This window comes from Cupressus sempervirens, chromosome 4 (assembly GCF_028749045.1).
Source record: "Cupressus sempervirens isolate cs-2001-9-10 chromosome 4, ASM2874904v1, whole genome shotgun sequence".
NCBI classification, from domain to species: Eukaryota; Viridiplantae; Streptophyta; class Pinopsida; order Cupressales; family Cupressaceae; genus Cupressus; species Cupressus sempervirens.
Window position 1 is genome coordinate 808,406,414 of NC_143121.1, and position 72,089 is coordinate 808,478,502.

Genomic DNA, 72,089 nt, shown 5'->3' on the forward strand with positions numbered 1-72,089 from the left:
GCTAGTCAACAACAATAACAAAACATTTTTTGGTATTTTTGGAACTTTGATGATTTTTCATCTATGTTTCCATAAATGCCAAAGGGAGAGATTTTTAGCATCAATGTTGATGATACTACTTTGGGAGACTATTCTAAGCATTGGGGAGTATTGACATGTTGCATTCATTACTATGTTTTTCATTGATGTCAACATAGCATGGTTTCTATAAAGATTTTATGAGTAGTAGACATAGATCTTAATGGTATAGATAATGGTTTGTTTGTTTGGTGATGCATAGTTATGGACATGTTTAGCATAGTGTCCTGATGATGCAGTCAAGTGCACAGAGTCTAAGTCAAAGATGTACATAAGTTGTACCTAATTTATAGAGAGTAGTTTAGATACAAATTATTGGGAAAGTAGTTCCTGATATTTTTTCACTACATTACGTCTAAGATGCAATGAGAAGATGCATAGCTAGATGCCTTCATATCACACATGTGAAGTTTTGTATAGACTATAAGCTGACAATGCTATTGTAATTGTAATTAATTAATTATCTTAGTATAATTAATTGGAAAAGCCTTAAGGCTAACTAAAGGAATTATTATGAAGATATGGTATAAAGGAAATATGTTTTCCTTGTTTGTAAGTGTGAATAATCTATTGAAGTTTGAAGTAAAAAATGGAGTAGATGCTTAATGAATGTGTGTAAGAAATCCAAGGGATTATTAGATGCAAGAGTTGTGATCTGGTTACAAGATTAGAAGGAGCAAAGGTTTGGTTGATAAGATAGAGGAAGAGGAGGGAAGTACATTTCATTTCTATTATTCTACAAGGAATAATATAGAGATCCTTTATATAGTGGGTTCATTGGTCTTGCCCTTGAAGTTGTTTAGGCATTGGGTCCAACTATCTTCCACAAGTCCTTATAGGGTTGGCACAACTCCTAATTGAGTTGGAATCTCCTAATAGGGGTTCAAAGTCTCCTAACATGGACTCATATGTATTGAATGTATTCATAAACTCCTAACAGGCTCTAAGAATGAATATTTATATCAGTACCATTCCTACTGAGTTTTTCCCTCTAATCAAGGGTTTCCATAGTTAACATATCTAGTGTTATTGTGTATGAGTATCTTGTTATGGTTTTAGTTTATGTTAATCATATGGTTAAATTTGTTTAAGGTTGATAATTGTAGTACTAGGAGAGAAAAGGAGGAAGTTGAAGAAGAAGAAGATCACCCCATCTCCCCAAATCCTAGAAACTATACCCAAAGGGGAAGAGGAAGAATAATGGGAATGGATTGAGTATCTCCCACTTAATAAGAAAGCCCAGTCAACAAGTGCCACAAAAGAGGAGAGACAAAGGAGTACAACCTAGATTCCTCCCTCCATTTTAGACTAGGAACATTGGAGATGGAATAAGTCTATAGAGGGATATGGATCTAATGTATTCAATCTCTTAGAGTGTGATCTTATGCCAAATGTGATCTTAGTATCAATTACCCCCACTTCCACAAGGGCCATTGGGCATACCTCCTCCACAAATTGGGAACCCACCATTGCCTCTTTTTGCTTTGCCATTAGGAAACCACTCCACTACCACCACCAATTATAGAGTCTAACAGATAGATAGTAGGAGGAGATAACTTCTAGTCGATCAACATGGGTGAGGTTTTGGAAGAAGGAAAAATTTTCAAAGAGAAGGAATGGACACCACCTATATAGGAATCAAAAACCTCTCCTCCAAGGATGATAACAACCAGTTTGGTAGTCGAGCCATGAAAAATGAAGATGACCTCAAAGAGGGGTGATAAAGGATAGAGGACAACTTGAGAGACAACCTCTTCATCATGCCAATTCATGTCTCCAATGGGCACTAATCTAACATGGTTGAAACAATAATTATTAACTCATTAGAGGAGATATATGGAATATAAAAAGGTAGAAAGGTTGGAGGAATTAACAAAGGTAGTGAAAATACTGGCACCCATTTAGGGTGATCCTAAGAAACTAGATCTCATCATGAAGAACTAGAGTAATGACTTGATAGATTATTAGATATTGAGGAAATTTTCCCAAAATAATATCAAAAAAATGAGGTTCTATTGGGAAAGACCACTCAAGATACTGCCAATGTTTTGACCACTACATGCCTTAAATAATTGCTCTATTGCTTGGATGAAAATGATGCTAGGATTTTGGAGTTGAAAAAGTAGAATTATTTGTTACAAGAGTATGTTAATGAGGTACCTAGTCTATTAGGCCATGATCATCATGAGGTTACCCTACCAACTTCCCTCAATAAATGAGCTCCTCCTAGAGAACAATGCAACTCATTTTTGGATGCATGAAAGAGGTGACATCATAGTTTTGAAGATAGAGGTGTAAAAATTATTGAGTCAAATATGAACTCATTTCTAGGTATACAGAAGAATGTGGATGGGTTTGTTACTATAGTACACTGGGATTTTAGGCTAATGGATGAAGTGTCCACCTAGACCAATGACTTGGAAGTATTGAAAATAATTAAGGGTCAAAGATATAAGATGTTGTTAGATATATATTTAGTGGAAGAGTTAGATAAAGTAGATGAATGGATAGAGAATATAGCAACTAGTAATATGGTAATGATCAAGTTGTATGAAGACATCCAATATTTGAAGAAAAAAGCCCTTAATCAAAATTTGGAAGCTAATAGATATTATAGTGTAGTCAGTTTAGAGATTTTTGAAGATGAATCAATAAATCAATTGTGCTCCAATGAAGTAATAGTGCAACATGTTTTAGCATTTTTTTAAATTTCATCCTTGAAGATGATTTAGAGCACATTTTTAGAGTTGAGGAAGTAGTCATAGAGTTAGACTTCAAGTTCAAGGATTTATAGGGATTAGTTAAGAAGTTAGAAAGCATCATCAGGAGGTGGGAATAAAGTACATATTCTTAGAATTTCCCAATACCTTAGAGATCACTTCCATAATTCAAAAGTTCAAGACAATACATTTAGACATCATTTTTGTAGAACAATCACAAAATTGAGATGTTGGAAACTAAAATTTTGATACACAATTTTTTCCACTTTTGGTCATGTCACTATTGAAGGTGCATAGGTGTGCTAGTGCAAAGGTGTACCATTTTTCAAGGTGTGTATGTATCCTGAAATTTTTTGATTAGTTGTGGTGGCATCAATGGTTTACTACCAGTTCTACTTTTAGAGTGTTTCATGCACAAAAAAAGCATTTTGGGGCAATTTAATTGATAGAGACATACAATGGAACCTGAGTTTGGATCCAAAGAAGTATTAGAGACTCCTAGATCATATACATACTTCTCTATTTGTTATCTTATTATTTTTTAGGATTTTTTTAGTCATTTATGTATCACCTAATCTAGTAGTGTAATATTGAATACTAATACTAACAAAATTATTCACAATACTAAATAAGCTAACACTTATGATAGGACCAAGGTTATCACCAAAAGAAAGGAAAACCAAGAATGGTAAGCTCCTTGGTCATAACCTATAATGACGAAGCTATGTCCCTGATGGGATAAGGGATGTATGCTCATGGTGTGCTCAAGCTTCCAATAGGTGAGTGTTTTTACCAAGTGTGTAGATGGATGGAGATTTCAACAATGGAGGCATGGATGGATTTCAGAATTATGATGGTATTTTGATAGTTTTTAGGCTCTCAAAATAGAATTATAAGTTTGCATAAAAGTGGATTGATGGATTGTGAGAGTGAAGGGCTTTATTTATAGACCAAGGGGTAGAGAGATGGATGGTCAGTATGCAAGGATAGGAAAATGGTGAGGAAGGGTTAAGATGCTTTGAAAGGGAAGCACATGGATTGTTCTTGTTTGGAGCCAATAAGGTAGTGACACTGGTCACAAGGAGGATGAGTGTGAGGGGATGCAATAATGGTTGGTCAAAGGGAGTAAGGAGGGAGGATGAGTGTGTAAGAGGGATGTAAGAGCCATAAATGCTCTTGGATAGGGATGGAAGAGTATAAGGAACACTTTTTGACTTTGGCTTGGGTTAGCAATTCTTAACCCTTGCTTAAAGTTGTGCACATGTTTAGGAGAGGGATTAGACATAGTTTAGAAAGGGGGTTAGGGGGCAAGTGGCTTAGCTTTGATGGGATGGGTTAGTTAAGTGGCTAAGTGAGGTTAGTATGAGTGAATGGGTTGGATTAGGGGTTAGGATAATGTTTAGGGATGTTTTAGGGGTTTGGATAATTTATTAAATAATTTATTTAATAAAATTGGGGACGTGGGATTAAATTAAATAGGTTTGAGGTTTTATTTAATTTAATAGAGTAATAGGGATTTAATTGATAAATTAATTTTGGGTTATCATTTGATTTTATCAATTGGACTGTAGTTAATTAAATTAATTAATTAAACTAGGGGATGCCAATTAATTAATTAAATAATAAATATTTAATCAATAATAACATAGGAGATGACTAAATATGATTACTTAGTGATGTAATTAGATTTAGGTGTCTACATTTTGCCCCTCTTTGAGATAGTTGTCGGGACAACACTATTTCAAAGAAGTTCAAATATAAATGGCATGACGAAGAGGTTGCCCCAATGTTTAGTAGAAGAGGAGAGAATGGAATGCATGATGCCCTCTCAAGAAGGTCGTGGGGAGAGAAGGCAAGGCCTGATAACTTCTTGAAAAGTATGAGAAACTGAGGCAAGTAGGAGGACTAAGAGCGGCTAAGAGAAGGGGTTTAAGGAAGCTCATAGTCTCACTAGGGGAGAATAATATAAAGGAAAACCTTGTATGCAAGGATAACCAAGGGTTAAGAACACTAGTTACATGGGGAGGGGGGTTGATTAGGTATTTTTAAATTGAACCTAGGGAAGTGATTGGTAAGATGATAGAGTTGGGGGGATTAAGATTTTAGGATTATTATTGGTGATGACTAAGATTATGATTGATGCAGGAGCTATGATTATGATTGGTGCAGGAGCTATGATTAGGATTTATGCAAGAGCTATGATTATGATTGATGCAAGACTGGATACCATGGGATTGATAGATTGGTTGGATCATGATGGTAGGATTGATTGGATGGGATGCTTTGATAGGATGTGATCTTTTGATAAGATGGGATACTTGGAAAGGACATGATGTTTGGGGGAATTCATTAAAGCTTGAGCATGGGGGTGTTCCAAAGGGGAGCACCACCATATAGTTGAGCACATATTTTGATATAGGAATATTGGGTATATGCCAAGGTTATAGAGAACATCAAGGCCTTGCACCAATATTACATGGGACTAATGTGAAAAAAACACACAAGGATTACCCCAACATCACATATGAATCCTGGAAGAATTAAAGTGGAAACAATACTAGGTAACCCATAAGCAAACAATATTTCCCAAGTGCACCATGTAACAACAAGTGATCACATGTTTGGACTATGAAAGGGTCATATCCAACTGACTCACAAGTAGAAAAGAAGATAAAAAAAGACCTGATCAAAACCTTGCTCTAGAATTTCCCCATTCATAGCACATATAAAAGATCATGGTGACTTTGAGGAGGGAGAAACCCAAACCACTTAGAAGAGATACTTTAAGAAACAAACTTGAAATCCTAAAAAGAAAATAAATTGAAAGAAAATGTAAATCCATAATAAAGCTAACCTTTTGCCAAAGAGATTGACAGGACTAGATACTAACAAACTAAGATCAGATGAGAAGAAGGATGCATCCTACAAGGATCTATTGGTTATATCAAGGACTAGGATGAGTCAGGCAATCAAAACTTATTAGGAAAACATTTTGATGCCAAGGGATCTCATATGAGGATTTACTAGAGCATATAACCAAGATAATTGCAATTTGTGATCAAACATGAACAAAAACAAAGAGATGAGAGATCTATACAACGGTACCAAGTGAAGGACTTACATGAAAGGAATATACAACTAATAAACCAAAGTATTTACAAGGGATTACTATACAAAAAGATCAAGGGAATGATATACTTGAAGAAAAAGAGTGAGAAGGATGGATCCCAATGATGATGATTAGGGTGTGACCAAGACTTGCAACAAGGATGGGAAAGTGATTAAGAAGGTGATTGGATGAGTTGAAAGATGTGCAATGGGATGGTCTAGTTGATGGTAGATTTCTAGGAGCATTAGGATATGAATGGATGACATTAGGGTATATGGGGATAGCCTAGAGCTAGATACCAATGACAAGGGATGTACCAGGTGATGGAAAGATGGAGAGATGGTGAGGAGTGTAAGGATAGAAGAAAAGGGGATGATTGGTTTTGGGGATGACAAGATGAAAATAGGGCTAGAATGGGGGGATGGAAGGATGGACATGACACAGTCTCCAAGGAATATAGTGCCCCCAATTATCAAATGTTATTTAAGAGGAGGTTTAATAAGGGGTTGGATAGGAAGGAGGATTGTTCAATAAGAAGATGAAGGAGATAGATGGAAGCTAGGATGTGAAAGGGGAATGAGGCAGAGGGTAACTCATGATGGGTGGATGAGGCTCATGGAGGGATTATATGGATGAAAGAATGGGCAGATAATGGGTAGGTGGATACAAATTGTGATGGGAAATGGAAGTAAAAAAGGATGACCAAAAGCATGTATCTTATGATGGACTTTATTTTTATCAAGATCTAAAGGAGGGTGATGGGTGAAATGGATAAGATGTGGTTGGTATGGTGGGTGATGGAATGTGCCCCCAAGTGTGCAAAGCATTTGGATGGAGGGATTACACATGATGCTTGTTTGCCAAGTTTTCATCATGGTTCTTGTCCAAGGCACTTGAATTGCCAAGTTTTTACCAGTGGATCATTTTTTTCAATTTTTTTGATGCATTTTTACTCATAGATGTTGGTAGGATGGGAGGGAGTTGAAAAGGATTGGATTATATAAGAGGAATGATGGGTGGGAGTTGGCAGGTAAGGGATGGAAAAACATAAGACTTGTGGAAAATGGATGAGAAAAATGGAAAGATCATCTTTGGTACACACCCTGAAAGGTGATGAAGTACCTATTGGAAATCTGTCCAATCAATCAAATAAGGTAAGTAACATAGTTGTCATTTATGGCAACATATTTTTTTTGTAGATTAGTCATGTTTGTTGGTGAAGGAAAATTTTCTAAGTATCAGACAACATCACAATAGTGCGATAGATTTGATGATAGTGGAATATTCCCTTAGAATATTCTCTTGTGTAGTTAACCAAAAATGCATGACATCATACTAATGATGTATACTAGTGCACATGTCCATATGATCAATGAAGTCCAAGTTATGAAGGAATTTGTAATGCAGTATTGATACAACACAAAACAAAGCATATCAACAGAATGTGCTAAATGAATTGATTTATTATTTTGAATTACCATCTCTTAATGAGTCAACTTTAATGATTCTATGTGAGCTAAATAATGATGAATTTACCAATATGTTTGGTATAAGTAAAGAACTTCATTTGCAAAGTTAGTGAAAAAATGAAGAAGTGAGAAAGATATAATCAGTAATTGTGAACTTGATATGATCTTGTGAAATGAGAGTAACAAGTGAATACAATATTATGACATATGATGTGAAGCATTGTTATGCAAGATATGATGTAGACTAATAGGTGTGCAGTCACTCTTGTATGAAGAATTGTCAGTTAACAGATTTGTGAAGCACAACAATTATCTCAGTATTGCATGTATACTTATTTTCTTGAACATCTCATTGTATAGTTGCATGTTAGGGTAGTAGGATCTTCTTGCACACATTTTTATATGATTCACCAAATCATAATAAGGTTGAGGCTTCTAACAAGGCCTAGTCTCCTAATAGGGACTCAAGACACTATACATTCTTCATAGACTCCTAACAGGGTCAATATCCTTAACCAGATTCTTTATATAGTGAATCATCTAGTGGGTTTCATCCCCACCAGGTTTTTCCCTTAGCCAGGGTTTCCCTAGTTAAGAAAATATGGTGTTATGATCTCTCTTTTTGTATGGTTATTTATACTATTCAAAATTATTGGTTTACTTTCTTATGCATGTGGTAAAGTAACTAATAATATCAACTTGTGGGAAAAAAGATTAAAAATATTGATTCACCCTCCCTCTCAGTATTATCTATTTCTAAAAATTGGTATCAAAGCTTGGTTATTTAGAAGAGGCTTAATATCTTGAATAAGATCCCTATGGATATGGAACAATTGAAGATAAATCTTGAAGAAGCACTTGAACAAATTGATCTCCTTACTAACGAAAGAGATGACATTAAGGACAGATACAAGGATGCAAAAGCCTACATTGGTGAATTAAAGGAAAAAATTGATGACCTAAAGAAAAAAGAATCTAGCAAGAAAACTAGTGATGATGATATTGAAGATTTGAAGAAAGAAAATTTGATTCTAAAACATGAGTTAAAGATAGTTGAACTTAAGTTGAGTCTTGAGAAAAATGGAGGAAAGAATGACTCTAAAATTAAAGCTGAAAATGCAGATATGAGATCCCAGTTAAGCAAGGTAGCATCTAAATTGGAATCTATTAAGATAGAATAATTAGAATTAGAAATATACAACACCATTGTGAAAGGTGAGTTGGTACAAAATAAATAGAAACTTGAGAAACTATATACTAGCAGTGATAGAATTGAAGAAAAAATATGTGTACAAAGACCCAGTTATTTTCAAAACTAGACTTGGACTTTCTTGGGAAATCCACTAAGAAATCTATTGAGAGAAAAGAATCTAATACTCCTAAAGTTAATAAATATCTAAGAAAGACAACTAATACATCTAAGGACAAAGAGAATATCACTCATCCTGAGAAAGATAAAGAATTGAGTAATGATATGGACAACCAGAGAAAGGAATCTTATGCCTAGTGTGATGAACCTGAAGACACTGAAGTTGATTGCAAAGATAAGTCCTTCAAACCTATTTCAAATTTTTATTGTTATTATTGTCATGGATATGGTCATTATGCAGTAGATTTTAAGAAACCTAAATTTGATAATAATAATAATGCAAATAGTAGGATATATAGGACACTAACCATGCAGGAAATAGAAGAAGATCTCATAGTAATGAAAGTGGAGAAAGAAGACAAATTGTTTGCTATAGATGCAAAAATCTTGGACACATTGCAAGGAATTATAGAGCACTTGATGACTAGCTAAATGAATAGAAAATAAATGTACCTGTATATTAGTTATACAATAGTTTTGGACACACAACGAAGTTTTGCATAGTGGATAGAAGAGACCTAAATAGGAATTAGAATTATAGAAAGAACAATAGAAGAAATGATATGAAGGAGAAAACAAATAAATAAAAGGAATTATAAAATCAAAGGAACTAGGAAGCTCTCATACAACTATAGAAGATGTACCTGACAAGACAATGAAGTCACTTATTGTTTGTGACTCCTCTTACCAAAATTAATCATTCTCAGTGAAACAAAGTATCAGTTATTAATATCTGATGTTAGATAAAGTATCAAAGGTTGCACAATTGATAGTATGTAGTAGACATTGAGAGAATTCTATAGTGAAGTGTGCATTGCCTGATAGGATCTGGATAATGATATATAAGAAGATTAACCTCTCTGTTGCACAGAGATAGTACATTGAACTAGTGGTAGACATACATTTAATGCAAAGTATAGATTGTAAAAAATTTAAAGGATGCAAATTAATTTGCATACATCATTTTCTGTGTGAAGTCTGAGTGTGAGATTGAAGCTATATTTGAAGAATTAAAGAGGCCTGTAATTATGCGTAGTCGTCGAAAAGCCTAATACACAAAATTGAGGTATCTTCTAAATTATTGAACATAATCTTTCAAGAATGGCAAGACAAGAAGTCTTTAATGTAAGCAATAGGCCTAGGTACAGTTTCAAGAAACACCCATTTGTTTCTTTGCTTGATGATACTATTGGAGCATTTTAACAAGTTTTGGAAAATGTTCTTTATGTCAAGGATATAAGAGGATATATTCATTGCAAGATTGAAAGCATAAGTGATTCAAAAATTCATAAGGAATTGGAGAAAATGTGTAGCAACGGCTTGTCATTAAAACCTAAACATAGATACCTAGAATGACTTAACCTAGTTAAGCACATTTTCGACATAGATATCAACAATAATGAATGGACAAGGATAATCCTGAGAAAAGTACATGATGATTTTCTATGGTTGGGAGATTCTATCATATGTATTGGCAATGACCTAATTCACAAGGTCATAGGTTTGAGCAATGAAGGATACAATCTAGTGAACATTAGGAATGTGTCAAAACTAGTTGAGACGAATCTCAATACATATTTTTATGGTAGAAACATGAAACTCAACACCATTCAAGATTATGGAGTGAGACTCATTTGTAAGATTTTGAGATATAAGTACAATCATGGATCTAGGATAGATTCAATCGCTACAAGATTTCTTCATGCAGCTTACTTGGTAGTAAGAGGTGAAGAGGTTAATATGTGTAACATTATCCAAACACAGTTGTTGGATAACATATCTAGAATCAAGAAATTAAGAAGTGTAGTCTTTAGGTTTAAATCCCTATTGATCCATATATTTTTCTATGCTACTAATAAGTTCCCTAGAATCCAAAATTGGAATGAAAGTGAGTGTGCAATGCAGTTAATCACTCGAGCATATAGGTCAAGAACTAGAACAGTCAAAGATAATGATATTAGCAAAATAATGAAGTCTTTTCAAACTAAAATGAAGCAAAGGTATAGGATACCTTTTGCACTAGTAGAAAAATACAAGGATGAATTGTGTTTTATGGTTGAAATAGATTTCACTCGTATGGAAGTAGTAGTCCCTTGAGTAAAGTTCATTGAAACTATGGGATACGAGATGAGTGAAGAATTGATTAAAGGGCAAGTGTAGATAATCCTTCATTCTGAAGTTGATCCTGAATATCCTAGATGGGGGACATATTCTAAGAAAATGAAAGAAGTTAAAACCAGTCAAATAATGATGGATTCCAAGAAAAAGGTGGAGAAAGTAATTGATTCTATTTTGAAAGAATCTAGATGACTAGGAAAGAATTTGATGACGTGAAAGGGATAGCTATGGAAATGAAGGCCAATGGTCAATCTAAGCTTTTGACCCCTACACCCATTGTTGTGGTAGGACCTATTGAAGAGGTCATAGTTTCCCAAACAAGTAAATAGACACCTAATGTGCCTTATGTAGTAGTTGTGCAAAAACAACCTCCAAGGAATCTAGTTAAGACTAAAGAAGCATTAGCTACAAGGAAGTCTACAAGGCCTAAAAGGACCATAACTCCTCCTAAGAAGAGAGTGAAGTAGAATACAAGTGGTCCAAGAAAGAAAAGAAGAACCTTGTAGATTAGTTCTTTTGAGTCTAAGGAAGAAATTGGTGACAAATTAGTTGAACCATCTGATAGAGAAGCAAAGACCTTAGCTAGGCAAAAAGCATGGAAGCCAAAGGTAGAGAATATTAACATGCAAATTATTAATGACAATAATTTTTGACAATTGAATAAGTAGTATGATTTGTACAATAATATGGATAGAAGATAATTAGAAAATGCAGTAGTTAGGAATATGATCCTAAAAAATAAAAGGTTTGATAGTATAAGAGGTCAGATACCTAAACATTTTTCCAATAGATTGCTAAATAAAATAGAAGAGTTGTAGAGGAAGATAAGAAAATAAGAATTAATATGGTGAAAATGTTATGTTCTATAAATAATGATGAAGAAATAATAGTTATTCTAAAAGGTATAGCACCTTTATTAAGGAATAAAAAGAGATTAATTCTCCTCATGGGAGGAAATTATGAAGAAGTTAATAAGGAAACACAAAAGGCTATAGTCACATTTATGCGTACTATGCCTAAAGAAACTGCATAACTAGAGGAGGCAAGCCAGACACTTGAGAAGTGTGCGCAAATAGAGGAAGCAAGTCCTACTATAGATAGTCCACCCCATAGTTTTGATCAACCAATTGAAACACCTATTTCTAGTAATTCACCACATATCACCATTGGAAGTGAATCTATGCAAGTAGATAACACCATGGTGATAGTTGACACAACTAAGGATCCATTCAAGGATTTTGGTGCCAGTATTGTTGGCAATATTGTGGATTATAGCAACTCATCTGATGAAGCAAAAGATCAAGAGCCAAAGGAAGAAGATGCACCTATTGCAAAGAAAATTGAGCCTAGCAGTAAAGCAACTACTTCAAATATACCCTTAACACCAGTAGAAATAATTTCATTCACACCACCTCCTCAAGTAGCAATGGTCACAGCAACAAAAACTCAATTAGATAAAGAAAATGAAACACAAAATCTCTTATCTTCTTTGAGAAAATTTCTTGAAAAGAAGAAATTAGTTAAGTCCATTGAAAATACTTTGATTTCAATAATGAACAAAATGGAAAAGATAGTGAGCCCTATTGAAAGCCCTGCAAACATTCAACAACATGCAACAATCTTGTGTAAAGCTTTTGGTGATGAGTTCACAACACTCACTAATATGGCTACAATTCAAGCACAAATAGAGCATGATGGTGAACACCTTAATACCATGTGCACAAATATAAGAAATGATATAAAAACTTTGAATGTATGCATTAAGGCATTAAGATAGAGTATTGAAGAAGGAAAACAAGTTTATGCTAAGTGCAATTTGGCATACATCAATATTCAAAGTTTTGATGAGAAAATCAAAGAGAAGGTAACTAAGCTTCAGACACTCACTGACAACTTTATGAGATAGAATCAAAAGTTAGTAAACATTGAGCATGTAATGCAAGCTATTCATGATAGCATCAAGGATTTAGAAGCAAAAAAGGAGAAAGCTCTAAAAAGATTTACTCTTTTGAGAGATCATTTATCTCCATTGATAACATTGCTAGAAAATCAGTAGGAAGAATGCTTGGTAGCAAAGTCCTCATTTGAAAAATTTGTGGAAATAGATTTAAACACAATAGAGTTAGCCATGTATGCCTTATGTGTGCTAATCAGTGTATCTAATGCACTAAAAGATAGTTGGAAGAAACACCTTGCACAGTTGAAGACCAACTTCAGTGATTGTTTCTCCAAGTTTTGATGTAGCTACTAGACTTTGACAGACTTTTTAAGACACCTTTGTCATTGATGTCAAAGGGGGCGATATATGGAAAAATGTAAAAGGATAAATAAAGATATATATATATATATATATATATGTATATGTATGTATGTATTTGTATATGTATATGTATATGTATATGTATATGTATATGTATATGTATATGTATACATATATGTATACGTATAGGTATACATACACGTACATGTACATGTAAACGTACATGTACACATGTATGTGTATGTATACATGTACATGTACGTGTACGTATATGTACGTATACGTGTACGTACATGTACACATGTACGTGTACGTACATGTACACATGTACGTGTACGTACATGTATACATACATGTATACGTACGTATACATATACGTGTATGTGTACGTGTACGTATATGTGTATGTGTACGTGTATGTATACGTATACGTATACGTATATGTATGTATGTATGCATGCATGCGCGCGCGCGTGTAGTTGTAGTAAGCTTTTATTGTAATTTGTAAGGGGGAGCAATAAGTGTTAATCAAAGTTATAAGGGATGTAATCTTCTTAAAACATGAATCCAATGGATTTTTTACTATGTTATGGTTATTTTTTTTGTTTGGTATGACAACATGTTTGGGACTTAGCCAATTTTCCCAAAATTTTGCCATCAATGCCAAAGAGGGAGATTGTTGGCAATATGTTCAATCAATGAAATAAGGTAAGTAACATAGTTGTCATTTATGGCAACATATTTTCTTTGCAAATTAGTCATGTATATTGTGGAAAGAAAATAGTCTAAGTATTAGACATCATCACATCAACATGACAAATTTGATGATAGTATAATATTCTCTTGTGCATTTAACCAGAGATGCATGACATCATACTAGTGATGTATACCAGTGTGCATGTCCATATGATCAACTGAGTCCAAGTTATGAAGGAATTTGTAATACAATAATGATATAGTGCAGAACAAAGCATATCAGCAGAATGTGTTAAACAACTTGATTTCTTATTTTGAATTACCATTTCTTAATGAGTTGACTCTAATGATGTTATGTGAGTTGACTAAGGAAGAATTTACCAATATTTTTGGTATAAGTAAAGAACTTCATTTGTGAAGTTAGTGAAAAATTGAAGAAGTGAGAAAGATATAATCAATGATTACAAACTTGATATGATCTTGTGAAATGAGAGTAACAAGTGAATGCGATATTATGACATATGATGTGAAGCACTATTATGTGAGATATGGTGTAGATTGATAGGTGTGAAATTGCTCTTGTAAGAAGAATTTCTAGTCAAAATATTTGTGAAGCACAACAAGTATCTCAGTATTGTATGTATACTTATTTTCTTGAAGATCATTTTGTATGGTTGCATGTTAGGGTAGTGGGCTCTTCCTGGACACATTTCTATATGATCCACCAACTCCTAACAAGGTTGAAGCAACTCCTAATAGGGTTGAGGCTTCTAACAAGTCCTAGTCTCCTAATAGAGACTCAAGACACTATAAATTCTTCATAGAATCCTAACAAGGTCAATATCCTTAACCAAATTCTTTATATAGTGAATCATCTAGTGAGTTTCATCCCCACTAGGGTTTTCTCTTGGCTAGGGTTTCCCTAGTTAAGAAAATATGGTGTTATGATCTCTCTTTCTGTATGGTTGTTTATACTATTTAGCATTATTGATTTACTTTCTTATGCATGTGGTAAAATAATTAATAATATCCAATTATGGGCAAAAAGATTGAAAATACTGATTCACCCCCACCCCCAGTATTATCTATTTCTAACAATATTGGGAAATATGTTTTTCAAAGAGGTTAGGGAGAAAATGGAGGAAGATAAATATAAGGACTAAAAGTAAAGTTGGAAGATGGAGGATTGGAATTTTAGGATAAGAAGGATATGGATGAAAAGTGGATTGGGGGGATGGAGATTTGGATAAAGTATGAATAGATGAGGCTTTTTGACTAGAAGGAATGGATGCCAACTGAGATTTTTCTTTGAGATGCATTTCTTTTATGAGAATCCTAGGTATCATCATGATTTTTGACTTTTTCAACTTGGCCCTTTGTGGCCTTTTGAATTTTTCTTTGATTTGGATTAAATGTCTCTTTTGGAACATGTATTTTAGAAGGGACATGTCGAGACTTGGATTTTTGTGGATTTTTAGATTTATGATTTTTGACATCCAATTTGCTTCTATTAGCCATGGTATGGGAACACGAGCATGGGGGATATGGAGGGATTATGGATGGAGTGATAGAGTTTGAAGGTTGGAAGGGATTCAAGGATGAGTGCCTTTGATGATCTAGCTTGTGGATTTGAGGGGATGGAATGATGGATTGGAATACAGGATATGGATGCATATAATTTCTCGGAATGGATGGAGGGAATGAAGGATATGGGCCTAAAATAGATGGAAACAAGGAAGGATTAGGTCCCAAAATATATGGAGGAGATAAAGGATTCATGTTAGGTATATAAGGACCCAAAATGGATGGAAAGGGTGGGGGATTTAGATAAGGGATATACAGACAAAAAATAGAGGGTTGGAAATAACTAGTACAATAAGGGCCCAAAATAGAAGTGGAATTAGATGGATGGGCACTTTAGGGTACAGATGGAAGGACTTATGATCATGTAGGGATAGAGGGGATACCAACATCTGAAAATACACTTGTATTTCTTTTGTCAATGTGATGTTCATTATTTGGAACACAAGATATGAGTCCATTACTAGCTGAAGGAGTTAAAGCTGTGGATATGATAGTTGGTTCCTTTTTTATGGATCTATCATCATATATTATGGGAGATGTGTGATCATGAAGAAGAGGGGATCAAAGGATAAGATCTTAATTTGGATGGGTTGATGGGAATGGATTTTGGGATAAAGTAGGTAAGCTGGTAGGAGTTAGAGGTGGAGGGGATGGTAAAAGTGGATCATGTAGGGGAATAAGTGACATGGTGGTATCTTCATGTGTGTCATGGGATATGTCAACATGCTTTTGGACAAGATCTTGATAGGAATGGATGGGAGTAGGTGAGGTGATAGGAGATGTATGGATAGTTTCTTAAAGTGAGGTAGGGGGTGGGTGGGAGGGATTTAATGTAGATGGGTTGATGGGGGATGGACTCATTAGGTTCATTATATGGGATTTGGGTAATGCTAGGAGGAGGAGATGTGGATGGGATTTGGAGGGAGTTGATGGATGGGAGGTAGGAGATGGAAGGGGTTTGATAAGTAGGGTGGATACAATAGGGATGATAGTGATAGGATGATGTAAGAGGAATGATGGGTATGGGAGATGGATTCTCTTTGGGTTTCTTTGTAAAAATCCTTGGAGATGTGTGTGTGGGATTGGGAAGGGTAAGAGGATTAGGGTGATGCATTTTATGACTAGGATTGGTTGGAGGATTTGGAAATTGGTTTGGAGGATATTGGGATGGTGGATCTAGACTAGGGATGTAGCTACTAGAATTGTTTTGGAATGGTGGAGACTTGGATATGAAGGTGGAGGAAGATGGAGATATGACTGATGTATAAGAGGAATATGTGGGCACAATATAGGAAGGAGGTAAGGATGAGGACAATAATGGATTTCCCTTGGCAAAGGCATGGTAAGGAGTACTAGTGGGTACACATGGAGGAGTGTTTGGAACAATCTCTCTAAGGCTTTCAGTATATCCATAATAGTCGACAAGATCTTCATCATCATTGGAATAGGATGGAGTGGGAGAAAAGGTGGGATGACCAAACTCATCATAATAGGATTGTGACATTATTTTTAGGGATGAAGGATGAACATGAAGGAATACAAAAATGAAAATTAGGATAAGTTGGTAAGCTTAGATTTGGATTTGGATTAAGCTCGTGATAGGAGGAAAGTCTAACTCCAAAGGATATGGAAATGGGGTGGGGAATGACAAGAAGACTTAGCTAGTTAAGGATAAAGAAGACTTGATGGAAGACATAGAATGATGTAAGAGAGGATGTGATTAGGATGAAATTTTTTTTGGGAGTTTGGATGAATCTCTAATGAGGCAATGACTATGCTAAGTATGCCTTTCATTTAGGTTGAATGATTTACTAATGGATAAAGCACAACAAACTAGACTTAGGGTTGTTACAAATGGACTTGCTAACAACTATCTCAAAGGACATATAATTCATCTCTTTAGCTAACAACACTCAAGCACATCAAACACGTCAATAACCCTATAAGGTTTTATGAGGATATACAAGCTTAGCTATGGGTGTCATCAATATACGCAAGGTATGTGAGGCCCAAATCTGTACATGAAAGAAAATAATGTCACACAAATGTGAGGAGATGGTAACCCAAATATCCACCTTCACTTCCCAAAGTAATAAAGTTCTTTGGTGCTTAGCCAAGAGTGACAAGATTATGCTTCCAAGAGAGATGTTTTTCAATTCACCTCCTAATATTTATACTCTACTAGAGCATTAGAGTTGAGGTCATCCCAAGGGGTGATGAAATCCCCAAGAAGGCCTCCTAAAATGTGTAAAACAAGACAACATAACTGATCTTGGGTTTAAAAAACACTTGTTCTTTTCCAATTGATGATTTAGATTTTGTAATCTATAATTGAAGACATTCACATTTATGGAAAACAATGTTCATTCCAACTTGACAGCATCGTCAACATAATAAAGAATGAGAGTTCATCAACATAAGTAAATTGAACATCATCAACATGAGAAATTTGATAAGGGACAAATGAACGAGTCAATTCATTTATTCAAGATTGAGTGATTTATTTTTAAGCCCCAAAGTTGAAGTGTGAGATATAGCAATGATTAATTGATCCTTGACATTCAAGATTGTGTTGGTTGTTTAAACATGCATTCTAATAAAAAACTTGATTTTAGTCCATGGCATTCAAGATTGATTTGAGAAATATTCATTCAATGAATTTTTTTTAAACATGCAAGTTCATTCTAAGAGAAACCTGCAAAAAAAATGGTTAGGCTTTGAAGATACTCCAATTTGCAATGCTACAAAAAATCAATTTGATTAGTCACATAAAAATCACCAAAATCATAGCTTAACTATGGGAAATTTTTTCTTAACTTTTTTTGTTCTTTTTAATAGGTGTAAAAATGCTTAGAGTTACCTCTATCCTACATAACCACCAAAAGTCAAAATTTGATTTATAATCATTTTTTAAAGAAAAAACAATGTTCCCACAAGTACAAAAGTGATTCTGTAGGTAAAACAATGATCTCACAAGGTAAATAGCGATCTCACAAGTAAAACAATGATCCCATGAATGCACTCAAATAACACAGGATTGTGGTGTAGGGAACTGGTGAAACTATAGAAAAATGGGCCTAAAGAAGAAAGTAACAAAGCAATCCCACAAAAAAATGATCCAACAGGTTTATGGAACACATTCCTGCTAGCAAGTTTATCTACAAGATTGAGGGTGAAAGGATAAAAATAATTTTTTGGGCTTGAATATTTTGGTCAAGCATTCTCACAAGTTTTATGGTGATCTTGCTAGTAAAAAATCATGTTCCTATGGGAGGATTGGTTAGTGAGATTGAGGGGGGTATTTTTAATTGCATGTGGTGGTGGGGTTTAGAGCAAAGAGAAATCTCACCTTCACGAGGATGCATTCTTGTAGGTTTAGTCCATGATCCCAAGGCTATGAATTTGTGATTTTATGGTTGCAAGATCATGAACCAATAGTGCTAAAATATTGGTTAAATTAGATTTTGATTTTATGGCCAGGAGTGTGATTCTTGGCAAGGGACTTTGGTGCCTATAAAAATGTTAGAAGACCACTTGCATATGTAAATGAACACAAAATGTCAGTTTGATTAGTTTAAACATTAACAAGAAAAAGTGCTTTTTGAATTTAGATAGTGCTCCTATAGGAAAGATAAGTCACGATAAGACAAGACCATAGAAAGGTATGCTAAAAGATGTTGATAGGGTGATGAAAGAGAACTGGTAGTAGGAAGAATATATTGAGGATAAGAGTTCATGTATAGAAAGTAAGTGTAAGCTTTGGAGGATTTCATGAGGGTAGCTAAAATATTTGACAAGATCAATGTTGACACACACCTTGAAGGGTATTGGAATGATGGAGGAATCATGAATGAAGTAGCTTGAGGTTTAGATCTATGAGGTGGTAGAAGAGATTTGGGAAAAACTGGAGTGGAAGGCTTTGGAATATTTATAGAAATATTTTTAGAAGAAGATGGAATGGAAGCCTTTGGAAGCTTGAATGTCAACTTTGAAGTATTTTCAAAATTTATGTCTTTTACAAGAGACTTGGGAATCCATATAGCTTTAGATTTTCCTTTGGATACTTCAAAACACATTTCTTCAATAATGGGTTTAGGAACCCATATTTTATTTGATTTAGCTTTTTCAATAGTGAACCTTTGCAGTCTCTTTTGTGCATTCTCCTTCTTAGCATTCACATGTCAATTAGATGGGACATAGTGATGTTTCTTTTTCAATGGGTTCTTATGTTTATTCTTACTTCCAAAGGACTTGGGATTTGTGGATGAATAAGGCTAATATGACTGGTTTAGATGGATAGATGGATGAAAAGTCATCAAGGATGAGTATCTTTGTTGATCTTGAGGTATGATGGGAGAGCTAGGGAATGAGCTAAGAGTGAATGTAGGAGATGGAGGAACATAAGGCCCTAATATGGATGGAAGGTTTGAATGCTTTAGCTTAGATGGATAAGGACCAAGGACAGATTTAGAAGATGGAAAGGGATAGTGTGAATGGATATCAACATCTTTAGAGTGAGAAACATGGTCGAAGCCATCAATAGAATCATGAGTACCTTTCATAGGAACAAAATTTTTAATAGAAGCACTTGAAGCTTGAGCACAATTTTGCAGTGGATGTGGAGAAGTAGAACATGAGGGGATGCTTTGATCTTGACAAATAGCTTTGGATAGCATATGAAGAGAACTTTTCTCATAATTTTCAGTAAGCTCAAGGGAGATCATGGAAGTGGTATCTTCATTATACTTAGGAGGTGGACAAGATATAGGATATGGAGGGGAAAAATCTTGAAAGAGATGAAAGGGTGCTTGATGTTGATCTTTCTTGACATTTATAGCTTTTTCTTTTTGAGAGTCCTCTCGACATGGAGCCACTTCTAAGGACAAGGGAGAATGAAGAGTGAATGGAGTAGTGCTTAGATTAGGCATAGTAGTGCATGAAGGTTCAGGATGTTTAGGATTAGTAGCATGGAAAAGGTTTGCAACCAAGTGAAGGTTAGCTTGAGTTTATTTTAGAGGTAGCCCTTGAGGATACACATAGTCAATGTGGAAAGCATTAGGTTCCTTTTTTGATAGAGGCATGTTGGAAAGCTTTGAAATGTTGGGAGATGCATGAGTGTTGGAAGAAGTGGAAGATGTAATGGAGCCACTACTAGACATAGGTTCATCAACATAATCTTTCTCAAGAGAAGAATCCTCAGCACATGAGTCACTAGAGGTTCCAAGATCAACAATCTCATCATCAATGAGATCTTGGATTTTATGTTTCAGCTCTATACAATCAAAAGTAGCATGGTCATTAGATCAATGATAGTCACAATAGATATCCAAGAATGCATTTCCATATGAGCTATACTTAGGTAACCTGATGAGATTGGTGCTAAGAAATGTTTGCAAAGTGTCATCATAAGAATCTTCCAAGGGAGTAAAAGTTCTATCAAAATTATGTCTAGAGTTCTTTTTTTGTTTCTCAAGTGAATGGTATGCATCCATGTCTTCATCATTGTCTTGGTCAAATATAGGTCCATCATGATATCTTGGAATAGGCTCAAAGTAGGTATCACTTTCTTTCTCTCTAAGGAGGTCTTTAGATCTAGAAGATGAAGACATTTGATGTCTTGAAGTAGAGCATGTAGACCTAGAAGAACAGGATGACATCAAAGAAGGTGACTCACATCCATGTAAAGACCTTAAGGAAGATTCATGTAATGATTAAATCTTCTCCTCTAACCTTTTCTCAAGTTTATACTTCATTTATGTCATGTGCTTAGAGAGATGAAGGTAAGAAAGATCATTTGTCTCTTCTAGTTCTTTGTATTGCGCATATAGATCTTGAAACTCTTTATGACATGGAGGATATCATGATCATCTAGATTTGGTTGAGGTTTCATAGCACAAGCTTTGAATTCCATAGTGGTAGATAGATAATCAAGCATGAAGGAGACTAGAGGAAGCTAATAAGGTGACACAAGATAACTTGATGTCCAAACTAGAGAGGTAGATTATCCAGTTGCCAATATAGTAAAGATAGAGTAAAGTGACTTGTCAAGAAAGTATCCAAGTTACTTACGACACTAGTGACTTAAGTCAAGAGCTAGGCAAGAAGCCAATAGCCAAGTAGATAGAGAAAGTGGGGTGACAATTGAAAAAATTTCCCAACCTAAGAGTGCAGTCAAGAAATCAAGGTAACCATTTCAGCAAAAGGATAACTAGCAAGCAGACATAGACCATGAAGACAAGAAGACCAAGAGCACTAAGACCAAAGAGCCACTTTAATAATTTTCAATAAATAGAGACATAGAAGATAAAAATAAAATTATGAGACTCCCCTTAGCAAGAAACAAAAGAAAAATGTTAAGACTTGATGCTTTGACTTGGTTGACAAAGTTTGACAATAGTTGATAACATAGAAAGTTTGATGTTCAAAAACAATTTCTTTCCAAACAAGATAGTGACACATGGAGTAGTCTTCAAAAAATAAAGTAAGAGACAAAGAAACCTTTCATGATACAAGAATATGTGAGGTCTTAAAATAAATCCCTAGAACTATCATCATGTGTATGTTCAAAAGATTTTCATAGGTCTAGCACATTTGAGAACACATCAAGCAATATCTACTTAGAAGTCATGGTTCATTACTCAACAACTTGGCCCATACTTGATGCTCCTTTGTCTCAAAACAAGTGGTTTTCCACAAGAGATATTGGCTTTGTCATGAAAATGCAATAAGCACAACCAAGGGAATACAGATGGTGAGTGTAAAATCTTGGGGTGATCCAGGTAGTCCACTAGGATCGATCTTTGCACCAAGAGGTTGAGCAGGTAAAAAAAGGTAGTTAGTAACTTAGGGTGTTTAGATAGGGATTCCATTCATAGTGTTTCTCTTGCTCCCAATTATAGGAAACCTCACCTTGTGATGAGTAACCGATCTCGTGACCACAAGAGTACCTTAAGTATTCTTGCCTAGTGATCTCCCTATGGTCGAAATCCCATAAGCAATCACACTAGGTGAAGAAAAACACTATGTCTACCAAGGTTTTGTGTCCTTGATAGCCTTTAGTTTATAGTGGGTTGGAAGAGCCAGGTAATCTGCTTGTCCCCACCTGGGTCATTCCTCTTAGGTTGTTCGAGAGCAGGCCCTCTAAAGAATCTTAACTACCACAAAATGGATCCACTCTCAAGGGTCAAGATTTTTGATTCACCTCAAGGGTGAAGAGAATACTCTCCTACCTTGATTGGTTCACCCAAACACACCAAGAAGATTCAATTGCCTCTTACTCTTGAAACCAAATAGTAAGTCAAGATTTTTGATTCACCACAAGGGTGAAGAGCATACTCTCCTATCACCAAAAGATTCCAATCGTACATTTTAATGTGTCTAAAAAAAAACAACTAGTATATGCCACACATGTAAAGGTAAAAAACAAGAAAATCTGGGTTTTTATTAATTGGGCAGCCCTACAAACAATCATTATTAGCCCTTGTCCATCTGAAGCTTTGACATGTGTTCTTTTTATGCAATGTTTCAATTTTTTCACAAGGATGGCAACCTGCAATCACAACTTGTTAGCACCAAAAAGTTTGTGTGAAATAACATAAAAATTTGCAATAAAAAGTGATTAGTTTCCTCAAATATCCAAGTTATCTTCCAACCAAGTGTATGCAAAGAAAGTGCAAACTAATCACAAATGCTCTCATTTTTACTCTTTGCTTTTAACCTAGTCAACATGATTAGATATTTTTGCTATGATTTCGACCCAAAAATAGAAATGGAAAGAAGATACCCCTACTAAAAACTAGAGAGCTTTCTAAAAATGTAAAAATTTCAAAAAAATCTCTTCATTTGTGCCCTAGGGACCCATTTTGTCAAAACAGGCCAGATTTATCAAATTGGGTTTTTGATCCCTAATACGACCTCAAAAGTCAAAACACAAAGAAAGTACATTCCTTAGAATTCAAAAATCTTTCTGAAAAAAAAAAAACTGATTTGTGATCAAAAACAGCTTTTTATGAAAAATAAAGAAAAAATCATAACTTTTACAAATCACATCAAAATAATCTTAAAATTGGATTGAGACATTTTGAACACATACCCAACTTGCAAAACAAATTTTAGAACCAAACTCCAAGTAGTTTAAAAGATATGATCAAATCTTTAAACCAACTAGATTTTTGGCCTTCAAAACAATCTACTTATGGGTTGGCCTTAAAATCAAAGTGATAATTCTACAAAATCACTTGATTAGATCCAATATGCTGTTGTAAAAAAATAAGAGATAATAAATGAAAGAAAATGAAGCTAGAAACTTGATTCAAGCCCCACGGTGGGTGCCAAAAATGTACACTCGAAAGTGTTCCACTCTAAACCCTTCTATCCAAATGATTCCATGAGTTTGGAATGCTTGGATGCTAGCTTAGAACTCCCTATTGACAGAGTGCAAGAGAATGTGTTTCAAGTTCAAGGGCTCTCAATTGATCCTTAGGAATACTCTTCTTGCTAGTAAACCATGCAATGGAAGGTTCCAAAGACAAGATGCAAGAATGAAAATGTCTCAAAGAGTTCCTCAAGAATGCAATGCAAGTATGGAAACTAAGCTAAGATGATAATTCAAAATGCAGCTATGCTAAAATATGTATGAGAGTGTTACAATCCAACTATTAGACTATATGATTTAAACTACATGTAAAAATGAAAGCTATGCTAAGCTAGAATGCCATAGAGAAGTTCTCCACAAAGCTCCAAAGAAACCTGTTAGAAAACCTGTAGCATAACAATACTCAAAAGATGGATTCTTTGAGGGGGAAAGCTCTCTCCATTTTAAAGTCGTACAGAGGGTAGAGATCAAGATGAAGATGGTGGATGATCAATGGTGGAATTTGAAAAGAGGAGTGATCCATGTGCACACACAAGTCAACCAATAGAATATAAGTTGACTTGTCATATAAGACAAAAGTCACAAAGCCTTTTCTTTTAATTGCAAAATAGAAAAAGGACTTTATGTGTGCACTTTAAGTGGGTTAGAAGAATGGGGTCTTTTATTTAATTAAAAGGGGACATGTTCTTTTAATCAAATAATGAACTTAGGATAGCATAGTCAAACTATAGGTTATAATTAAATAAATTGATTATTAGCAATTTGGTCTAGGTAAATTATTAAATTAATTTAGCCAAAATGTTGAGAAGGGGGCTAATAGTCTAGATGATCATTTTTAGGTGATTACAGCTTCCACACATTCAAATGGAATAGATAAAATCAAGGAGATGATGCAATCTATGATGCTGAGCATATATAAAAGATTGTAGGGCAAAGAGAAGAAGTTGGAGGATAGCTTCTCTATGATGCAAAAAGTTAGCAAGCAGGTGGTGACTTTAGAGAGACGACAAGCTCAAAGTAGTAAGGCTCATCAATTGCAATATCAAACTCTAAATAGTGGTAGGCCTCCAAATCATAATCATTGGAACAATTCTTTTGATCAAAATAGGCAGAATAGCCATGCTTCAACCTCAAATGTAAACCAAAGTAGGGCCATAGTTCCTCAAAACAACATGGCCCAAGATTAGGATTTTTGTCCCTCCTATAACTACTCCTATGCTCGTTGCATGTGTCAAAAGGCTGAATCTTATTTGGCTTTGACCATCCAAGAGCCTACAACAAGACAATCATACAGAGAGGACCAAATTAATGATGCCTTGTATATGCAAGGACAAGATGATTGCTCCTTTATGAATCATCAGGTAGAAGAACATTGTAATGTAAACTAGGATTCCATTGCTCACAACACTAGGAGAAAAAGAAGACCTATTGAATATGCTACCCCTCCTCCCAATCATGCCTCAACTTCAAATGCAATACCTCATGAACAAGTAGTAAATGATCAATCAAATACCTTTCAGCAGCAAAGGAAAAATAATGTCAGAAAGGATGTAAGTGATCCTTAGGTTGTTCCATCTCAACCTCCTACAATTGCAGCTCCCAAGGCTTCTACCAAAGTAGCTACTATACCATTCAGTGTGGTAGAATAAATGAAGAAGAAAAATGTGAATATTTCCATGTGGGATGATGTTGCTACTATACCCATGCAAAAGAGGTTGATGCAACAAGAATTGGAAAGTATTGAACCAAAGGGCCAGCCACCTAGCATGGAAAGTGCCACAAGCCTAGTACATCCATCAAAGGAGGTAGAAACAAGTAAAAAGGTTAGACCCCCTCCATTTTATGTTTCTCTAATTATAGGGGGTAAACTAGTCCATAATTGCATGATTGATTTAGGGGCTAGTAGTTCAGTGATGCCTAGGTGTGTTGTTGATGTTTTGGAAATGAAATATGAGCCCATTGTTAGAGATGTATTATAGTTGGATGGTAGTACTATCAAGATTGTAGGAATCCTTAGGAATGTGGAAATGGCCCCACATGCATGCCCTAGTTGTACTGTAACTCAAGATCTATCCATTATTGAAGTCAAGCCACATTTTTCCATCTGTCTATTAGAGACTTCACTACCCAAATAGGCAATTACATATCTTTTGATTGGTCATATATGTCTTTTAGAACAAGGTATGGGACCAAAGTTTCAATCAAAGTAGAGCCTCTAGCCCTCCATCATACTAAACCCTACACCCCTAATCTCATCAACATGAATTGCACTATCCTAGAAATGGATGAGAATGACATAATGAATGAGCCTACTACTTCCCTAGTAGAGATATCTAATTTTCTCTTAGATGAATGGAGTAACACATATCAATTTGATCCTATGTCAAAAACCCTTGAGACAGGCCTCAGTACATATTGTATATTAGAGAAGGATGCTCTAGTTCCCAATCTTGTGGAGACTAAGGAAGATGTGAGTGAGATATGGAGTATGTACTTTGATGGATCAAGGAATAAGAATGGATCAGGGGCTAGTGTGATGTTGATTTCTCCTGCACAAGTAAGGTACTACTTCTCCTTTAGGCTCCAGTTCAATTGCACTAATAATGTGGCCGAGTATGAATCCTTGATTCAGGGTCTTCTACTTGCTTAGAAAAGAGGAATTCAAGCCTTAAATATATATGGAGATAGTGAGTTGGTGGTTAATCAAGTAAGAAATTAGAATATCACCAAGAATAGTTTTCTCAAGTCTTATAAACATAGGGTATGGGATTTTCTTGATGGTTTCGATGCATTTAATATTCAAAACATCCCTAGAAAAGAAAATAGATATGCTGGTAGACTTGCAATAATAGGTGCATCTCATGATGTGCTAGGGAATCTTGAGGAGAAGAAGAAGAAACAAATCAAAATGGTAGTAAGGCTTGCCATCCCTGACAACAACATCCATTGGCAAGTGTTTGAATCTGACGAACAAATTGTAAGCTTCTTGCAAAATGAAGCAAAATTTTCAAATAGAAACCAGTCAAGACTGTAGGATTAGTATAGTGATCAAATCATTAATCTCAGTTCCAAAAAATTGCCTAAGGGTCTCATTACCTTAGAGAGTGTTTTCAATCCTAATGAACAAGCAAGAGGTAGAGTCATGAACCTAGCTACCGATGAAGATGATCACACCCCAATCATGGTTGCTAATGGAAAATCCTTAAAAATGGGGAAGGTATGTTCTAAGATTGAGCAAGAAAGTTTTATTCATCTATGTCAAGAATTTAATGACGTATTTGCCTAGAAGTATGATGATTTAAAGGTTTTTGACCCAAGGTTGTTTCAACATACCATAGATTTAATTGGTAATGTCAAACCAGTAAGACAAAAATAGAGGCCATTGAATCCAAAAATTGAACCCTTAATGAGAAAAGAGCTATCCAAATTGATTGAGGCCAATATAATTTCCCCCATCAAGCACTCATCATGGGTAGGAAAATTTGTCCCTGTCAAGAAGAAGAATGGAAAAATTAGATTGTGTGTGGACTTTAGGGACCTTAACCAAGCTTCCCTTAAAGATCACCATCCTCTCCCTTCCATGGATTAGATTTTGTCCAAGGTTAATGGTTCAAAGAGGTTTTCATTTCTTGATGGATTTTCTAGCTACAATCAAATGCTGGTCAAAGAGTCTGATAGGTACAAGACTACATTTACCATCAAATGGGGTACCTATGCTTATTGTAAGATGCTGTTTGGACTAACCAATGTAGGTGCTATATTTAAAAAGGAAATGGAGATGGCCTTCAAAGGCATGATTGAAAAGTTTGTATTAGTTTACCTTGATGAGATCATAGTGTATTCAAAGAATGTAGAAGATAATTTTGATCATTTGAGATAGGTGTTCTTAAGGTGTAGAAATTTTGGGGTATCCCTTAACCCAAGCAAGTGTGTCTTTGTTACTAATCAAGGAAAATTATTAGGACACATTGTATCTAAGGATAGTTTAACCATTGATCCAAAAAGAACAAAAGCATTACTTGCTCTCCCTCTTCCTAAACATAAGAAAGGGTTGCAAAGTTTCCTTGGTAGGCTAAATTTTGTGAGAACATTTATCCCTAATCTTGCTACCATGGTAAAACCCCTTATAACTATGCTCAAGAAAAGTATGGTCTTTGCATGGACCAAGGAAGGGAAGGAAAGTTTTGAAGAGATCAAGGTAGTTATAGCCTTAGCCCCTACTCTCATTAATCCAAATTTTGAAGAGGATTTTATCCTTTATGCCCCATGTGGTGATCAAGCATTTCCACTATCTTGACTCAAACAAATGATAAAAATGAAGAGCATCCCATAGCATTCTTTAGTGAAGGGCTTAAAAAGTATAAAAACAAATATAGCTATGTATAGAAGCAAGCCCTTTCAATCATCAAAGCTTTAAAGAAATTTAGACACCTCCTATCTCATAATAAAATTAATTTGTTAGTACCCCATGTGAGTGTGAAGGATTTCCTTTTGAGAAAAGATATTAGTGAGAAGAGAGCTGGTTAGATTACTAAAGTAATGGAATATGATGTTGACATCTAGATCACCAAGATAGTAAGAGGGAGGGGGTTGTGTAAAGAAATGATATCATATCAAGAATTAGATGAGGAAGTTGCTATGATAGTAACAGAACAACAAGAGACAAGAAATGATGACCCAAGGAATTAGATGAATGATATGAGGAATTTCTTATTAGGTAACAGATATCTTCAAGGGTTAGATAGAACTAAAAGGAGATAGTATAGATTATAGTGAATTCCTTATGTCATAGTTGATGGTATCCTTTTTAGAAAATATCTTAATGGAGCCCTATTAAGATGCATTGACATAAACCAAGATGAAAGAATGATCAAAGAGCTCCATGATGATCCTAATGATGGTCACTTCTCAGCAAGGACAACTATAATGAAGATCATGAGGGCTGGTTACTATTGGCCATCCATGTTCTATGATTGTCATAGGTATGTGAGGAAGTGTGAAAAATGTACCTTCTTCTCTAGTAAGAAAAAGATTGAAGCTCTTCCTCTTCATCCCATTTAGGTGGACAAGCCTTTTTCTCAATGGGGATTGGATTTCATAGGCCCTATCAATCCTTCTTCTAGTTCTAGTCACAAATGGATTTTAGCTGCTTTAGATTACTTCACCAAATGGATGGAGGCAGTTGCATTGAAGAACACCATAGAATCTTTAGTTGTTGAGTTCCTTGATGGAATTGTGACCAAGTTTGGTGCCCAGTCAACCATTATTTTAGATAATGCTAACTCTTTTGTAGGAGCTCAGATTTTTGCATGGGCAGTTGACCATAATATCTACTTAAGCACATCCTCAAACTACTATCCTCAAGGAAATGGTTTGGCTGAGTCATCCAACAAAAATGTGATTAGTATTATGAAAAGAACTATAGAGGATAACCAGAGGTGTTGGCATCAAAAGTTGAGGACTGCATTGTGGGCTAACAGAATAAAACCTAAGGGGTCAATAGGAAATTAACCATCTATGTTGGTTTATGGTAGAGAAGTGAAGCTTTCAATTTCATTAGAATTCCCATCCCTAGAACTAGCTCATCAACTAGAGCTAATTGAAGATGATGCCATGATAGTGAGAATGGCAAAGCTGATGGAGCTGGAAGAGAAAGAAGTCAGGCCATGCAGACCCTAGAAGCACATTAGCAACAAGTGATAGGGAGCTTTGACAAGAAGGCTAGGGTCAAAATCTTTAGAGAAGGTGATTTGGTTTTGAAATGGGATGCAAATAGGGAAAAACTAGGGAGATACTCAAAATTTGATGCAGTATGGAGTGGTCCCTATGTGATTGTCAGTTGCAAGCAGACTAATGCTTTTCAATTAAGTAAGCCTAGTGGTGAAATTTTTCCTATCCTAGTCAATGGGATCTATCTCAAACCATGTTTACGATAGGGGTTGAGGTTTCATGTACATAGGTAGCTTAGTTTTCTTCATGTTGATTTCTAGCTTTCCAAGAAGTGCATGAGCACATGTGTTTTGCTGAGTTTGCAGAAGAGCAAAGATAGGGTTTTCAGTGTTTTACTACCACAAAGGTAGGGTTAGGGTTTCATAATGCGTGAAATCTACATTTTTTACAACCCTATAGCCCAATGGATGGATAAGGCCACTGATCATACACATAGCTAGCTTACATCCCCTCATAGTTGCCAAAAATGTTACCTATTTTTGCTCCTAGCCAAAAAATTGAATTTAAATACTTGAGCCCACCTAATGGTCTTTAACCATATTTTATATTATTTTAACACCATGGAGATACAAAAAATAAATGAGTAAAAAAACCTTATTGTATCCCATATATTCCCTAAGTTTATTTCTGTTGGCCGACAACTTTCCCCACTATCAAATCTTTTGTGATCTACAGTGGGTGCTTTCTCACATTCTCAAAATGCACTACCTTTAAGTAATGTGAGCAAGTGCCTGAAGGCTATGTGGAAGGTGGGTCCATCTTCTTTTGTGGGCTACAAAGGGGAGAGCTATCGGGTGAGCTAGCATTTTGATTAGCACCCACTTTCCTAAATTGTGTCTTTTATCAGATTTCCTGACAATGCAGGCAAGAACCCTTGTGACACATGTCCTAATGACATCATAGAGGATGTTCATGTAGGTTCAAAGAGCACGGTTTATGTACACCACCAGATCTCCTAGATCAAGGGCTAGCACTTGCCTGCAATATGTAAGTGCATGAGTTTTAAGAAATGCGAGCAAGCCCCTCGCTGCCGCATGTCCTTGTGGGGTCAAGTTATTATGAATCCATAGGGTGATGCCAAGGTAGTGCCAATTCATGTTGAAGTGTATGCTAAAAGGTTCATGGGCCCAAAAAATTGAAGGGACAGGTGCAATATAAGGAGGATCTTTCACAATCATTGATCTTGCAGAGATCAACAATCAGTGCTTTCCTACAGTTTGAAGATGTGAGGAAATTAAATAATGCAGGGAAGTACCTAAAGGACAAATGTCACTGCGGACCTATGGAGATAATGCTATAGTTAGCATTGGAAATTAAGGCTGATTTTTGTGTGACAATGTGGTTAAGTTGGGAAGGTGGCATAGTTAGTTGGTTTGGTGGTCAAACTCAGAAAGGCCTTGCAAGGTGGTAGAAAAATAAAAGACCATTGACCCACATGGCCCATTTTGGTTGAAAGATTTAGTTGACCTGCTAACTTTGGTGACTAATGAGCCAAAAATAAAGGAAATCAAGTTTTTTTGCATGATTTGATCCTCATGTTCAATTCCAACCACTCTTGAATGAATGTTGAACCTAGTAAACAATAGGAGAACACTCCACCACTCCAATTTATCCATCTACTTGGTTAGAATGGTTTAATGGCATAATTTCTGTCAAGGTCATGTTTCAACAAAATATCAATTTTCATTGTATCTAAATATGTGCCTAGATCATATTTTCTCTAGATCTCTAAAGAGACTTAATCACAATGGTTATGGAGTAATTTTAGTTAGAGAACATCTCAGTTATGCCTAAGCTAAAAAGGCAATTTTTGTAGATTTTGTCTTCACTGGTCGACTCTTCTCTATTTTCTCTAATATTGCTCTACAATTCCACTATAAATCCCCTTTGCCACTTGACTATATGACATCCTTATCTCCTTTAGCCATTGATGTGAAGTGCAAGAACTATGTGACTCTCATTGGTGTATTGTAGATATCTGCAATCTTGCATGATTGTATCTCTTTTGGCCTATGAATGGTATATAAGTGAATCCTCTCTTTCCTTGTGTCATTCATTTGGGTTTTCTGATCTGCATGTGATTGTCAGATTAAAGCAAGTTTGGATGTGTATATCTTTTGGTGTCATGATGGTTCAATAGTGCATGTATGGGAAAATATTAGTTTGAACACTCTATTTTTGGTGCATCACCCCCCTTAGGTTAGAATAGGTAGATTTTCTTCTATGCATTCCTTCTCCCTTTTCCTCTCCAAGAGTAGTTAGGTGCACCCTGATAGTAAAGGAAGTCAGCCTTCTCCGGAGACTCAACCTAACAGTTAGGTCCCATAGCTTGGAGGTTGTTTCCATGTTTCACAAGGTTGTCCTTAGGTAAAAACTTTGGACAAGGATGCAAAGCTTTGTGACAAAAATTACCTATAGTGATAGAGAAGTTTTGTTTCAAACAGGTGGTGAGATAGTTTGGTCAGTGGTAGGACATGCCATAGGGATCAGCACATTATGCTTGAGTGTAGTCAGAGAGAGTAGTGTGGGGACTGACTTTGGTGTATGAGGCTTTCTTGGAGGCTTTCTTGTAGATGATAGACACACTAAAGCCATGGGCATTGTTAGATGGAGTGGAAAATATAGGGATAGAAGGGGACTATGCATGATGGTTTAGAGAACATCCCTTTTCGAGATATACAAATCTAGTAGAGCCTATTCCTAAGATTGATGAGCCATTAAGTGGGGGAGAGGATGAACATGATGAGGGTGTTTCAAGGAGAGGTAGAGGGATATGGTAGGCTAAAGTCAGGGTGAAACATGTGGTTAGAGCATAAGAGAGGAGAGGCTAAGTAGTAGTGGTGCTACCACAGATGGGTGTGGCACGAGGTCCAGTGTAGGGACTACTAGGTATAGGGAGTATTGGAGGGATCTAAGGCCATGGGTGTGTAAGGATGAGAGGAGGGATGGTTGAAGGTGTGGGAGTTGGTCAGCAGGATAGAGGTATTGAGCAAGGTAAGGCAGAGTAGGTGAGGGCCAAGTTGCCTAAGGATGTTCAGTTTGTCCAGTGATAAAAGCCATGGGTACATGGTCCTATTAGAGATCCATAGGATGTATAGACATGGGGGCCACAATAGGTGCTACCAAAGGCATAGCCATAGGTACAACAATAGGTGCCACTAGATGCACAACCATCACTAGAGAGGCTAGAGGGACCTACTGATTTGGAGGCTTGGATGAGTTTTGTGGAGGCTTAAGTGGGTGAATTGATGAGTACCCTATAGGAATTTATAGTTGTGATGACATAGGGGCCACCATTTCCACTAGCACCACCAAGGACAAATGGGGTGTCAACTAGTCAGATAGCCATAGCTAGACAGGTTGCACCAATGATAGAGGTGATAGAGCAGGCACCATAGGTGAATACAAGTGCCCCAATGAGCAAGGACTTTTGGGTCAACCACCTACATAGGGATTAGTGTACATTATGTGTTGTGGCCTTACTTCTCATTATGTATGATTATTCTTTTGATGTTCATTTTGATATTTAGGCTGATGTACTTGGTTAATCTTTGGATATTCATATGGATAGATGTTGTGATCAATTAATGTTCATGTTATTTGATCATATGGATAATCTTTTTGATGTAGTCTATCTTATATCTATGTTGTTTTTATCCTCTTGATGTATTGTTTGATCTTTTGCTTTCGGAGATATCCAAGTTGGTTGATTTTTAGATGCATGTATTGGTTATATCATGGACTCATGGATGCATGTGATTATTTTATTTGATGGATATGATAGGAGTAGATATTGATGTGTGTGTGTGTGTGTGTGTGGATGATTAGTGTAGCATGACATATGGATAATCAATGAAAATTAATGAAATGACAATAATAATATAATGATGAAAATGTGATGTGATGCTATGAATTTAATGAAATGAAATGAAATTGGATGTAATTCAATGTGATAAATGAAATATAATGAAATAACAATCGGTGTAATGTAATGATATGAGATGTGATGTGGTGTAGTAAATGTACTGTGATGTAAGGAAATGAACCATGAAAAATGGATTGTGATAAATGAATGGAATGGAATGGAAATAGATAAAATGGCATGCAATGAAATGAGATGCAAGGTATGATAGAAATGAAATGAAATCTGTAATGTGATAAGATCTAATGAAATGAAATTTATAATGTGATAAGATGTAATGAAATGAAATGAAATTTGTAAGTCAATTGGAAATGTGATGAAATGGAATAAAAATGTCAAAGGAATTAATATGATGTGATGAGAAGAAGAATGATATGTGGTATAGTGAAATGTGGTATGATGAATGTAATGATATGAAATTTAATGTAATGTAATGCAATGATGCATAATGAAATGAAGTTTGTTGTGATGTGAAATGAAATGAAATAAATGTGTAAATGAAAAATCCATTTCAAAATATGTAGATGAACTAATGAGTGACAAAGTTTCATGAAAGGGACATGGTAAAAAGGAGAATAAAAATGTGAAGATGGGATTCTAATGATAGGAAATGATAAATAAAAATGTGAGAAAATGTAATGAAATAAAATGTGATAAAAGGTAATGTAAGAAATGGAATGTGAAAGAAGGTGAAAAATGGAAGGAAATGAAATGGTTTGAGACTTGAAGGCTATGTTATGGGATGTTAACTTTTGAGATTCAAAAGCTATGAAATGAAATAGATGAAATGCATGAATTAAAGGTAATGTGATGAAGAACATGAAATGCAAGTCACAAATGTAGAAAAATAGGGAAAGTGAAATATAACGAAATGAAACAAACTCTGATATTTACGGAAATGAAGTGAGGGGGGGAATGATGTTTGATGTAGTGAATTATGATAAATAAAAGGGAAATGAAATGGGATGTGATGAAATGAAATTGTTTGAGATTAAAAAGTTGTGTAATGTAGTGGATGGTTTGGTTAAATGTGATAGCGACTATAATTGTTCGAGATTCAAAAGCCAGGTAATGCAATAGATGATGTGGTGAAATGTGATAGCATGGAAGTGATATTGTGAGGAGACAAATTCCATGATAGTTGAGTCCCAAAAGCTTGCCTTGATGTTGATGTTTTTGTCTATTATTGGATAACTAGTCATGAATTTGATAAATGATGTCATGAAGGCCTCCTTGTGTAATCCTAATTTAAGTGCCAACTATTTGTTTTTAAAGAACCCAAGATTAAAATGCAAACTAAATAAATGTAACTAACTATCACTTTATAAAGAGATGCAAAATTAATTTTCATCATAAAGCATTTATAAAAAGTGACTAAGTATAATCACCACTAGCTCAGCTATGGTGATATGAATAGTATGTCACATCAAGGAGTACCAAAAAACATGAACAATGTACATGAAAAATATGATAATTATTAGAAAACAAAGTTATATCCGTAGAAGAATAAAAATAGGCACACAAATAGTCACATGTCAGATGAAAAACTAATAAAATATCATGACTTCATCCTGGCACCTCTAGTAAAGCATATCATCAAGGCACTAGAAGTACATAATAGTGAAAAAAAACTATTATTTGTGGACCAGGTGGGCTGCTAATTGTTTATAATAGTATTGACTATGTTCACTTATGCCTGGGAGCAACTATTGTGCTAGTTAGATAAGAAAGCGTGGGATGTGTTAGCAGTAATTTAGCACTAGATGCTATCTGGTGATGTACATCAATAGAAATTAGGGCATCTAAATGTCAAAGCCAAGGGTAAAGTGTACCTATTACTAGTACAATAGGATGTAGAGAGTGGATATGTGGTAAGACTAGTAAATAAAAAGTCTCAGGTGAGTGATAGCTATAAGAAAGAAAATATCATGGAAAGGGAACAAGACAAGGTGGAGAGTAGAACATGGCTAGTGGATATATTGAGAAGTTGTAGGAAGTGTGCAAGTGGAAGTATGTTGGGCTCACTAGATCAATTTTAGTAGGAGGGTGATGCTAGCAAGGAAAGGTGGATGAGGCAAGGGTGAAGAGAAAAGTGCATTTGGCAAACCTTCGAGGAACTAGTGTATCAGTTGGAACTACAAGTGTTAATTCCAGAGCTAGGTGAAGCAAGTTATACAAGACAAGGGTTAGTGCAACCCAAAGAGGTGGGGAGTAGGTCAAAAGAAATGCTCTTTTTGGTGTTACTGATGTTGTAAGGGACTATAGTGCAATAGGTGTTGCAGGTGGTATTGGATGACGAGCCAATGACACAGGTGGCAAATAGTTTGTCTAGGAACCCAAAGAGTATGTTAAGAGAAGAGGAGGAGATAGGGAAGATAAAATATCTTGAAAAGGCCATGGGAGAAGCTTCAAAGGATGCAAGAGGCATTAGTGGGGTGAGAAGTGGATCACATTGGTTTCTTAGCCTTGGGATTTTGGGACAAGGGTTAACAAAAGGGGAAGTGAGCAGTGTAAATGTGGAAGAGCCCTAGCTAGAAGCAGGTGGTGGAGATCAAGCATCAAGTGATGTGGAAGAATTATGAAGAATGTTGGTTGCAAAAAGAGTTTGAGTAGAGAATGCAAAATAGGAAGTCACATTTTTGCTAGGATTGATAGAGAAGGTGTGGGAAGATGGAGTGCAAACATAGTCAAGACAACTACAAGTGGTGGTGGATGTCAAGTAGGTGCAGGTGCAATCACTAGAAGTGGAACTACATGTGAAGCAATTGTAGGTAGAGCGAAATGATGTGGGAATTTGGGAAAAGTGGTCACAGGCTTAGAGGTTGCAAGAATCTTTGAAGATGGTGCAAGCGGGTTTAGAAAGTGCTCAAAACAAGCTACTATTGTTGTAGTCACATTCTGAGTCATTTAGGGAGGTGATTGCAAAAGAAAACTCCCTATCATTGAAGCTATAGGAGTGGTTAGCATTAAGTGAGGGGAAGGTTAGACTATTGCAACAACATTTGAGTGTGGCAAAAGCAAAAATGGAGCACTAGCAAATGGTGATTAATCAAATGTAACAAGAGTGGGATGTGGCCCAATGTGTGATCACTACACCAAAAGTAAACAAGCTGGTGGAGAGTGTGTTTTTGGAAATGCACTGGATGACAAAAGTACACCGAGAAGCTTCTTATTATATGGGACATTATCATCAAATGCTCTTGAATGAGGACTGGTGAGAGACATAGTTCATGGATAGGGAATTCACACAACTGTTAAATGTGCAATTATGTAGTGGGAGGTTTCCAATTCCCATGGATGTGGTGTGGGTATGTAGAAGATTGATGCCAAGAGCATCTTCTTCTAGAGCTGGGTCAGAAGAAACACAATTGGTTGGAGACCCTATTTTGCCACCTTCTCCAGGGAGGCCAAAATGAATAGTCTGCCAGACACTATTTAAATGTAATGTTGTCATTTTCATTATAGTAGAATAAAAGTTTGTGCTTGTTGTTGTGGCAATCAAGGGACAATAGATGTTGATTATAATGCATTGTCATATTTTTTTTTTGGTATTTTTGGAATATATTTGGATGTTTTTAGTGTTTTGGGGAATATGTGAATGTTTTTGGGATTATTTGTAGATATTTGAATGTTTATGTCACTTTTGAAAAATTGTTGGAAAGGTTTCAATCTCCATAAAAGTGGGAACAATATGATCCATAGAGTAAGAATTTTTTTTACTTATATATGAGGAACTAAATTTTTGTCTGGGCTTAGAATGAAAGATAAGAAGAGATTTGCGTAATAGTTGGAGAGTCCTAATATGTAAGGCATAATTCTATGTATATCAATAGCCTTTATAGATGATTACAAGGCCAACATTGGGATGTTTCTCTACATGTGTGTCAAGACAGATACTCTCAAGGCCTATGAAAAGGCATTTGGTGGCCTGAAAATGGTGCTTGAGGGGGCTTGAAAAAGGTGTTTGGGCCTAAAAAGAACTTGAGGGGATTGAAAAAGGCACTTGGGCCTAAAAAGGTGCTTGAGGGGGCCTAAAAAAGGCATTTGAGGGGCCTGAAAAAGGCATTTGGACCTAAAAAGGCACTTGAAGGGCCTAAAAAAGGCATTTGGCCTAAAAAGGCACTAGAGGGGCCCAAAAAAGGCATTACAAGGGAGCCAAGCTCTCATGCTTGGGCTTACTTATTTTGTGCCCCCAGTTAGGTGATGATGAAAGAATCTAACAAATATCTAGGCTTTTGGGATAGCATTGATATACTTATTGAAGGGGGTGAGACCAATCATGACCATTGCAACATAAATAAGACTAATGATCCATTGGGAATTGTTGCTCTTGACAAGAGGAAGGAAAAGGGCACATCTCTTGTGCTATTAGCGTTGTGCTAGATTTTCCAAACTCTAGCAAAATATTTCACGACATTACTACACTACTTCTTAATATTAGTGAGTCACATTGGATTCAAATATTTTATGTTCTATTGTATAGCCTATTTGAACTAAAGTGAGCCACATTTGATAGAAATTTTGAGGTGTTGTTAATTTTTTGAGCTTTTGTGGCTATGTTTGGTAATTATTACCCCCTTTTGAATGTTTTTGGTAATTTTTGTTTATTTTTTATTTTTTTTGATAATTTTGGACAATTTTAATTTTTTTTTAATAATTTTGGACAATTTTTGAATTTTTTTGGGAGTGGAATGAGGATGTAGGTGTGACTTGTTGGAATACGAGGGCAACCAGGACCATGTGAGGCACCTAAAGAGGTAAGGAGACCAAGAGTGGGAAAAAAGCCAAAAAGTGAGTGTGGATAGCTATATTTGGGACATGGAAGGCAATGAAAGGAGTTTGGGACATCAAATGGGTTGACTGAGGGCTAAAATAAACATTGGGAATTGTTGGTCAAGGTAGATAGCTATAATGTGCATTGATTTTCTTGCAGTTCATGTCTATGGTATCTCAATACATAGTCTGACTCCATGTTTCTCCTAAGCTATTGTGCTTCCCTTGGTGCTATGATACTGGCTATCTCTATTGTGGTGAACTACATCTAGGGCCAAAGAACCACCAAACTATAACTCACAAGTGTTTCTCAATTAGGTATGTGTGAAATTAAATCGATTGTGCTAGATAGACCTTAAATAAGAAATTTTATCCACAGAGATAGTTGGTCAAGTACTGTCTTGATTTTTTTCAGCATTGAAGGACTTGTGTTGTGTAGGGAATTCCAAAGATGTTATCTATTGCTCCTTTTCAAACCAAAGGGTGTCATTCTCACTTCTGTTGTATAATTTTTTAATTTTTTTTTGGAATTTCCTAGCATTTTTATTTTCTTTAGTGTTTTTGATGTGTTTCTCAAGGCTTTAGACATAAAATCTTTTGAGATGGATGCTATTGATGGGTTCTTCTAGGTCTGTGCCATCATAATTTGAATGTCTATAAGTACCAATCCCAAAGGACACTATGATAATGTAAGGACCAATCCAATTGGCTTCTCACTTTCCTTTCTTTTCTCTAGCTACTTGGTTTTTAGGGTTTTCTTGGAGTACTAGGTCACCAATCTAAAAAACATGGGTTTGACCTATTTTTTTTAATATCTAGATAACCTATTCTGATACATTTTAAGGTGTTCATGTGTTGCACTCTAATGTTCTTCTAACAACTCTAGCTACTCTAGATGGGCCACTCTGTGATCTTCATCTGATAGGACATCCTAAAGAGTAACTCTCAAGGATGGGATCTCAACTTCTAAAGGAAGATAGCTTCATAGCCATAACCAAGGAGAAGGGTGTTGCACCTGTAGGTGTCCTAACACTCATCCTATAGGCCCAGAGGGTAGGGTTCAACTATAAATGCCAATCTCTACCAATTTCATTGATGGTTCTTTCGAGGATGTTGATAATGGTTTTGTTGGTGGCCTCTTCCTCGGGGATAATAAATTGAAGAGGAGTGGTGTATAATGTGAAGTTTTTCACATAATTCGTCAATTATTTGATTTTTAAAGTACAAGGAATTATCTGTGAGAATGGCATGAGGTATGTCGAACCCACAAATGATAGGGTTTAGAATGAAGAGATTTGTTTTCCCACAAAGTTGGCAAGTGGCACCACTTCGACCCACTTGGTGAAGTATGTTGTGCTGGTGATAATCCATTTGTGTCTATCAAAGGAAGGTGGATAGATGGTTCCAATCAAATCAAATCCCCTCTAATAAAAAGGCCATAGTGTGGCCAAATAGTTGAGCTCTTGGGCTGGTGCATGAACAAGGTTATCATGGATTTGGCATTTTTTGCAAGTTTTGACATAGTCAATAGAGTCCTTTTCCATGGTTGGCCAAAAATAGCCCATCCAAAGAATCTTATTTGCTAGTCTGAACCCACTAGAGTGTGACCTACAAATCTCAACATGGACTTCCTGCAGAGTGACTCTAGACTCATCCTTTTCAAGATATATAAACAAAGTACCATCAAGACCCTTCCCATACAATGTATCAGCCACCAAAGTGTAGTGTGAGGTGTGTCAAATGAAATTTCATTTTTGGTTATGTGAGAGGTTAGATAGAATGGTATTATCAAAGAGGTAAGTGATGATGGGGTTATACTAAAGTGAATTGAGAGAATCTAAGTGGCAAATAATAAGGAAATCTAGTTGAATAAACACAAGTTGAACCATCTCTTCTACTAAGAACTCATACTGCTTGTACTACTCTAGGAGTTGGAGTAAGGAGGCCAAGGTGGCCATAGCATCTGCTGCTCTATTTTTATCTCTAGGAATTTGTTCAAAAGTAATATGAACAAAACATGCTTTGAGGGTGTCAACCATATGTTTGTAAGGCAATAACTTTTCATCTTTGGTCTGATAAGTGTTAATGACCTGATTGATGATCAACTGAGAGTCTCCATAAATCTCTAATGCTATCAGTTTCTATTCTATAGCTAGTTTGAGACCCAAGACCAAAGCTTCATATTTTGCCATGTTGTTGGTGCAAGTGAAAATTAGTTTGTAAGACTTAGGGATGGTAACACCAAGTGGCATGATGAACAAAATATAGATGCCTGATCCATGATGTGAGTAGAAACCATCTGTTAGAAATATAGATGGAGTAACTGAGAGGGGGGAGGTAAATTAGTTACCACAAAAAAAAATCCATAGATCCTTTAGATGTCTAATAAAACTAGTTGTTGTCATCACTCGGTAAACATATAGAAAGATGTTGTAACGAAGTAGATGCAGTGTATGTTATCTTTAATAGATCTTTTCTCTAGGTTTTGTTGAAAATCTTACCACTATACCAACTGCAAGAGCAATATTAGGCCTTGTATGAACTATATACTACAACTTTCCAATCATTGATCTATATAAGGTCTAATCTACCTCTTTTGAATCATCATCTTTGGTAAGCTTTAGTCCAGTACACATGGGAGTTCCAACTAGTTTTGGATCTTCCATACCAAAGTTTTTGAGTATCTCCTTGATATACTTAGACTGAGTGATGTAGATACCATTCTTTCTCTGATGAATCTAAAGATCAACAAAGAACTTAATCTCACCAAACATAGACATTTCAAATTTGTCACCTTGTTAGAGGATTTACAAATGGCTGTTAAACCAACTTTGTTAAGAGATTTAGGAATCATTGCTACAATGGTGAGAAAGTAACAATTTATTTTTCTAAAGTCCTTCTGCAAGGCCACTCCTAGCAGGGTGATTAAATCCTCTAACAAGGTCAAACCTAACAGTGTGTTTGTAACCTTTAACAGGGTTGGCTCCTAATAGGGCTCACTTTAGAAGAGTGAAAATCAGTAGCTAGTTACTCGATGGTTTTTCCCATATTGGGTTCCCACGTTAAATTTGGCATCTTTTGTGTTCATGCTATTTATTTTATGGTTGTATGTTAATTATTGTGAATTCTTAAAGATTTGTTAAAGATTACATTGCATCTACCAAGTTATAACATTTTTTTGTATGTTTACGGAGTGATAGCAATAACTAGTTTTATCAAAAATCTAAGGGATCTATGGATTTGTTTTTGTGGTAACTGATTCACCCCCCAGTTACTCCATCTATATTTTCAATAATTGGTATCACTTTGTCAGAGAATTGGTGCAAGACAAGGAGATCAGATTGGAATATGTCCATTCAAAAGAACAAATTGCTGACATATTCACCAAGCCATTACCTAAGGATTTATTCTTGTATCTAAGAGGTAAGTTAGGGTTCATTCCCCTATTTGAAGCTCACTAAAATAAATTTTTAGTGATGCATCAATAGGAACCAAGTTGAAGATCTATTAGTTGATGCAACATAGTCATGAGAACATTGCATATGAATCAATACTCGAGGTGCATTGTTACTCATTTGGTATGTGTTGTCTTTGGCATGTATTTTCAAAGAGGAAGAGTTTACTATCATAACTTTCTAAAATTTGAATTTTTTTAAAGGAGATTTTACTATCATATCTTTCTAAAATTTGATTTTTTTTAAAGGAGAGTTTTTTGTTTGGAAAATAAGCTATGTAATTCCTTCACAAAGGGAGATTATTGCATTAGAGAAGTTTATGGCATAAAATCTAAGAGGGATAAAGTTCTATCAGAAAAAGACTTGTTTTCAAATTTTATTGCGCTATGACATGTTGTGTTGCCATCAATGCCAAAGAGGGAGATTGTTGGATACAATTGTTTAATTGCGTGTTCTCTTTGATGTTACACAAATGTCATATCATTTGACAGACAATGCTTATCAATCTTAGTTGGTCAACAAAGAAAATTGTAGAGTCTACCAAGCATTCTTGAAAATTACTCTATGGAAACAGTGTCTATCGAGCTCACTCAGGTGTCAAAGGATTTTGTGGTAGAACTCAGTTTAACTAAGCTCACAAGGTTAACAAAGGAAAGTCAATGTTTACTAAGTTCACTTAGTCTCCAAAGGATTTTTTAGGATTTGTAGTGTTAACTGAGCTTTAGTTGGTTAACACTAGAAATCAGTTCAAGGACAATGTTTACCAAGTAGGGTCGACCAATGAAAGATTTTGTTGTTTTTAGAAATAAAGTCTAATTATTTAATGTAATGATTGTAGTCGATTGAGGTAATGATTATTGGTAATTGTAAGTTGCAAATGAGCTGACTTGACAATTTGTAAGGTATATAGGAAAGATCAAGTTGAGAATTCTAAAGTGTAATGAGCGAGCATGCAAGTGTATTGATTGTTTGAAGAGGAAAGTGTGAGCAAATTTTGAAGGATGATCAGATATCCTTGAGGAGCAACAAAGTTGTATTTGATCAAAGAGGATCTAGTAAAGAAAAAAAAAGATCTTTCAATTTCATCTCATTCAGGTCAATTCATTGTTACTTTCTCACCATTGTAGCAGTTATTCCTAAATCTCTTAATAGAGTTGGTTTAATAGCCATTTGTAAATCCTCTAACAAGGTGATAGTTCTATTGAATTTTTCTAAGGTCCTTTTGCAAGGCCACTCCTAGCAGGGTGATTAAATCCTCTAATAAGATCACACCTAATAGTGTGTTTGTAACCTTTAATAGGGTTGGCTCCTAACATGGCTCGCTTGAGAAGAGTGAAAATTAGTAGCTAGTTACTTGGTGGTTTTTCCCATATTGGGTTTCCACATTAAATTTGGCATCTCTTGAGTTCATGTTATTTCTTTTATGGTTGTATGTTAATTACTATGAATGCTTAAAGATTTATTAAATATAATATACACTGCATCTATCGAGTTACAACATTTTTTTGTATGTTTATTGAGTGATAGCAGTAACTAGTTTTATCAAACATCTAAGGGATCTGTGAATCAGTTACCACAAAAAAAATCCACAGATCCCTTAGATGTCTAATAAAACTAGTTACTATTGTCACTTGGTAAACATACAAAAAAATGATGTAACTCGGTAGATGTAGTGTAAGTTATCTTTGACAGATTTTTAAACATTCACAATAATTAACATACAACCATAAAAGAAATAAAATGAACACAAGAGACACCAGATTTAACATGGAAACCCAATATGGAAAAAACCACCAAGTAACTAGCTACTAATTTTCACTCTTTTGAAGTGAGCCCTATTAGGAGCCAACCCTTTAAAGGTTACAACGCATTGTTAGGTGTGACCTTGTTATAGGATTTAATCACCCTACTAGAAGTGGCCTTGAGAAAGGACTTTAGAAAAATTCAATGGAGCTATCCCCTTGTTGGAGGATTTACAAATGGCTATTAAACCAACTCTATTAAGAGATTTAGGAATCATTGCTACAATGGTGAAAAAGTAACAATGAATTGACCTGAATGAGATGAAACTAAATTACTAATATAGATCTCTATTTAGCTTCACTAGATCCTCTCTAATCAAATACAAATTTTCTGCTCCTCAAGGATATTTGATCATCCTTCAAAGTTCACTCACACTTTCCTCTTCAAACAATCAATACACTTGCATGCTCGCTCATTACACTTTAGAATTCTCAACTTGATCTTTCATATATACCTTAAAAATTGTCAAGTTGGGTCATTTACAACTTACAATTACCAATAATCATTACCTTAGTTAGCTATAATCATTACATAAAATAATTAGGCTTTATTTCTCAAAACAACAAAATCCTTCATTGGTCAACCCTACTCGGTAAACAATGTGCCTGAATTGATTTCCATTGTTAACCAACTAAAGCTTAATTAACACTATGAATGTTGCAAAATCCTTTGGAGACCAAGTGAACTCAGTAAACACTGAATTTCCTTTGTTAACCTTGTGAGCTTGGCTAAAATTGAGTTCTGCCATAAAATCCTTCAATGCCTAAGTGAGCTCGGTAGACACTGTTTCTAGAGAGTAATTTTTAGGAACACTCAGTAGACTCTAAAATTTTTTTTGATGACCAACTAAGCTTGGTAAGCATTTTCTACCAACTGATATGACATTTGTGTAGAATCAAAGACAACACTCAATTAAACAATTGTATCCAACACCATCAAAATAGAATTTCCAGGTTACTGACTCTGTCTAAAGAATGTGCATGTCTAGGAAATCAGCTAGGATAGGATTTGAAATATCTATAGATGCATCTACCAATTGATTGGCAATGGCCTATCCTTTTATTACTTTCTTATCAATGTACTCAATGTCAAATTCACTTAGGATCATCACCCATTTGGCCAATCTACCTATTAATGTTGTTTTGCTAAGAAGATATTTGAGGGGGTCAATTTTGGAGATGAGCTTGAATTTGTGTGTTAGGAGATAATGACATAGCTTTTGGGAAGCAAAAACTATGGCTAGACATGCCTTTTCAAAAAAAGAGTAATTGAGCTCATAATTGACCAAGGTATAACTGATGTAATAGATGACATATTCCTTTCCTTGGTTTTTTTCTTGTGCTAGGAGGGATCTGATTGATTTAATTGTTAGAGAAATGTACAATAGAAAAGGTTTGTGTGATACTAGAGGTACCAACACAAGCAGATTCATCAAGTAGGTTTTGAGTAAGTCAATAGCTTTCTAACACTAATCATCCCAATGAAAAATTGTATCTTTGAGTAGTAAGTGGGTGAAAGGTACACACTTTTTCACCAACTGAGAAATGAACCAACGAACTGATTGAAGCCTGCCTTGAATAGAGCATAACTGACTTGAGTTTTTTGGAGGTTGCATGTTGATTATGGCTTGGACCTTTTCAAGGTCAACTTCTATCCCTTTGGCTGAGACAATGTATCCCAGAAGCTTGCCTAATTTGATGCCAAAAGTGCATTTCTTGGGATTGAGCCTAACTTTGAACACTTTTAGGCAAGTGAATATCTTGGCCATTATAGGGAGATGTTCTTCTTGACTATGAGATTTTGTCATCCACATAATCTTCCATAAAGATATGCATCATATCATGAAAGATAGTAGTCATGGCCTATTGATAGGTGGCCCTAGCATTCTTTAGCCCAAAGGGTATCACATTCCAATAGAATGTGCCCCACACACAAGTAAAGGCTATCATCTCTTGATCATCTGGTGCTATTCTAATCTAATTATACCCTAAAAAGTCATCCATGAGTGAAAACATGGAATGGCTTGTTGTCAGGTCTACAATGGTGTCAATGTTGGGAAGAGGGAAATCATTTTTGGGACATTCTTTGTTTAAATCCTAGAAATCAATGTATATGTGTATGCTACCATTCTTCATTGATATGGGAATAATGTTGGATATCCATGATGCATACACCAAGGGCTAGATGAAATTAGTGTTGATTAACTTCTCTAACTCCACTTTGACTAGTAGAGCTATATAGGGATGCATCTTTCTAAGCTTTTGTTTTACTAACTTGACCTCTAGAGAAATGTTGAGATGGAGAAGGATTAGTGTTGGGTCTAATTCAAGAATGTCTACATAGGAAAATGTAAAGTTTATCTATCTTTTTTCAAAGAAGTAAATGAATGCATCTCTTTCCTCTATGCATAGGGACTATGCTAAATAAATGACCCTTGGTTCTTGCTATATTATAATGTTGACTTATTCTATTGGTTCAATCAAGATATAAGATCTTTCCTCATAGTGTTTACGTAAGGTATCAATCACCCCATCTGTGGGTGCCATAGTTGGGTTTTCACCTTGAGATGCATCACTTCTATTTGTTTCTATTTTTTTGAGATCAACTACAACTTGGTAGTGATCATTAAGGCTATGAAATGCTTGACCTATTCTAGTTTGATTGAGGTGATTGATATTACACCCAACTATATGCATCTCTTATGTTCTTCGTTGACAAGATGGTTCAACTATGTTAAGGTAGATGAAAACATGATGGTCAGTGTCAAAATGAGGAATGTGGTGAGGCTCAGTTGTATCCCAATTAATGATTTTGAAATGGATTAGAGAGAATAGTTCATAATATGGAAAGGGTTCAATAGGATTTAAAGACATGACTTCATTGGATGGCTTGTACATTGTATCTATTCGATCTATGACATGAGCTTCTTCTAGAGTATTAAGAAATAGTAGAGCTTGTGAGAGGCTCATAGTAGTCATCTTCAACTTCTATTGGAAAGAAGTTAGGAAATAGGGTTTGAAACCAAAAACCTTCAACATGTTCATCATCTTCTAAGCTACTATGTTATACACTAACTCTTGGTAAAGTGGGTCCAAGATAAGAGGTTGTTCCTTATGTAGCTAAATTGTCAGATGTGGGTATGTGAACAACATCACATTCTTTTTTGTGGAGAGACTCCTCGAATAATGATTTAGATACCCATTTAGTGGAATTTTCATCGTCTTTGTTATGGGTGGGATGTGAATTTGAGAGGGATAGATTTACATTTATGATGTCATTTGTTTTCTAGCTATTACCATCCTTTTGTCTAGCTAACCATACCAAGGTGGAAGAGGAGGAATAACAATGCTTAGGATGAGCCTCAAAAGAGGTTTGTGTCTTATCTTGTTAACCATACCCTACCCCTATTTTGGAGCTATTAGACTTAAATTGTACTATTAGAGGTTCAACATTGCCTATCCCTTTCCCTAAGGGATGATCTTGTGTATATCCCATCTTTTTCATGAGGTCAAAACCTTTTCTGTATAAGTGGGGGGAGATGTCAACATTTCTTTGACTAATTTATTCTACTAAACTCGGAGGTGCTCCACTTGCTTTGATAAAATGTGCATGATAAGGCTTAGTGGTGGATGATGGTTTCCAATGAGATTTTAGAGAAAGTGAGGGATCAAATAAGGAGACTGAATACTTGCCCACTCCTTGTTATAATTCTTTAGAATAACTAAGAGGGGGGGTGAATCAATTATTCAAGGTCCAAATGCCATAATAAAAAAATTTCTATTTTCTCTACAAATTCTTAATGGTGCATAACTGAACTTATCATGCATGCAATTTAAATATTGAAACAACTAAGAAAAGTAAACATGCATCACACCATAACACTAAGAATTTGATAACCCAAAAACCCTCTAGGAATAACAAGGTAAAACTGGGGTGGGGATGATACCCACAAAATAACTGCGCAATTGATTTTAATCACTTCTGATGGTCTACAACACATTGTTAAATGTGATCTTGTTAGAGGAGTTCACCAAACTATTAGGAATGGGCCTAGTTAAAGGACTTTGGAACATTCACTTGGAATGTCACCCCGTTAAAGGATTTACAACATGGCTATTAAACCAACCTAAGTCCATAGGTTTTATCTAAACTGTTACAATTGCTAGAAAGTAACAACAATAGCTTTGATCTGATTCAACTTACAACATAACTTGTAGATTACAGATCACACTTCAATTCAATCCTTTGCTTGGTTTTTAATCACTTTAGTTCTATTAGCTTGGCTTCTTGTCAAGCTTTGTTTCCTTGAGTCTTCTTTACTCATCATACCAATGTAATCATATCTGTGGTCATCTAATGAAACAAAGTATTCTTTGTTCTCTTACTCCTTATCACTTTTCTTCAGTAGCTCATGATTTCATACTTTCTCACCACCACACTACTGCTTTATGACCTTATGAATTCTTAAATAGAAATCTAAAATATCTTTCCCGCTCAATTCTCCCTCTCCAATTTTAGGGTTTCAATGGATTAGGTAGGATACAACGTATCTACCCCATTTTTCTTCTTCATCTAGAAACCTTGTCTAGCATCCAGTTGTATTCGCTAAAAACCTTTTTACATGGTGTTCTATGCCACCAACTCATCACTCTTATCTTCTATCTGGTTTAAAAACTTCTAGGTAACAACCTTGTTGGCTCAGATCTAGCAAATCTTTGATTTCAAAATAATGCAACAACTTGGAATTATTGGTTTACTAATACTCAGCTTGTTCTGTGTTACTCAACACTTGTATCCTACTTGGCATCTATACCTTTACTTGGCACCTGTTTTCATGCTCGACACTTGATGTTTACTTGGCACTTGTTTTATGCTCAGCACTTGTTTTCTGTTGGGCACTTGATATTTACTCAGCACTTGATATTTACTTGGCACTTTTTTTCTATTCGACACTTGATATTTACTCAGCACATTCTAAAAGTGAACTTGCTTGGCTTCAACTAAGAATCTATTCAGCACTGACTTGCTTTCTTGGCTCTCTCTCTCTCTAATGAACTTAGTTAGACTTTAAAAATCACTTAGCTAAAACCTTACATCTTTGATATGTTTTAGTGTGTCCATTCTCTGTGTCTTAGAGTATGTCATCAATACACTTTTTCATCAATGGATTAGCTGATCCTTGTATTTCATTACAACATCATAACTTCAACCTTTCTCTAGGTACTCTAGTTACATCTTATTGGTTGCCTCCTCCTTGTCAATCAACCAAATGATGGTATTTGGATCACTAAAACAATTGTCATTCCTGCAAGTAGCAAGTTTGACATCAATGAAAAAACAATGATTGAGAACATTCTTTACCAGTTCCATTACTTTTTATGTATAATCTCTTTAATAATTTCCAAAAATCTCCCTTATGATCTTTTTCAATCATTTCCAACACTCCTTTGTGTTGCAATTTACACTTTCTATCAAATTCTTTCATCAATCTATCCATTTCTTCATAATGTGACTATTTAGGGTCTTTTTGTTAATTTGTGGTGATTGATTAGGGAAGTATTGTACATACTTCATAAATTCTTTGTGGCAGACATATGGTCAACATATGGCCAACATGTTGTAACCCTAAAGTTCCATAAAAATACTTGTATAAAAGGGCTTAGGGTTAGGGATTATTTTATAATGGTGATGTGAAATTGGTTCTTGTGGTAGTATTGAGCTATAAGGGATTATGGATTGTAATCAGGTTGTAATCACTAGATCATAATAATATAAGACTTGTTATTTGGTGGATGTAGCCAAGGGATTATGTGAACCACGTTAAATCTTGGTGTCTTGTGTTCTTTTTTGTGTGTTCTATTATTTTTTGTTATTGGTCATATTTGCATGTAATTGTTATTTCTATCTGTGGTTTAATCCTAACAAGTGGTATCAGAGCGAGGTTATTTTTTCAGTTATCCTCTACAAGAAAGTCTCATGATTGAGTGGGAGTCTCACAATTGAGTGTGAGCAATGGTAGATCAAGGTAAGCTGAGGGTTGATAGGTTTAATGGGTAAAACTTTCTATTACGAAAGATGCAAATGGAAGACTATATTTATCAAAAGGATTTATGGAAGTTGTTGGAAGCCAAAACCAAGAATTAGGGATCAATGTCAAATGAAGAATGGGATCTTTTAGATAGAAAGGCACTTGGAAGCATTTAATTATGCCCATCACCATCGATGGCATTTGACATTACAAAAGTGAAGACAACAAAAGAGTTGATGAAAACCCTAGCGACACTACAAGAAAAGCCCTCCTCTTCAAACAAGTTATTTCTCATGAAGCAATTATTTAATATGAAAATGGAAAAGGGTGGGTCTATTTCAGATCATTTAAGTGAGTTTGATACTATCTCTAGTTAGTTACCTTCTTTGGGTATCAATTTTGATGAAAAAATTAGGGCTCTCTTGATTTTGTGTTCTTTGCCTGAAAGTTGGAATGGCTTGATAATGACAATGAGTAATTATGTTCCTAGATCTAGTACCCTAAAATATGATGATGTGATTAGTGTTATTTTGAGTGAGGAAACTCATAGTAAATCCTCAAGTGGATCTACATAAAGAATTTCTTTGAATGTACAAAGTTGAGGCAGATTGAATGGGAGAGGAAGTAGTTCTAGAAATTGCAAGAAATCAAGAGGAAAGTCAAAGGGGAGGAGGTCTCAATTGAGAGGATCGAACAACTACTAGTACTATGAAAAACCAAGTCATAAAAGGAAAGATTGTTGGAATCAAAAGAAAAATGAAGGAGATAAACCAAATGGAGACAAGGAGGCAAATGTGATAAGTAAAAAAATTAAAGAGGATGCTTTACTTCTATCTTTAGAAAGTTTTGATGATTCATGGGTTTTAGATTCTAGTGCTTCATTTTATGCTACACCTCATAGAGATTATTTCATTGATTATGTCTAATGGGATTTTGGACTTTTTTATTTGGGGGATATGAACCTTGTAAAATTGTTGGAAAGGGAAAAATTAAGATTAAGTTGCAGAGGTAAGACATTTTCCAAGGTTGTGTAGGAATTTAATTTTAGCAAGGCAACTCAGTGATGATAGTTGTGTAGTTACTTTTAATGATAAAAATTAGAAAGTTTCAAAAGGTTCCCTTGTAGTAGAAAAAAGTGTGAAAGTAGGCACCTTATATCTTTGTACAATTCATATTGTTCCTTCTACTTTAATTGTTTTAGAGAAAAGTAAATGTTCAGAAAAAATTGCTACAATTGAGCAGGAAGAACAAATAGTTGTTGTAGATTTTGATACAACACTATGGCACAACAAACTTGGGCACATGACTGAGAAAGGTATTGAATTACTTCATTAAAAGATAGTTTTACCAGGTCTAAAATGTGTTAATATGGATATCTATGAAAGTTGTGTGTGTAGAAAACAGAAGAGAGTGAGTTTTGTAAAGACTAGGAAGGACACAAAAAGGAAAAATTAGAGCTTGTGCATACCAATGTATGCAGACTAGCTCAGGTATCTTCCCTTGGAGGCTCACACTATTATGTTACATTTATTGATGATGCAACTAGAAAGGTATGGATTTATTTCCTCAGAAAAAAATTTGATGTATTTCAAACTTTTAAGAAATGGAAACACTTGGTTGAAAATGAGACTGGTAAGAAATTAAAATGTCTCATATCTAATGATGGTGGTGAATATTGCAGTCATGAATTTGAAGATTATTGCTCCACTAATGGTATTCATAGACAAAAACCTATTCTAAGAACTCCACATGAAAATGGAGTAGCTAAATGTATAAATAGGACTATAATAAAGCATGCAAGGAGTAGGAGGTTGCATGTTGGGTTGCCCTTACACATGTGGGTGAAGGCTATCAATACTACTATATATTTGATTAATAGAGGTCTCTCTACTTATTTGGGTTGTGGTATTCTAGAGGAAGCATGGACTAGTAAGAAGGTGAGTTATTCTTTTCTCAGAACCTTTGGTTGTGAAGCATTTGCTCATATGGATTCTAAAAATAGAACCAAACTGGAAGCTAAGTTAAAGAAATGTGTATTTGTTGGATATGGCATTGATGAATTTGGTTATAGAATTTGGAATTTTAAAAATCAAAAAATTGTAAGAAGCAAGGATGTCATATTCAATGATAAAATGTTATACAAAGATCTGTTACAACAACATGAGAAGAGAGAAGATGATTATGTAATGTTAGATGATACTCCAAAAGATGATGTTCTAGCCATTCCTCATGATGTGCAAAAACTATAACAACAAATACCACACACACCAATGAATTTTAGATAGTTAACAAGGAAAATTAGACCTCTAGAAAGATTTTTTCCCTCTTTGTATTCTATTTTATTAACAGATGTTGGTGAACTTGAATGTTATGATGAAGCTATGCAGGTGGATATTAAAATTCAGTGGGAGACTACAATGAAAGATGAAATAGACTCTTTCTTGAAGAATAAGACATGGGATTTAAGAAGAGGAAGGAGACGAGAAAAGATTTAAAGCAAAGTTAGTGGTAAAAGGATTTGCATAGAAAAAAGGTATCAATTTTGATGAGATATTTTCTCTTGTTGTTAAAATGACTTCTATCCATACTGTTTTAAGTATTGCAGCTACTAAAGATTTGCATTTAGAGCAGCTTGATGTTAAAACAACCTTTCTTCATGGTTATTTGGATGAAGAGATATATATGGCTTAGCCATGGGGATTTGAGGTCAAAGATAAGAAGAACTTAGGGTGCAAATTGAAGAAAAGTTTATATGGCTTGAAACAAGCACCTTGGCAATGGTATCTAAAATTTGATAGTTTTATGCATGCACATGGATACAATAAGTGTCATTCAAATCATTATGTTTACTTTAAGAGGTTGGATGATGACAATTACATTATTTTATGTTTATATGTTGATGATATGCTTGTAGTTGGGTCTAACATGGATCACATTAAGGGGCTGTAATGCCAGTTAGCACATGCATTTTCTATGAAGGATTTGGGGGTAGCAAAACAAATCCTTGGTATGAAGATTTTTAGAGATAGGAAGAACAAGAAATTGACACTATCTCAGGTTGATTATGTTGAGAAGGTGTTGCAATGTTTTTCTATGGAGAATGCTAAAGCTATCAACACACCTTTACCTAGTAATTTGAAGTTGACTAAGGAGATGTGTCCCAAGAAACAAGTAGAAGAGGATAAGATGTCCAAGGTACCCTATGCTTTAGCTATAAGAAGCTTGAGGTATGCTATGGTATGTACAAGGCCAAATATTTCACATGTAGTGGGAGTCATTAGCAAGTATATGAGTCATCTAAGAATTGAGCATTGGAATGCAGTCAAGTGGATTCTCAAATGTTTAAGAGGAACATCCAATAAGTGTTTGCACTTTGGGGGCTCTACAACTATTTTATAGGGCTATGATTTAGATTTGGCAAGGGATATTGATACCAAGAAGAGTGCTATAGGTTATGTCTTTACTATTGGTGGGGCAGCCATGAACCGGGTTTCTAGGTTATAGAAGGTTAATGCTTTATTCACTATAGAGGTAGAGTATGTTGCTACTACAAAGGCAACCAAGGAGATGATATGGCTTCAATTCTTCTTGAAAGAATTGGGACATCCTTAGAAGGATAATTATTTGTTTATAGATAGTCAGAGTGCCATTCATCTTGCAAAGAATTCACCTTTGCATTCAAAGACAAAACACATATAGTTGTGGTACCATTTCATTCAATTAGTTTTGGAGGATGGATAGTTAAAGATGGACAAGATACATATAGATAAAAATCTAGTGGATATGTTTTCCAAGGTAGTGACAAGGGAGAAGCTAAATTCCTCTTCAACTTTGGTTGGTATTCTAGACTGAATAACAATCAATAACAAACATAGTCTAGGGTGGTTTAATCTAGTGGAAGCCCCATGTGGTAGTAGTATTGCTACAGGATCAGTCTCCAAGTGGGAGATTGTTGTCTAGTGTGGATTTTGATCAGTCCCCAAGTGGGAGAATATTAGTTTGTGCTGAATAATCAGGGAAATATTGTACATACTTCGTAAATTTAAAAAAAAATGGGTTGTGGCCAATGTGTGGCTGGAATATGGATGACATGTTGTAACCCTAAAGAAACATAAAAATACTTGTATAAAAGGGCTTAGGGTTAGGGACTATTTCATAGTGGTTATGCAAAATTGGTTCTTGCAGTGTTATTGAGCTATAAGGGATTACGGATTGTAATCAAGTTGTAATCACTGAATCGTAATAATATCAGACTTGCTATTTGTTGGACATAGCCCAGGGATTGGGTGAACCATGTTAAATCTTGGTATCTTGTGTTCTTTTCTGTGTGTTCTATTAGTTTCTATTATTGGTCATATTTCCATGTAATTGTTATTTCTGTCTGTGGTTTAATCCTAACACTTTGCATGATGATGGTGATGAAAGTGAAGGGCTTGAACAACCAACTTTATTTTTACCCTTAGTTGATGTTGATGAATCGTTATCATTTTGATCGATAGAACATGAATCATCCATAGATGTGGATTGGCTCATGTCATCTGTTGATGTGCCAATTTCTTCCTTGTTATGAGGGACAAGGGAATTGCATATTGGGAAAAATGTTGATCTCCATCTATGGTCACCTCTTGACCCATGTAAGGAAATTTAAGACACTGATGGTAAGTGGAGGGAACAACCTAAATTTCATGAATCCATGGTTTTCTCAATAGGATATTATAATTTATATTTAGGTCTAAGACCTAACAAACAATTCCTTTCACAACTAGTGCTACTCTGATTGGTAGAATAACCATGCCTTTGGAGGATCTCTCCTCATCATCATAGGATTTAATGGTGATTTTCTTTCTTAAGTCAACAACATCCTTTAAATACCATAGGGCTTTTACTAAATTGAGTGTGCAAATATTGAGGCCTGCCACACCATCAACCAATGCTCTCTTAACTCTCTTTCTATAGATAAAGACTTCAATGTGAAAAGGAGAGTTTCGTGGCTAGATGATGGACATATCATCTTGGGCTAAAAAATATACATAGTGAGGGGCAACTAGATTTCTAACCATGTTATGAAATCTACTTGCATCTAGCTCATTTGGCACTAAGGCTTTGGTGAGTATTTATTTATGCTCTAGGGAGATTTATAATAGTTCAAAAATGGAGAGATGGGCCAGAGTCTTAAGTAATTGGTTGACCAAGTTGTACTTGGGCAATGAGGAACTTACAGTTGCATGATCAAGATTTGTCACAGGTCTTGGTAGAAAAACTTTAGAGGCCTAGCCTTGGGTGATGACATTCAATGACTATTTCTATTTTTGTCCTTAACTATGATAAAATTCATGACATCATCAAAGTTGGAGATCATGTTAATGGTGTTTTCATAATGATGCACATAATTAGCCTTAGTCTAATTATCTTTGAAGGATTCCCCATTTTCATGGCTCATGAAAGGGTTCTTGAAGGCCATATGGCCTTCACTATTGGTAAGATTATTTACTTCAATGGTTCCATCATTGATTAACTTTTATATTGCCACCTTAAGGGAAAAAAAATTATTTGTTAGGTGCTCCCTGTTTTGATGGTAGGCACAAATGTGCTTGTCATTCCACCACTTTGGCTTGACTTTGGGTTCATAGGGCTTGGCCTTAGGAAGTGCAATGAGCTCTAAACCAAAAGGGTTAGCAAGGCAGTTTCATAAGACACCCTGATAGGAGTATACTCTTTTGGGTATATTGGAAGATTGATATCTATGGGGAGGAGGAGCTTGATTGTAAGTGACTTGTTGATTGGACATTGAGGGAGTTTCTATATTACATTGATAGAATGGGTGGGAATTGTCTTGTTGGGGTGTGTTGGAGTTGGTATTGTTGAAAATGGGATATGACTAACTTAGATTGGTTTGAGGTTTGACATGGTTAGCTTTGACCATCCCATCATTAATAGTGTTCTTTTTGTTGTTGCTCCACCATGACTTTTGTTTATTAGTTACCTAACCAAAGGAATTATGAGTCCATGTGGAGTTGTTTGAAAAGCCCTTACCATCTATTGATAGTTTAATGATGTCATTATTTAGTAAGGTCTCTTCCACCTTAGTAGCATTTTCTAAGGTATTTTTGAAATCTTTAGGCCCGTGGAGTTAGAGCCAGTAATTCGTTGGTTTGGAGAGACTATTAATGAAGATGTTAGTCTTCTCTTTGTTTGGTATGTCTCTATGGTACTTGGAAATTGTGTGTCTCCACCATTATAGGAAGGTCTTGAATGACTTGCCAGGAAGTTGTTTCATGTTACATAAGTCAATCATTGTGATTTCCCTTTTGATATTGTAGGAATATTGGAAGATGAACCTGAAAGCCAATTGGTCAAAGGTCTTGATATTGGAGGGTAGCGTGGAGAACCATTGAATATCTTGCCCTCCAAGGCTCCTAGGAAATAGATGCATTAGGTACATTATGTCATGGGAAAATTCCATACTCAGGTTATAGAATTGTCTAAGGTGATCTTGCAGATCTAATGTGCCAAAATATTTATCAAAATTCTTATCGAATGGCGGGTTGTGTCTTTCCTCATTTCATCCTTTCCATTTCTATTTGTAGGTCTTGTTATTTTTGTGTGATGACATCTAGGGGTAACTCTTCTTTGTCCTGTCTCAAGTTGGTCACATCAAAATCACATGACAATTTCGCACCTTGTTTTGCTAATGTTAGTATATAATGCTCCTTGTATTTCTTGAGTATCTTGTCCATGATGTCAACAAGTTCAAGATTTTGTTGAAAATCTTCAATTTTAGTTTCAATACTCTTGTCATCCCATGTTGCAGATGAACTCATTGTGGCTAAGAAGTTTGAATTTTGGTTGAACAAGGGTGATTCATTAGTAACTAAATTTTGTGAGCAATTTGTTGGTGTAGTAGGTTCAAGGAGATTTAGAGGTTTTATGTTCTCAATGGTTCTACTGGCTATTCTAGCACTCACTTATATAGATGACCATCTTGGTTTTGTAGCTATACTAGTTTTATGTGGTGGCATGAAATGTGAGTTGGATTCCTTTAGTTCTTATGCATTTTTGAAATGTGAGGGTTTATGTGGACTGCAATTCATTTGTGGTAACAAGCTAGGTTGGAAAAGGTGTTTGACAATGTTGATGAGATGAGTTCACTTTCATGAAGTCAGGTAGGGGATGAATGTGTGTCTCCAAACTTTTTTGGCTAAATGTACGAAATGAAGCAATAATAATTATAGGGTTGATGATGATGTTTATAGCTCTGCTTGTTTCAAAAAGATGTTTTTGATAAATTATGGAATCTCTTAGACTTGTAAACAACCAGCAAGGAAAAGGGTATCCAAATTTGTCATTTGTTCATAATTATCATGTGCATAGATTGGCTCTATTTTATATATTTTCTCAGATGCGTCATAATATTGATTAAATGCACTATTTAATAGATCATATGCACTTTTTAAATTCTCAAATGCACTATTCTAATTTTCATATGTGTTGTTTAATGGTGCAGATGCATTGTTTAGCTGGGAAAATGCACTGTTTAAAAGCTTAGATGCACTTTTTTGTAGGAATATGCATTATAATAGAGATCAAAAGCATTGTTTTATGTAGTACATGCACTACTTGAGGGTTGTTTAGCAATTTTCTTGTTTTGGACTTGGTTTCTCAATACCAATTTGAAGTTGCATCTTTTGGAAGGACAATGATCCACACTGGTGTTTCTTATTATATTTTTAAGACACATCCAAGCATACTAGTAGTATAAATCAAAGTAAAACATAAAAGTACACACACCTATAAAGTGAAAGGAAAGAGCTTCCTAACAAGGTCATCTAAAGCCGATGACTAATAGGTTTTAGTGTTTAACCAACTATGTTTGGATTTACCTCCCTTTGACAAAGAGCTTCCCACTAATGCTAAGGAGGTTTTGTGCAATCCCTTATGAGAATACCAGAGGAAGGCTATATTTTAAATATGGGTGGCTTGCATTCAATTAGAGATACAAGATTGGGAGGCAATCCCTCTAACTAGCCCTACTATGGCAACTCAAGAGGTAGCCTTTCTATGGCTAGATAATCCTACCTAGTGGAAAGTAGAAAATGGAAATCACAAACAATTTTGGGAATTTGATCACTCGAGAAGAGTGAGAGGATATCCCTACTATTTTGACTTCCCAAACACAACAAACACAAAATTTCAATCACCCTTATAATATGAAAGACAAAGGGACTCCTAGTTAAGCTATGTGTGGATTCTTTCCTCATTCAATTGTGACCAATATTTATAGAAGGTTAGGCATTTTGATCAACTCAAAGGAGATAAGAGCATAGGCCTACTTCTATTTTAGATCAGCAAGATTGAAGGATTCTATTAAGCTAGGTTTGGAACTTAGAAATGTCGCACTTTAAATTAACAAGAGTTGAGTTCCACTTACTTGATTCAGAGCTAGCAAAGGCAAGGTGCATTTATGAGGGTCTTCATTCCTATTGTGTGTTATTTATAGTTTGAGAGCTTTCATTAACTTGGAAGGGACTTGTAAGCAAATGATATTCAGATCTGGAAGTTAGATTCAAGAAACTATATTTTTTTACCAAATGCATTATAGGAATACCCATATGCATTATAGAAAGCTTTGTATGCATTATTTAATCTAGCAAGTGTTCTATAATAAAAGTAGGTACATTGTAAAATACTTTATATGCACTTTAGAAATGATCAGATGCATTACAGGTGTCTTTATAAGTGCTATAGAAAGTTTTAAGTGCATTAAAAAACTATTTAAAAGTACTTTAGAAAGATTAAATGCATTAAAATAGAGTTTAGAAGCATTAGAATATCTATCAAAAGCATTAAAATAGATCTCAAAAGTGTCAAAAGGTTAAGATCTGACCCTTATGTGTTCTAGGAAGACTTTGGGACATTACTCTCACCGATACAAAGCCTCTAGAATGGTGTAGAACCTAAAATCAATTAGATCTGTACAAGGAAACAATGAGAAACATAGATCTATACTAAAAATGAAAGATTAGACTAAAAAAATTTAAAATAGAGAGGCTTTGAGCTCAAGCCCCATGGTGGGTGCCAATTTGTACATGGTATAATCATGTATTCATGTAACGTTAATGTAGAATGTAGATAGATTGATAACAAACTAGACTAAACCCAAGAAATTTTTATCAAAATGTAAATTCTACAAACATCTCATGTTTCCCTAACTACAACTACTAAGAAAGCTCTCAGATCAGCATCTCAATAATAGTTCTAGAATGACAATATGCTTAGAATGCAGATCTACAAGAATGCATGCAAGATCTATGACTATAATGTAGATTATATAAGGATAATAACACTTTGAATGCTATGCAAATAGACATACAATGAGCTAACATGTAATAAATGATGCTAAATGACATTAAAACAATGCTAAAATGCTATGACTTAGCTAAAATGATAACTCAGAGTGTGCCTATAGTGCAAATCCCTAAAACTTGGGTCCTTTGGCTCTTAGATTTCCCTCCTATTTATAGGATTTTAGAAGGGGTTGGGGTAAGAATCAAAATTTTCACCTTTGACTAGTGGATGAAAGTGAAACTGAAAATATCTCATAAGAGATGAGGAGGAAGAATCCAACAAACTTGGTTTTGAGGATAAATGGGGATACTTCTAATTCTTTAGAATGAAAAAGGGAGATTTTCTCTTTTGTGAGGATAAATGACTTTATTGAATAAATAAATGTCTTATTTATTTTCAACATCTTGTGTTTTTCTTCCTCCCTTTTTGAATTTCATTTTATGAATTTGAATTATTTTTCTCCTCTTTTAAAGTTGGTTTAGGTCTTGTTGATTTGATAGATAATTAATGACCTCATGTGATTTTGATTTCAAAGTCTGTTGTGTTCTTCTAATTTCCTCCTTAATTTGCATTGATTGATTAGAATTGCATAATTCAAGTCTTTGCCAATTTTTGGGTGTCTACAATTGCAATTGGTGGTTTTTCCAAAATTAGCTTTCCACATTAAATCTTGGTGTCACTTGTGTTCATGTTATTTATTTCATGTGTATGAAACTAATTTAAGTAAGGTTAATCATAAATAATATCTTATGATTTACATGTTGAGAATTTGTTGAGTTACTATTTCTATTTTAGTGTTTGCTGAGTTACAATATTTACTAGTGTAAATGAGTGCTTATGTATTTACCAAGCATCAATATTTTCAGTGAATTTTATGTTATGTATTGACATCTAAGGGATCTAGGATTTTTTTTAGTCATAAATGATTCACCCCTCCCCTATCAATTACTCCTCTTATATTTCCAACATGCAAAACTAGAAGGAACCACTAATTGATGGGGTTCCCCCTGGATTACAACATACTCATCCTAATCTATGAGAAACCAACAATCCTACACCTATATGTGCACCTACCCAAGCATAGTAGTATCAAGAACATGGAGTAGTGCCCACCTTATTAAATAATCCTACATGGTCTACAAAATGGTACAATGCCATCCAAAAATTGAAAAGGACCAAGGAAAACATCTATATGTATGACATGTTATAGAGTTATCCCACCTAAAGGGAAGCATTTTTTAAGACACTAGATAACACCAAGGAATCCAACACTCAAAAGGTGAACTCTCCCAAAGTCAATATTGTCAAAGCTAAGACAACTATGTTCAAGGAAAAGATGGAAGTGCCTGCTTTTATGCTAAGTATTAGAATCTTTGGGAAGAACCTTCATAATTTCCTTATTTATTCAAGCACCTCATCCAACATCATGCCACTCTCAATATCTCAAAGGCTAGGAGTCACTTGGCAACCTATAAACTAAGTTGTAATTTAACTTGATAAGATTGAAGTAAAAGTCATTAGGGTACTAAAAGATGTACACATTCAACTAACTATAGATACCTAAATCCAAGACATCATTAATATTCATGTAGTAGACATCCCTAAGACATACATCATTCTCTTAATTAGTAAGGAATTGAATAAAATCTCTAAGAGGATGGTTTTCCATAGATCTCACCCAACAATGACTACCCTGGAAGGGATTGAATATCCAAATCAATATTGATGTTGAACCTAAGATAAAGAATATGTTTAGACAATAGAAAGTTCCTAATGAAGTTTTCTTCCTCCAATGTGAATTAAGGTCTTATAGATTGATGATAATAAATACCTTCTAGACTAGGGAATCTAATCAAATATAATCCTACCACAAGTCACCAAAAGTCCCCTCTACAAGACCTCATCACTCATTTCATAGGCAACACAGTTACCAACTTGTAATACCTTGGAGAAGATGTGGACACAAACATATTTCTCCTCCTTGTATTCTTCAAGTTGCATTACGTGATCCATTCTAAGTTTGAATGTTCAAGTTGTAAGATGTTGTCACCCAAGTGTTGACCTGACTTTCTCAGCCTACAAGTATTGAGGTAGTCAACCTATCCATACTGGAGAATCAAGATACAAAAAACACTCAAGATGATATGTTAAATGACCCCTTAGAAAGAATCAATGCTAAGGAAGAAACTTTACTAGAAGAAAGTGAAGAGGACCTTAATGCATCATACAATGACACATCTTCAGATGAAGGGGCATTTTCCTCTCCTCCTAAAGGGGCAGTCACCATACATAGGAGGTGAAAGTTTTTAAAAGATCAAGGATTGGTCCTGATGGTTGTACATCTCAAAACCTAGACTTTGAAGGTCACTGGCCTAATTGGGGAAATCTAAGATTTCAAAGATCAAGTGAAAGAGAAGGTCAAAATAAATAAACATAAGTCAAATGCACCTAACTTCCAAGTGTAAACAAGAATTTAGAACTAGGATTAAGCTAATCAATCCCAAATATAAATCTTTCTATGCTACCTATCACTTATAGGTCATATGCACAAACAATATGGAATAATATGAAGCTTTATTGTGTGGAATTATTTTTCATGCTAGAAAAGAATGTGAAGGCCCTCATGGTAGAATGGGATTCTCAACTAGTGATTTGACAACTCAAAGAAATCTACTCTTGTAATGATAAAAGGTTAATGGCCTATCACGAGTGAGTACAAGATTTGATGGAGGACTTTGAAGCACTAAACATCAAATCTTCCGCTAGAAGAAATAATATGTGATGGGTGTGAAAATGTGCTCTTTTTTTGTACATTCATCCACTCATTGAATAACCTTGTATTTACATTTATCATACTTCCTGTTGCACTTTATACCCAGAATTAGTATGTTGTAAACAACCTCCTATCACAATCAAAGTAGATTTCAACTCTTAATCAAATTGACTCTTAATTGAACAAAGATTTGCAATAGCATTTATAAAAACATTGTGCTTGATGGTTAATTGTTTAGAAGTGTGTTAATGAGAACCAAACTTTAGATTAGAATTCATTTGCCATAGTAATCTTAGATGTGTGATAATTTGGATAGTTTAATTTATTAGTAAGTAGTAATTTGCATTCATAAACCTCTTGATTTATTATTTTCATCCCTTGAGAAAACAACCATTATATCTCTCATGAGTGTATGAATCCTAAATTGACATTCATAGGGTATTTTTGATTCAATCATATCTATAAATATACCATCAAATTGAACTACAGTTGTACCCAACATTTTTGGTGCCATTGTTGGGGAGAGATATTAAAGGCATAAAATTATAATAGGTCAAGATAGGAATAGTGAGCCCTTCAAAAGTCTTGAGAATTTTTCAACCTTGCTTAGGATAGTACCTTTGGTTTCCATTGTAGTAAATCATTTAGGTTTATGAATAGGCTTAGAGATAGTCAAGGTATATTTGTTAAGAAAGAACCAATGGGTAGTTCAAAATTTCAAAAAACACAAAAAGAGAATAATTCAAAAATTCGAAAAACACAAAAAGAGAAAAATTCATCAACCATTGAAATAAAACCAAAGGATGAAGTTAGAATCCATCCATCTTCTCAATCCACCTCTCCTACTACACCTTCTAAATTTTTTGAACAATTTGCAAACTCATACAAAATTAGGTGTAGTAAGCCTCCAAAATCTCTGGAACAACCCTTTAAAACATATTATACACCTTGGGCAACAATTTTTTTGGAAGAATTCATGGCTAACAATATTGAAAACAAAAATGTGGAGGAAATGATGCTAGAAACAATGGAAATGCAATTGTTCAACATAATATGACATTTGAGTTTCCTATTCAGCCTCCTGAGGATAATGCTCCTATGAAAAACATCCCTCACTCAACACTTCCCATATTTAGAGGCTCAACCTTTTAGGATCCTGATATATCCCTATTTGAATTTGATGTCCTTTGTAATAGTTATGATTATCAAAGTGATGCATAGAGACTAAAGCTCTTTCTAGCCACCTTGAAAGATGTTGCATCATGATGTTTTATGAGTCTCAGGGACATTAGAACATGGAACCAAATGAAAGATGCTTTTCTAGCAAAATATCAGGAGTACTATAAGACCAAGGAAGTATGGGATGAAATCTTTTGCATGACTCAATGAGAAGAAGAGTTAGTTGAAGATTTCTTGGAATTTTTTGCCTTTAGCTTACAAAACTCAAGGTGTCCTGATTTAACTTTAGATACCATCAAGATGCTTTTCTTAAGACAAATTCATGATGAAACCATGGATGCCTTAAATTTTATTAGTAAAGGTGATATTTCTAAAATGTCCTTTGAAGATGTTTGTGATATATGAAGGAACTATTCATTGTCTCATCAATCTATTCATGGGAACTCAAGTAAGTTTTCCCCTATGGGTAATGCATTAGGTATCTCCAATCGTGAAATTGGTAATTTACTTGAAGATCTTAAAACTAACTTATTAAATCATAAGGGAAAACAAATTGACACTTTGTATTATTTTAGGAAACATGAGGAAGTTGAAAAGGCCTTGGTAGTATATTGCCCAACTTGTCGTAAGAAGCATAGACCAAATGATTTTCCTCATAATTGAAATCATGTAGTATCACTCAAGGAAGCTAGCAAGACTTTGACATTATGACCTCTCCCTAAAGGGATGATTTCCATGGAATATACCAAAGAATCAATTTACTATATGGCTCTATGATGCTAGCTTTTACCTAGAGGGTTCTCCAATGAATATTTTCTTGGACCACCTCAGCAATTTTCTAACCAAGGTCCATGGTATGGAGGTTATCAAAAAATTCAACCTTATTAGAAATGGTCCCAAAATTTTCAACCTATTACACAACCATGGCATCAGTCATGGAGGCCACAACCTTCGTATCCACCTCCACAACCTTATATACAACCTTATCTTCCACAACAATCATTTCCTCTACCACCACTGATAAGTCCCTACCAAAAACCTCAACAATTTCTTCCCCCCATACCTCCATCTTCTTCAAATCCACCTCAACCACCTAAACCTACATTCATTCCAACTCAACCAAATCCAAATCCTAACAATAAGCCTCCTCAACCACTCTATCATAGTGAGACGACTAATTTTCCTACCCATCCTATTAACACGGTTGAGTTGGATGGTGTACACCTTAGATCTGGGAAGGCTCTTAAAGGATCTACTATTATAGAGGCCCATGACAAACCTAAAGAAGAATTAGAAAAAAAACCTTTGTTTCCCAACCGATTCATTCCTAAACCAGAGTCTAAAGACCCAACACACTTAGAATTTGATATTTTAAATGAATCATGCAATGTTAACATCAAAATTCCTCTTTTGTAGGATCTTAAGGATGTTCTAGTGTACAATAAGATGATACAGGAATTATGTACCTGATGCCAAAAAAAGAAGGATCTAAAGACTATCCAAGTTATTGGATAGTTAGCAGACTTGATGTTGGGAAATATCAAAATTCCAAAATATGCAGATCCTGGTAGTCCTGTCATCTAGGTAAGTATTGGTAAAATTGTTATTCCTAATACACTCGTAGATTTAGGGGCTGCTATAAATGTAATGACCGATCAAATGAAAATAAATTATCCTTGGATGGACTTAACCTACTCCTACAATACTTCAAATGGTTGATCAATCATTAGTCAAACCATAGGGGGTTATAGAAGATGTCATTCTTTCCATTGATAGTTGGGATTATCCAGCCAATTTTATGATCTTAAAGCCCAAAGCTAAGTTGGGGGGATATCCTCTCATTCTTGGAATACCTTGGTTAGCAGTGGCCAATGCCCACATTAATTGTTGGTTAGGTAACATGATTATCTCCAATGGTGAGAAAACAAAAGAGTTGACCTTATATCCTCCTGCTCAACCACTATTAGACGTAGAAGGCCCAACATGAGTCAGTAGTAATTTTGACAACTAGGTTCCAATCCTTACCATCACGCCAGTACCATATTTTGAATACCCAACTGATGAGGCCATTTTAGTAAACTTCCTTCAAAATAGGTATGAGTCTAATGATATCCTGGAAACTATGGTTTTCCCTTCTCATGTGATTGTTGATTGTCCTTTTGAGAATTTTCCCCTAGTTGGCAATTTTTTATCTATTCAACACTTCCTCACATTGCATCAGCTTTTTCCACATCAATGTTTGTATAGTCCATTATTTTCTTTAGAGAAACTAGAAACATCATCAAGACCCCTCCTTAGTGCTCCTACATCATCAAAGCCTATGGAGATCCTACCTAGGCATACCCTCAATATTAATCCATAGTTAACATTAGCTTAGGTTCATACGTATGCTCAAAGAACATAAATATGTATTTGCATAGGAATATCAAGACATGCAATGTATTCATCCCAACACTTGTACCCATCACATTTACATAGAAGAAGGAAGTTTCCTAGTTCGATAACTATAACACAGACTCAATCCTACCTTGCATGATATCATCAAAGAAGAAATCCAAAAACTCTTGAATGTTGGTTTCATTTATCCTATTTTAGATAATAGGTGGGTATCTCCTTTGGTCATTGTTCCAAAGAAAAATGGTAAGTGGCATATTTGTGTTGATTATCGAGCTTTAAATAAGGCTACTAAGAAGGATTATTTTCCATCACCCTTTATTGATCAAGTTTTGGGTACTATTGTAGGAAAGTGATTCTTCTCTTTCTTGGATGGATTTAGCAGGTACAATCAAATTTGTATTGCCCTAGAAGATCAAGACAAGACTACCTCTACTTGTCCATTGGGAACCTTCATATACAACATTCTCCCTTTTGGGTTATGTAATGCCTCTACAACATTCCAACATGTGGTATTAAGCATCTTAGCTGATCTAGTTAATTATTGTGTAGAAGTCTATATGGATGATTTTTTTGTTCATGGAAATACCTTTTATGAAGCTAAAGATAACTTAGAGAGAGTGCTTAAGTGATGTATTGACACTAATTTATCTCTAAGCCATGAGAAATGTCATATGTTGATGACAGAGGGAATTATTTTAGGTCACTTAATCTCCTTAAAAGGTATACAAGTTGATCCCAAAAAGGTCCAAATAATTCAAAACCTCCCCATACCTTTTACCCAAAAAGATGTTTGGAGTTTCCTTGGTCATGCTGGTTATTATAGGAGATTTATTCAAAACTTTAGTAAGATTTCTTCTACTTTGTTTTCTCTGTTAGTTAAAGATATTATTTTCACTTTGACCCCTAAGTGTGAAGAAACCTTTGAAACTATTAAAACCAAGCTTATAACTACTATTATTAGAGGTCCTTATAATTGGGAATTACCATTCCATATCCACACCGATGCTTCTAATTTTTTAATGGGAGCAGTCCTTGGACAAAAGGAAGACAACCTCTTCTATTCAATCTACTACACCAATAAGAACTTCATTGGTGTTGAGGTAAACTATATAGTAAATGAAAAATATTTTTTAGCTATTGTTTATGCTATTAATAAATTTTGGCACTACATTACTGGTTATAAAGTGTTTGTTCATACTGATCACTTAGCGATTCAATTTTGAATGAATAAACCTATAGTAACTGGTAGGGTTATTAGGTGGTTTCTTTAATTACAAGAATTTGATGTCACTATACTTGATAATCCTAATCAAGAAAATGTGGTTGTAGATTTCTTGTCCTAGTCACAACAACCTAATAATGAAGTTATTCTTGTTGATGACCCATTCCTTGATGAACACCTCTTTGCAATTTCTACCAAAATTCTATGGTATGCTGACATTGCTAACTATTTGGTTAAATGCAAGTTTCCACCACACTTTTCTCATCATGAATTCCATAAGTTGGTGGGCATCAATGGACAATATACTTGGTTCAATGGTCTTCTATTTTGTATCAGCATTGATAACATTATGCATCGATGTATTCCTAGGGAAGATGTCTTTGATATTCTTCATGCCTGTCCCACTGAACCTTGTGGTGGACACTTTGCTGCTCAATGGGCTACTCAAAAGATTCTTGTTATAGGTTATTACTGGCCTATGCTCCATAAATATTGCAAGTGTTATGTTCAACATTGTGGCTAGTGCTAGCGCATGGGTTGTCTTACACAATTTGATGAAATGCCACTTCACCCTCAGTTCTCTATTGAACCTTTTGAAAAATGGGATCTCAATTTCATTGGACCTGTCAACCACCTTCTAAAAACAAGGAATATATTTTTTTTGTATAGATTATGTCACAAAATGGGTAGAGGTGGTTGTGCTTAAGCATGCTCGAGATACCAAAGTTGTTGAGTTCCTATATTCCAAAATCTTTACTCGCTTTGGTGTTCCTCATGAGATTACTAATGATCAAGGATTCCTATTTACTTCATACCTCATTGCTAAATTAATCCAAGAATATGAAATTTGCCACAGAAAATCATCACCTTATCATCCTCAAGCTAATGGTCAACTTGAAGTAACTAATCAAGAACTAGAGAATATTCTTACTAAAACTGTTGCACTTGATAAGCATGATTAGGCCACATGGCTTCCTGAAGTTGTGTGGGCCTATCATACCACATGGAAGACCACCATTGGCCTAACCCCTTATGAAATGGTTTATGGTAAGAAGGTTGTACTTCCTATTGAGTTCAAGATTAATACTCTTCAAACTACCCTTCAACTTGGATTGAGTCTCTCTGACACTCAAAAGGAATGTATAACATGACTCCACTCCCTTGATGAGTTACATCAGGAAGCACTTCTTTATACTAAATTTTTATAGAATCAATGAGTACTATGGCATGAAAAACATATTTTCCAATGTTCTTTCTAGCTTGGGGATTGGGCACTTCTATATGATTCTTGATTACAAGATCTCAAAGGCAAGTTTCATACAAGATGGCTTGGACCTTATGAAGTTGAGCATGTCTATGATAATGGTGCAATTTAGGTCTGCACTGTGGACTTTGAACATCACAAGGTCCTCATTAATGTTCATTAATTGAAGCTATACAAGAAATCTCTCTCTAAGGAAGCTTTCTTTCTGGAACTTGTAAAGAAACTCACCATGGTTCCTTTTGATCTCCTTTAACATTGCTCTAGAGTATATCTATATAACTATAAATTTATTTATTTATTTATTTATTAAAAAAAATATCCAACAATGAAAACTAGTTTCTAGCATTGTTGACCAACTACTTGTTGAAAACTATTTTCTCCAATGACTTGTAGTTGTCAAACTATCTGGTAGTGAAAACTAGTTTGCCAATGCTTCTAGGTGGCACTTGATTGAAAACTAACTTCTTGGTAGTCTAGTGTCATATATAAATAAATAAATAAAGTTTTTTATTAAAAAAAATCCAACATTAAACTCTGATGAATATGATAGGAAGTTATCTTTGTTCTTGTCCCCCTTCTTTTGGCATTCCTTACTTGTAATCTCTGCATCATAATTGTGCTTGCTAAAAAGTGACCACCATCATGACCATCATTTAGTTCTTTGATCATTTTTTCAGCTTGGTCTGTATCAATCCATCTCAATAGGGCTCCATTGAAATCCCTCCTAAAAAGGATACCATCAACTATGGCATAAGGAATTGATTGAAATCTAAACTGCCTCCCTTTAGCCTTATCCAACCCTTGAGGATATCCATTTCCTATTAAGAAGGTCCTCATATCATCTATCCAACTCTTTGGATTGTCATTCCTTGCTTCTTGTTGTTCTATTAATACTAATACAATTTCCTCATCTCATTCTTGAGAAAAAAATCATTTATTTACGCAATCCCCTTCCTCTTGCCAACTTGGTAACCTAGGTGTAAACATCATACTCCATTACCTTAGTAATCCACCTAGCTCTCTTCTCACTAATATCTTTTCTTAAAAGAAAATCCTTCACACTAGCATGGGGGACTAGCAGATGGATCTTGTTGTGTGATAGAAGATGTCTAAATTTCTTCAAATCTCTTATGACTACAAGGGCTTTCTTTTCTACAATATTGTATTTTTCTTCATAGTCCTTAAGTCCTTCACCAAATAAGCCAATAGTTTGTTCTTCATTCTTATCATTTTCTTGAGTCAAAACAACACAGATGCTTGACTCGCCACCTATGGTATAAAGAATGAAATCCTTCTCAAAATTTGGATTGATGAGAGTAGGGGTCGTAGTTATGGCTTCTTTGATCTCCTCAAAACTTACCTTCCCTTCCTTGGTTCATGTAAACATTTTATCCTTTTTAAGAATGTCTTTAAGAGGTTTTACCATGGTAGCTAAATTAGGGTTAAATCACCTCACAAAATTTAGTCTACCAAGAAAACTTTGCAGACCCTTCTTATGACTAGGAAGGGAAAGGGCATGTATTTCCCTTGTTCTCTCTAGATCAATGGTTAAACCATCCCTTGATACAATGTGTCCTAATAATTTTCCTTGATTGGTGGCAAAGATACACTTGATTGGGTTAAGGGATACTCCAAACTCTCTACACCTTATGAAAACTTGTATGAGATGACCAAAATGATCTGCTATATTTTTTGAATAAACTATGATATCATCAAGATAAACTAATACAAACCTTTCAATCATGTTTTTAAAGGCCATATCCATTGCCTTTTGAAATGTGCAACCTATATTTGTTAGCCCAAATGGCATCTTACTATAAGCATAGGAACCCCACTTAGTAGTGAATGTAGCCTTGTATCTAACAAACTCTTTGACTAGTACTTGATTTTAACCAAAGAATCCATCAAGAAATGAGAACCTTTCTAGACCACTAACCTTAGACAATATTTTCTACATGGAAGGAAGAGGATGGTGATCTTTAAGGGAAGTCTAGTTAAGATCCCTAAAATCCACACATAAACTAATTTCTCCATTCTTCTTCCCAATAGGGACAAGGTTTGCAGCCCATGATGAGTTCTTGATATGGAAAATTATATAAGCCTCAATTAGCTTGGATAACTCTTTTCTCATTAAGACTTCAATTTTAGGATTCACTGGCCTTTGTTTTTGCCTTACTAGTTTGACATTTTCTGCTAAGTCTATGGTATGCTAAAACAACCTTGGTTCAAACCCCTTTGAATCATCACATGTCCAAGGAATATATCATTAAATGATTGGCATAGATGAATCAAACTTTCTTGATCAATTTTAGAACATACCTTTCCCATGTTTAAGGACTTTTTGTTAGCAACCACAACATATGTATAATCATCTTTGTTAGTAGCTAGGTTCATTCTTCTATTTCTTGCCTAATCATCACAATTGAAGACACTCTCTAAGGTAATGAGACCCTTAGGTAACTTTTTGGAACTAAGATTGATGATCTAATCTCCATACTGGTCATACAACCTAGTTTGGTTTCTCTCTAAGAATTTGCAAGAAGCTTATAATTTGTGCATCAAATTCAAAGACTTTCTAATTGGTTTTGTTTTTAGGAATAGCAAGTCTAACTACCACTCTAATATGTAGCTTCTTCTCTTCCTCAAGATTCCCTTGCACATCATAAGATGCAACTACTATTGCAAGTCTATCAACATGTCTATTTTCTTTTTTAGGGATGCTCTGAATATTAAATTCATTGAAACCTTCATGAAAATCCCATACTCTATGTTTATAAGACTTGATCAAGCCATTCTTAGTGATAGTCTAGTTTCTTAACTGATTGACTACCAACTTACTATCTCCATGTACACTCAATGTTTGAATTCCTCTTTTTTGAGCAAGTAGAAGACCCTAAATCAAGGATTCATACTTAGTCACATTATTGGTACAACTAAATTGGAGCCTAAAGGATAAGTAGTACCTTACTTGTGTAGGATAAATTAACATCACACTCGCCCCTAATACATTCTTGTTTCTTGATCCATCAAAGTACATACTCCATATCCTAGTCATATCTTCATTGGTTCTCACAAGGTTAGGAACAAGAGCATCCTTTTTTTAAATGTAATAGGTGCCAATACCTATCACAAGGGTTTTTGATAAGGAATTATATTGATATACATTAGCCCATTCATCTAAGATAAAATCAAGTATCTCTTATAGAGAAGTGGTAGGTTCATTCACTATGTCATTCTCATCCATTTCTAGGATAGTGCAATTCATATTGATGAGATTATGGGTATAGAGCTCAATATGGTGGAGGGCTAGAGGCTCTGGTATGATTGAAGCCTTAGTTCCATACCTCATTCTAAAAAACATGTATGATAGATTAGAAGATATGTAACCACCTATTTGGGTAGTGAAATCTCTTGACAGACAAATGGGAAAGTGTGGCTTGACCTCATCAACTAATATATATTGAGTTATAGTACACCCTAGACATGCATATAGGGCCATTTCAACATTCCTAAGGATCCATATAGTCTTGATAGTAATACCCATCTAACTATAATACATCCCTAACAATGGGCTCATGTTTCATTTCTAAAGCATCAGCAACACACCTAGTCATCACTGAACTACTAGCCCCTAAATCAATCATATGATTGTGGACTAGTTTATCCCCTATAATCAAATTAACATAAAATGGGGAGGTCTAACCTTTTACTTTTTTCCAGCTCCCTTGATGGTTGCACTAGGTTTGTGGCACTCTCTATGCTAGGTGGTTGATCTTTAGGTTTTATATTTTCCAATTCTTGTTGCAGCACCCTCTTTTGCATGGGTATAGTAGCAACAGCACCCCGTGTGGAAATATTCACATTTGTATTCTTAATTTTCTCTACCACACTAATCGGGCATTAGGTTCTCTGATAGAAGCCTTGGGAACTACATGTGTAGGGGGTTGAGTTGGAATAACCTGGGGGACATTCATATCTCTTCTATTATTATTCTGTATTTGTTTTTTAGGAGCATTGGCTTGATCATTTTCTACTTGTACATGAGGTACTACACATGATTTTGAAGATTGATTAGGAGGAGGAGGGGTAGCATCTTCAATGACTCTTCTGTTGCTCCTAGCATTGTGAGCAATATAATCCTGGTTTACATTACAATGTTCCTCCACCTGATGATTCATGAAGAAGCAATCACCCTGTCTCTGTGTATGTGAGGCATCTTTGGGTTGGTTCTCATTATATGACTAGCCTACTATAGGCTCCTACGTGATCAAAGCTAAATAGGATTTATCTTTTTGACACATGCAATAGGCATAGTAGTAGTTGCAGGAGGAACAAAAATCTTGATCTAGAGCCATATTATTTTGAGGGACTATGGCCCTACTTTGATTTACATTTGAGGTAGAAGCATGACTATTTTTCCT